Source organism: Nelumbo lutea, chromosome 1 (assembly GCF_056320005.1).
Source record: "Nelumbo lutea isolate HS-2025 chromosome 1, American lotus-T2T, whole genome shotgun sequence".
NCBI classification, from domain to species: Eukaryota; Viridiplantae; Streptophyta; class Magnoliopsida; order Proteales; family Nelumbonaceae; genus Nelumbo; species Nelumbo lutea.
Genome location: NC_142684.1, coordinates 65118213 through 65190301, shown reverse-complemented (window position 1 = coordinate 65190301; position 72089 = coordinate 65118213). Strand labels below are relative to the sequence as shown.

General features: G+C 38.1%; 3 protein-coding genes and 1 pseudogene across 3 annotated transcripts; 1 reads left to right on the top strand and 3 right to left on the bottom strand.

Annotated features, from left to right (window-relative positions):
* Positions 1–3379: 3379 nt before the first annotated feature.
* LOC148874974 (glucan endo-1,3-beta-glucosidase 6-like) lies at positions 3380–8384 on the bottom strand. Its single transcript, XM_088965934.1, has 2 exons — positions 7802–8384; positions 3380–4816 (listed from the first exon to the last, which is right to left on the bottom strand). Exons 1-2 carry the CDS (start codon positions 8143–8145, stop codon positions 3712–3714), a joined length of 1449 nt encoding a protein of 482 aa, XP_088822060.1. The 5' UTR covers positions 8146–8384; the 3' UTR covers positions 3380–3711.
* A 36670-nt stretch (positions 8385–45054) lies between these two features.
* Positions 45055–45432, top strand: LOC148874973 (heavy metal-associated isoprenylated plant protein 47 pseudogene; annotated as a pseudogene).
* A 4374-nt stretch (positions 45433–49806) lies between these two features.
* LOC148874972 (11S globulin seed storage protein Ana o 2.0101-like) lies at positions 49807–52113 on the bottom strand. The gene is made up of 4 exons (XM_088963938.1): positions 51398–52113; positions 51021–51283; positions 50466–50903; positions 49807–50377 (listed from the first exon to the last, which is right to left on the bottom strand). Exons 1-4 carry the CDS (start codon positions 51732–51734, stop codon positions 49985–49987), a joined length of 1431 nt encoding a protein of 476 aa, XP_088820064.1. The 5' UTR covers positions 51735–52113; the 3' UTR covers positions 49807–49984.
* Positions 52114–68937: 16824 nt separating this feature from the next.
* On the bottom strand, positions 68938–71244 carry LOC148874971 (11S globulin seed storage protein Ana o 2.0101-like). Its single transcript, XM_088963940.1, has 4 exons — positions 70529–71244; positions 70152–70414; positions 69597–70034; positions 68938–69508 (listed from the first exon to the last, which is right to left on the bottom strand). The coding sequence occupies exons 1-4, from the start codon at positions 70863–70865 to the stop codon at positions 69116–69118; spliced, it is 1431 nt and encodes a 476-aa protein (XP_088820066.1). The 5' UTR covers positions 70866–71244; the 3' UTR covers positions 68938–69115.
* Positions 71245–72089: the final 845 nt, after the last annotated feature.

Sequence of the window (72089 nt, the reverse complement as noted above, 5' to 3'; positions counted from 1 at the left end):
AGTGTTGGGATGACCTATCTCAGCTGCTAGGGTGAGACCCGAGGTACATGCAGTGTACGTTTACTTGAAACCCTGAACCGGACCAGATTTCCAGTATTACCCTGAACCGGACCAGATTTCCAGTATTACCCTGGACCTTGGTGATTAGTGGGCAAAACTGAAAAGTTACACCTAACCCCTAGACTCAATTATGATACTATACTATGTGTTGGATTTGGTTGTCTTTGATATGCCAATCAGTGAGATCCTTAGCGGGGATCAAAATCTGGGTATGTTGGGATAGTCCGAGAATTCATCTCAGTGGGTGATCATAATGACAGGATCAACCCCTTTTTCGGACAAAGGTAATGATCGGGGATGCACTCTCTATGATGGAAACCAAGACTACCGGCAGCCGATTTCAATCGTTGAAATTTGTTTTGCAAAATATATTTATATACGGATATATATATATATATATATATATTTCAAAATGTTTGCAAAATGTTTTAATTCCCGGGATCCATGTGAGTAGAGAGTGCAACATTGTTCCTTGCAGCCGAGTGAGATGTCATCTCTTGTCGGATAATGTTTGATCATTATGGGCTGAGAGGTTAAGTGTAAGACCATTGAGAGTAATACCTGATGGGCTAATATTGCATCTGCCCACAGTCCCTGGGTTTTTATAAGGTGGTTTGGCCCAGAGACCACTTAGTGTAAGTGTTTGGCCCATTAGAAGCCCATGTGATGGGTTTCAAGGGGTTCACAATCTTTTTAGTGAATTCAGTCAGGCCTTATAACAGAGGTTGGGCTGAACCCATGTGGCTGATGTGTAGCTCAATGTTTGAGTTCCACACCATACAAAGAAGCCCAGCTAGGCAGCAGTTTAGAGGGTTAGTGAGCACATAGACTTATTGGGCCTAAAGCCCATTTCGAATTGGTTTAATTAGACTAATTAAAGAAGGGCGGATCTGGGATTGGATCAGCAGATAGGATAGGGTAGTCCATATCTGAATTTGGATCTGGAAACCTCCTAATGATATTAGGAGAGAGCTGATCCAATATGTAGATAAGATAATGACTTATCCTTATCTCTTAAAGAAAATCTAGATTCAAATAAGGATTTGAATCAGAAAACTCCTAATGGGATTAAGAGCTAATCTCTTTTAGTCTATAAAAGGAGGGAGTGAACCATTTAACCCATCCCAAATTCCAGAGATCAGATCTCAGATCACATAGAGAGAAGACAGCAACAATGTGACTGTGCCATCTTCTCCCTGCGTTCTCCTCTAGTTGCCGCCATAGCTAGTTCGATCTCCATTGTTATAAGAGCAATCAAGAAGCGTTTTTTATATCAATTTTTTGGTGAAAACTGATTGGGAGTCGTGCTCACCTACCCTCCAGTGAATTCTTGGTGAAGGATTTGGTTATTTGGAAAAACACTGTTGATTCTGCTCTATCCTACACTGTATCATCTTTAGTGGAAGAGTCTTTGGATCCTTCATTGGGCGTGAACACCTCCATTGGAAGATACTATTTCTTCATATCTGGTATATCTCTCTCCTACTGTTGTGGTTCAGATTTGGTTCGGTTCTTGGTTCAAGATTGATAATTGAAAATTGCAGTTTTTCAAAAACAGGGAATGTGATTCCCAAATGGGAGAGAGAAAAATTTTTGAAATTTCGCCCTACTTTCCTGCAAGGTTCGGCCATCCATATGATGGATCTCTCATCCCTTCAACTTGACACCATCGTGGGTCTTTGGATGCTTGGTTGTAGATCTTGGGTTCATCTTGAAGGGAAGCGAGATGGGATTGGGCTAGTGAAAGAGGAAGTTGATAAATGTAGTCATTGAATTGAATAAGGATAGTGGTATTGCGGCGTGGGAAGGTGATGGGTGATGATGAAGAGTCCACTAGATGATTGGTAGTGGGTTCAAGTGTGTCAACGTGGTGATGGATCCACGCAAATTTGTGTGAGTCAGTGATCCATTTGGAAGACGGATGCTTGTGGGTGTGACATTAACAAAGGTATCAAACCAGGCATCATTTGATACCATGTGGTCTAAAGCACCACTGCTAATAATCCAATCAATGACAAGAACAGTATCCTTACCAGCTGAGACTGAGGCTGCAAAGTCAGTAGATTCTCTATTCAAGAGATAGATCAATTGAGTGTATTGGTTCATAGTTAGGCCAACCACCGGTGAGTTCTGATTCATTGATGTATTTGGTTGGTTTGTATTTTCTGTAGTTGTAAGAGCAGAAGATCAGGTGGTTTTACCAGAGTCATCAATTGGCGTTTTGTCATTTCGGTGCCGATTCCAGTTTGGAGGATATCCAAAGAGAGCATAACATCGATCCTTGGTGTGGCCGTTCTTTTTGCAATGGTCACACCGGAGTTTTGGTTGTGACACCCCGGTACCTTTATCCCTTGTTGTGAGTGTTGTAGCTTCAAGTTGCAAAGAACAGGGAACCATCATTTGTTGGTGACGCTCCTCTTGTATTATGAGGGCATAGGCCTTGTTTAAAGTAGGCAAAGGCTCAAATCCAAGAATGTTTGATCAAACCATATTAAACGATCCGTTGAGACCCATAAAAAATTGATGGATTCTGTCTCTTTCACGCTCCATTGAGAAAATCTTGGCAGCTCCACAAGTACATTTAGGGTACACCATGAGAGAATTTAGTTCATCCCAAAGTGCCTTAAGTTTTGTAAAATATGCACTGACAGTGTGATCGTCTTGACACAACAGTGCCAAGTCTCGCTTCAATTCGTATATCCGAGGAATGTTTCCTTATGAAAAATGATCCTGGAGTTCTTTTCAGATTTCTACTGCTGTATCGACGAATGCTACACTGTTGTAGACTTCCTTTGCTAAGGAGTTGAAGATCCACGCAATGACCATTGCATTGCATTTGGTCCAAGCACTGAATTCTGCAGCACTAGCTGCTGGTTTTGGCAGAGATCCATCAACAAAGACTAATTTGTTCTTTGCTTTCAAGGCATTGATCATTACTCTTTGCCACATGGGATAACTGTCGCCGGTGAGAGGATAAAACACAAGCATCATTCCTAGACTGTCCGAAGAAGAAAGAAAACAAGGAGAGTTATGTTCAATCTCCATGTAAATAGCTAGAACAGTTGCAAAGAAATACTCAATCAAGAAACCGCCGATTGCAGTTGAGTCAAGAGTTGCAGGGAGATGACCAAATCAAGAATCGTTGAACAGAGCAAGCACGACTGAATCAAGAATCACTGAGTAGAGGAAGCACAGCTTGATCAAGATCCACCAAACTCAAACCAAATCAAGATTTGCAGAAAAGAAACGAGGAATGCAGAGGAAGCAAGGAGATGCGGATTGCCATTCTGATACCATGTAAGAATGGTATCGAGATAGGAAAACAAAGCAAGAATTTCTCATTCTTGTGTATAGTTTACATGTACAAAGATATATATAGAGAGGTGATGAGTCACCGACTTTGCAGAGAAATTTTGTCTTTGCTCATCTGTCCATTTGTCTTTGCTCAGAGAAATTTTCATAGAGGAAGAGCCTAATGGGAGAATAATTTTTACCATCTTTTCTTGTAAGATACAACCACTATAATCACTAAAATAAAACTCTCCTTTGAATACACTCTGAGTAACTGTAGTTTTCTTTCTTCAATGTATAACTTTTACAATAGGTTTCAGAAGGGACCGAGAAAAACCCACTCAAGAAACCACTTCCACATTACAAAGAACCCATAATTCTTAGAAACTCAAACATCCACAGAACCATAACCCAAGCTGCAAACCAACCACCACGTGGTCCACTGGAAGAACTAGTGTCACTAATTCCAACCAGAAACCTGCAGTCACCAATTGAAGGGTCAAGGAAAGTAACCAGTCCAAGCCCATCAAAATCACAGCTCTGTGAATCCTGTTTTTGCAGCTGATAATAACTGTTAAACGCGTAAGAAATATTTCCCTTGGCCCCAATTCCATTGCATGAACCCCCATAGACGAGTGTTGTGCAATCTGCAACACTGCAAGCAAGTTTAATGTGACTTACCACACCTGAAAGATCCCTGGTTGGGTCTGCAATGCACCATCTTGATGGAAGATATTGGACGTTTTTTGCATTCTTTAATACCCCATTGCCCATGTTCAGAGAGTACTTCGCCTGGCCATCAAAAGAGAAAATCCCCCAGTGCCTCTCGAAGTTCCCAGGAAGTGTGCTCTTAGCGCATTCATCAAGTAGACTGAAAAGATAAATATCCATGGGCGGGACTCCTGGTCTCAGAGGGGTTCCCTTGTTGCTCAGGATGTGATTTATGAGGCCCTGATTGAAGGCCCTTGCAGCAGTGAGATTTGCACTCAGGGCTCCATCTGTGGGCCAGCCTACCTCACCAATTACTATTGGCATCTGACCATATCCAATTCTGTTGAGAGCTGCAACTAAAGTATCAAAATTTCCATCAAATGCATTGTAATAAACATTTTGCCCATCTGCAACCGGGTGAGTTGTTCCCTCAAAGAATGCATAGTCCTGTGGGAAATCTGAGTTTCCATAAAGACTTAGAAAGGGATAGATATTGACTACAAACGGGGAGCCATTTGCACTGAGGAAGGAAACTAATTGAGTCATGATTTGTGTTAGTTCCGGCCGGAAGGCTCCCTGAGAAGGGAGGGTAGACTCATAAGCATCAGCATTGCAAGGAACTACTAGCTTCACAAATCCTGCCAGATTTGCTTTTGCCAAGGACTGCTGTAGGTTGAGCAAAGCAGGCATGACATAAGGCTGGAATTGTCCTGAGTAGCTCATTAAAAAGGGCTCATTCCCAACTGCGATGTACCTGTAATCAAATTGTGGACATTAAGAGCAAGTAGAAAATGCACTCATGGAGCTCTTCAAACTAGCATACAAAGATAAATGTGGAAAACGCAAAGATTTTTCAAACTAGTATGCAATATACACTTTTTTTTTCAGAATAAATAACTGATTATATTAAGAAATCAAAGTGGGTACATGAGATGATGTACAAAGTAAACAAGTCAAAAAAATAGAAGTTACATAAGCCAGTTCTATCATTAAACAGAGCTTCCTTGTGGACACCAGACCTGGCCAAGACATCTGCTAAAGAGTTTAATTCCCTAGGAAGCCAGTTAAGTATTACAGTCAAGGAACCTATAATATCTCTTGCCTCAGCCAGCTAGTGAGCTATCCTCCAAGGGATGTCATCCTTCTCTTTGAGCCACTTTATAGTATTAACAGAATCACCTTCAATAGCTAGGAAAGACAGTCCCAACTCTTTCGCAGTTAGGAGCCCTTTAAGTGCAGACAGAATGTCATCCTTTGTAGAATCAGCATTTCCAATCAGTCCACTGAAATCCACCATAAACTTCCAGCCCTCCTGAATACACCACCAATCCCCACTGCTCCAGATTACCCAGGGCACTTCCATCAAAATTTGACATCACCTCCTCTTCCCAAGTAGGAAAGATTCTGGGACAATTCTGGGGGAGTTAAGGATCTCCACCACATTACTTTGAAAGTCATTCAATGAGACTCCTTTGAACTCCAAAAAATTAACCACCCACATATTACACAAGTAGGTTATATGAGAGATCAAATCTTTAAAGGATTTAACTTTGTTTTCAAAGATACGATTGTTTCTTTCGTCCCACACATAGACTGTAAACAATGGAATCATTACCATTTACCAGAATTTAAATGGGGAAGAGAGTCCAAATTTCATCAAGCCATACAGCTAAGTTTGTCATTTATTGTATATATTTGACCTTTTTACATCAAATCATTCATCTATTGCTTTTTATTATTTTTAAATATAAGTAAAAAATTGGTTGGTTCCTATATGATTTGATGTAGTCAATTACCTATACCCTATGATGCACCCCCTATCTCTTAGAAAACCTCTCCTTTAATCTCAATTTTCTACCCCTGTCCTCTATCCCCACATCACATCCCTCCTACAAGCTTTCCTTTTCTATCTCATCTTCCTAATACTAATTAGGATTATTATACCTCCCTCCCTTGTCTTTTCTTCTTCAGTCCTCACCCTTCAATCATCCTCCCTCTTTCTATTTAAGAGTTGAAACAAACCAGCCTTGGGTTTTTCACATCATCTATTTCAAGAAAAATACAAATAAATAAAATAATTTAACTTTTATGTAATTGGATTCAGTGCTTGCAGTTATTCAGTTCAGTGTTTACAAATAATGGCAAAGGTGACTGTATTGCAATTGTACCACGCATAATGTGGACTGATCTGTACTCCAACAACAAATGTGACAACTGACAAATTGATTGAAAGAAGAACTACGATTCTTCAACTTTTTATTTCACATATGGATGTTGAGTATGGTAGATTCACAAAATGCTTGTGAGTTCATCTTAGGCTATTGAGTTCTAGAGCCACTATAAGATCCATAAATGTAGTTTTCTGGATCGTTTTGACCACTTTGTTATTACTGATGCATGGAAGAAAACTCACCTGTGAATTTTTCACTTCATTAAGAAAAATTAAAATTACAAAAAAATACAAATAAATTAAATAATTAATTTTTATATAAATTTTCTGCTATTGCAATTATAAATAGTGATTGTATGCATGCATAATAGCTTTGTTTAATCATTTAAGAATTAATGTATTAAAAATTCATATTTTATTACTAGTAACTAGTGTAATCGAAAACTTCATTTTTGAACAAATGCCCTTGCAGCATTAATCTGTGCATCACATGGGTAACTTCTAGTGTGAAAACTTTCAGCCATCGTGGTCCATTAATTGTTCTTCTATCGTAAAACTTAATGCCTACAATATATGCATGTATTGTGTATAAGTTAGGTGACAAACACACAATTGCACCAAGAACTATCTTAACACCTAGCCTATGCACAATACATGGAGTAACAAATAAAAAAAATAAACTTCTAGTATTCATATATGAAAATTTTAAGAACTGATGGTAGGAAGTATCGTACTCAAAAGAGATGAGGAGCAAGGTGCCGAGGAGTGGAGTGTGATAAAAAAAAATCATTTTCTAACTTGGAAGTTGTACCCAAGATCAGGGAATTGTGAAAGAAGCAAAAAAAATCACAAAGTTAACAACAATATTGTCTTAGAAATCAAGTAAATATAGCTCACTTGGAAAAAAAAAAATCGTTCTTGACAATGCTAAGGATGAATAGTATGTTAACATTGAGAGAACATGCTAGTCCTTGACATGTCAATGGTGCCTGGTTCTATTTCTTCAGGACATGGTGCTATATTTGTTGAACGTGGGTTCTGCTCCACCAAGACACTGAAGGGGGTAACAATGAAACACTTCAGGCCAAATTGGCATCTACAGTCTTGTAATACAAGAGTGAATGGAGAAGACGCTGAATTCGTTCAAGGGGCACCTCTAAATAACCTTGTGCAGGATGGGAAGCAGTCATTTCAATGAAAAAAAACAAAGAAAAAAAATTAACGGATATACATAATAGCAAATAAGAGATACTACTAAGTATGTATATATGAAACAACCAAAGAAAATATTGATAGAAACAATAGATATAAAGGAAACCGATTAAAAAATAGATATAAAGATAAAGAAAGGTCAAGAGGCATTGAAACAGAAAGACTTCAGTTCAGAGATTGTAAGACCAATGCTTGAAAAGAAAGAATATCTCAACCAGGCAATAAACAGAACAAAAGCATATCGAGAGAGAAGACTTACATCAATCTAAACCCAGAACATTTAAGCAACAAAATATGAAGAGCGAGCAAGCAGGAGAGGAATAAAATACAAAACGGACAGAATACATGCATATATACCTGATATCAACGCCACCTTTAACCATATATCTGGACACATTCTGGCGAACCCACAAATCTGCAGCTACAGGAGATGAACTAAATACGGCTAGCATCTCATTTGGAATCCCTACCATAACCTCAATCCCGCTCCCCATTAGAGATAAAAGAACATCTGGCTTTGCATCAAAGATCTTGACTTTGTGTATCTTATTTTCCTTCATGAGATCGACCACAATGGAGGGTGAGAGCCTGTGAGAAGATATTGTCCCCCAGTTTACGCCGATGGCAGATTCCACCATTGGAGCCGAGCTTAAAATGAGTAGAATAGAAAGAAATGTTGCAAGAATGTGGATTTCTGCCATTTCAAAAAATAAGTGTCGATATCAGAGGATTTCGGGTGGTCTCGAGGGATCATATAGACATGGAATGGGGTTTCAAGTTTTCAAAGTGCATAAGCATAACAAAGGGAGGAGATGCGGGAAGGGAGAGGACGGAGGACCGGAGGAGTAAGTTCAGCCTTGATGGGGGTATGAGACTATGAGTGTGAGCGAGCAGTGTAACTTCCTAAAAAGGTAAAGCGAAACTACTACACAGTGCCTACAGATGAAAATAAGTGATAACAAAAAAATATATATTACTTATCATCACTAAAATAACCCTTAATTATCATCACTAATACGACGATTAAGTAATTAATTTTGTTAAACTTTAATTATTTAATTAATGAATAAGCCCTTAAAAGGGCATATTATGCAAATTCTCATTGTTCAAGGAATTTATTAGGAGAATAATATGTTTTGTTGTACAGTTGCTAATTACTACAAGCCAAAATAATACATTAATCAAATAAATCAAATAATCAGTCGTGTATTAACTTAAACAATTGTTATTGGCAGGATATTTGCATTGTAAATTGTGGGCTTCGTAGTTCGTAGCAGTGGTCCGGACTCCGGACTCCCGGGTCGGAGGTTATCAGTTATCACCCCGAGACCGAGACTCTCCACAATGCAAGTTATTAATGTAATTCGATTTGGCCTCCATCCTTATTCAATTCATCAAATACGTCGAGTCCCTGAAATATTTTTTACTTGTTTATCGAAAAAATAATATTTTTCTACTTGCAATAAATGGTGGCCACGGACCAACATAGAAAGCATGTCGTTGTCACAGGTTTGTCCGTTGGGACTGCGTGGATGTCGATCAATTTTACTAATTCTGTATAAGGTTGCGTTGGGACTGCGTGGATGTCACAGATTAGTTTTTATATCAATAATCAATGTAAAATTTTATAAAACTCCACTCTACTCAAATGTCAATAAAATCATGTAACTTTTTACATTGCAAACTAACATCGACAAAATCAAACTGACAATGACGTTTTACACCATAAAACAAATGCAGCCTAAGCGAGTTCTATTAATATAGCAAGTTGAGTTGTTAGGGTGGGGAATGCAAATGAATTGGATCAGATTCAAATTAAGGTATATTCAAATTCGATCCAAAGATTCCATTGGATCTCATCATAAATACTTATTTAATTTCAATCAGGATGTGGATATTCGAATCTGATCCAATCTGATATTATTTTTAAAAATTAATAAATTATTAAAAGGGAAAGAAAATGTAACAATTTAAATAAAGAAAAATAAAAAATATGAATATTTTTTCAACTATTTTTTTCATGTATATACATGTTTTTCATTAAAAAATAAATAATATACCAAAATTTACAAAGTACAATATAAATAAGATATATATATATATATATGACCTGAATTTAGATCCGATTATCCAATCCGATCCAAAGATCGAAATAAGGATATCGGCCTTTGAGACAGTTCTGAATCTCCTTCGATGAAAATGCTAAACTCCCCAAATGATTTGGCAATGATGTGTGCTTCCAAGGCAGCCCAAGCCTCCATAGTGTTCGATGGAGCAATGACCCACCAACTTACTTTTATAGATCAACACTTCTCCTTTGTCATTTCTCACAATACAACCAATCGCGGGCGATCCATCACTCTTACTTGACGCATCAGAATTTATCTTGATCACAGCTTCATTTGGAATGGACCATGGTTTTTAAAATCGAACCGATTAGGGGTCCGATTATCAGATTGAATGGTCCGATCGTTCCAACTGAATACTCGGCCCGTTCTAACAAAAAAAATAAAAGAAATTCAAAAAATAAAAATAAGTCAAAACCGCTCGAACAATTAATTGTCCAGTTCAATGGTTCGCTGATCAAAATCAACGATTTTAAAGGGAAATTCGGTTTTTGGGGAAAACGGAATTGGTCATTTGACAGATTCCCGGTTTTTCCAGTCCAACTGTTCGATCTGGTCTGATTTTGAAAACCATGGAATGAACCATCTCACCCATATACTCTTAGGTTCCTTCTCTATTCTTCCAATGTTATGTAATCTGTTGAATTCTTCGCTATCATCCACAGACTTACTAAATAGTATGGCTGGAGGAATGGTGATATTTTTGAAGACCTTCCCATTTCTACTCTTCCATAATCTCCATAAAAAAAAAATAAAAGAAATCTTTTTTTGTGGGTTATAGCATTAGTGGTTCTAGACACTCTTTCCCACCATGTTCTAACACCATGCCCTAGTGATTGGGTCTTAGGGCCCGTTTGGTTTACAGTTGGAATCGAAATCAGAATCGAAATGGTCTAATCTGATAGTATGTTTGGTTCAGACAGAAATGGGAATGGGAATTGAAATCAACAGGAATGAAATGTCATTCCCAAAAGAGAGACAGAGAATGATTATTTCCTCAAATGAGGAAATGCCATTCCAAAAGAAATGGGAATGGAATTCCGATATTGCTCAACTAAACAGTTGGAATTGGAATAACCCATTCTGATTTCGATTCCAAATCCCTATTCCCACAAACCAAACGGCCGGGGCCTTAGATTTTCCAATTGAAGAATACTCCAAGTCTGTTTAGCATAATCACAGTTTAAAAATATGTGGTTAAAATCTTCCGCTTCCCCATAAATACCACTCTTTCAAAATATATGGTTTTGCATTTGTATTTGTAAGGATCAAAAACAGGAAATACTTCAACTTTGGGGGCAATTTAGGGGGCAAATTCTCATACTGTTGCCCCTACTGGGATTAAATTCATGTCAGATCCGGTCAACATGTTGTAGGTCGATTTTATTTAGGGTTTGGGTTTGGGTACCATACCAATTACTATCAAGTCAGACTATTCGGACGAACCCTATGGATGTGGGTCTTTAAAGTTGGTCTTACTCAATCTCAATCATCATCCCCTTTTGAATTCTTTAAGTAAATTAAAGTAAAAGACGGTTGTGTCGGTTTGGAAGTTGATGGGCATTTGGACTTGATTTGTTTGCAGCGCATTCTCAAACCACAAAGCAAACACTGCTTTAATTCTTTCTATTCAATTTAATTCAAAGAGTCGAGACATTGCTAGTTTGCTATTTGCTGGAGAGAGAAAGAGAGAAAGAGAGACAGAGAGAAAGAAATAATGATGCAAATGCACCTCAGCAGTTCCAATAGGAGGACAGTAATCAAAGAGAAAGTAAAAAGTAGAAAACAAATCAAAGCGGCTTTATTCTTTTAAGCAAAGTCTGTATTTGTCTCACTGTCAGTTTGCTTAGCTATTACATTTGATATAATGTGGGGATGTCAGATGTGAATAAAACGCCCATACTTCTTTATAATTTTTATTTTTAACACCACTAGTATAGTATAGGGCCTATAGGCATAGGTGATAGGTGTAGTAAACCCACCCAGCAGCTGTCTCGTTTGTTTATGTTTATGTTAGGCGGCGAGGCGCACATGGCCACCATGTGATGAGTTCGTGGTGTGCATCCATAACCCATAACCCATATCACAATTAAAAAGAAAAAACAAAGATAGCTGTGGTCATAGAGGTCAAATATGAGTTAACATCAGCGCCCCACACCACATCTCAACCGTGCATTGTAAATTTCTTCCCATGATACTGATGTGAAATTGTTTGTTGTCAATTAAAAGGGTGTTTTGTAACGTGTATGAGAAATTGAAGATATAGACTAATCTATACCATACTTTGTGATAGAGATCAATCTACACTCTCTGAATTGTGGATAAAATTATATGGATTTGTTCAAATCATACTTATTGATTTCATATATGGCTGTTCATAATAAGACCCAAATTGACTAAATCGACCAATTTGGTCCAATCCAATCCGAATTGGCCGATTTTTCTTTATCACTGGTCGGTTTCGGGTTACAAAAAAACATAAACCGATGGTTCGGTTTGGTTTCGATTTTCATGTGTGAAAATCGAAACTAAACCGACCCGAACCGACTTAGACATTTATATTATATATATCTGATATATTTCAGTTTTAATATATATTTTAGATATATATTTGTGGAAATATATATTATATTATATATATATATAAAATATCAGTTTTAATCCATCAAATCATTTTTAATTTCCAGGCATCCAGCCTTTGCTTTCTTAGACTTGAATCCTTAACCGTTCACACCGAAAGAATCATTCACAAAACCGACCCAAACCGACCAGGTTGGTTTTACTTAGTACTAGGTCAATTTCGGTTACATTTCTAGGTAAACCAACCAGGTCGGGTCGGTTGGAAAAATGCCAACAAACCGACCCAACCCGACCTATGAACAACCCTAATTTTGTATATATTATATACAACTTGTGAGATAATTTACACAATCGATCATGTAGGGATGCAAACAGATTGGATCGGATTCAAATCAAGGTATATTCGAATCCGATCTGTTAGCAGAATACAAGATCCAATTGGATCTCTATGATTTAAATCCGGATATGTTAAGGATGTTAGATGTATGAACTTAATCCGATCCGATTCAAATTATGAAAAATTTTAATAATTATTAAAAGAAAAAACAAAAAAGTTTATATAAAGAAAAACAAAAAATATAAGTATTTCTTTTCAACTATTTTCATCATGTATATTACATGTCTTTTTATAAGAAATTTACAAAAAATGCAATATAAACATATTTATAAATAAATATATTAATATATACATATATTTTTATAAGTAAATATGTTTATAAATATATACATATATAGATCATTATCGGATCCTATCGGACCGGATAGGGGTGATCCAAATTCCAATTGGATCAAATCCAAAAATTCGATAGAGGGTTATCCGAAGCTAACAAAAATAGGAATGGATTTCGATTGAATGATCTGATCCTTTTGCACCCATACGATCATAATGAAAAAAAAACCCAATTTAAGCTAAAAATAATTTGAAATAATAATAAAAAATAATAATAGATAAAATAAAATGCCAATACATAATTACTAATAAATTTAAAAATAAATATATTTATTATTATAATATTATCTTCAGCAATAAATATTTAAAAATAATTTCATTATAAATTAAAGGGTAAATCTCTTAAACTACTCCTACTGTTCACAAAATTGACAAGCTGTACCCTTATTGTTTACCTATTGTCTTAAGCTATCCTTAAGTTTTCTAACAATTGATACGCCGTTAAACACTAATGGAAAAAATGAAATATTGAATTTTCCCTTCACCATTCATCAAAATTTCAAAATAAAACCCAATGATGAATAAATAAACTCAAAGTCATATCATGGCGGCAGCGACATTTCCCAGCCAAAATCATATCGTGGCGGCAATCGACGTATCAAATTTGGAAGATGATGCCAGGGTTTGTGTTGCTAAGAAGACACGATGAAAATAGTAGGTCGACTAGAGCAATGATGAAAATAGTTACTGAAAAATAGGGTTTTCCTCTATAAATGGTCGGATCCAAAACTTCTCCGCAATGTGCCTCACCACCACTATCTATATTGACTCGATAGGAGGTTACGTGGCGCTTTGAGTTGCTGGTTTCGAACTAGTACTTCAGTCTTTTAGTTTCGAACTGACTTGGATACCGAGATGCCTCGATGCCGAGGTGGCCCTGCTTCGAGGTGAGCCTTAAGCCGAGGCAGCCTTTGTGCCGAGGTGACTGAATACGCGAGCTCAATTATCGCGAGTTGAGCTTGTCAGGCTGAATTGTCATCTCTTGGTCAGATCGTGTCCACATGTCCCCTTCCAAATCACCCTTCATCAAAGCTTTCCTTATTGATTCTCCAATTGATTAGAAGGGATTTAAAAGAAAATTAATAGCAACCAATACAAAAGGCAAAAATCAAATCAAGCAAATGATCATAAATCACCAAACAAAACTAGATTTTTCTTTGATAAAAACGACAACTAAGAATAAAAGTCAAACATGAAGAAATTATGTGCTCTTATGTTTCTCCATAAACAGAATGGGATCAATCCCATTAAACAATTTTGCCTCCATCAAAAATCAACTATACTACCTAGAAAAAAGAAAAAAACGAAACAAAGAAAGAGAGTGGGGGATGTCAAGCAAATACCCTTCACTAGGAACCAGAGAAGAGCTGCTAAGCGGATATGCTAGAAAGAGTTTCGGTGTTTCCATTAGGACTCTTTGTGTTAGACAGTTTTATATGCCCTTATCTTCAATCAAAATGATGTACTTTATGAATTTATTGTAAATGAATAAAAGTACATATTTGATTCATGTTCCCTTGGTATGTTTCTGTGAAAAACCCTTAAACTGAACACTTAATGAGACTCGTGTTAGTTTAGAATGTTCACAGCCAGTGGGTCGGTCTGGGGAGACCTATCCTGACAAGGCTGACACTGTGGTGCCACCAAGTCGGTTGGGGTGGCTTGTCTCAGCTACCAGGGTGAGACCCTATGCACACACAATGTGGGATTAATTGAATCTTTGAACTGGACCAGATTTCCAGTATTTCCATGGACCCTGGAGATTGATGGGCAAAATTGGAAAATTACACCCAACCCCTAGACTCGATTATGATATTGCACTAGGTGTCGGATTGGGCTGTCTTTGATGTACCAATCAGTGAGATCCTTAGCGGGGGTCAAAACCTGAGTATGTTGAGACAGTTTGAGAATTCATCTGAGTGGGTGATCATAGTGACATGATCAGCCCCTTCATCGGACAAAGGTAATGATCAGGGATGCACTCTCACTGATGGAAACCTACACTACCGGCAGCCGATTTCAATCGTTGAGATTTGTTTTGCAAAATATATTTTATATGAGATATAAAAGTATATAAATTATGGTTTCAAAATGATTTGCAAAAGGTTTTAATTCCCGGGATCCATACTTAAGAGAGTACAAAACTGTTCCTTGCAGCCGAGGGAGATGTCCTCTCTTGTCGGGCAGTGTATGATCATTATGGGCTGAGAGGTTAAGTGTAAAACCATTGAGGATAATACCTGATGGGCTAATCTTGCATCTGCCCACAATCTCTGGGTGTTAAAAGGTGGCTTGGCCCAGGGACCACTTAGGGTAAGTGTTGGGCCCATAGAGCCCATCTGATGGGTTTCAGGGGGTGCACTGTCCATAACAGTGTATTCGGCCAGGCCTTGTAACAAAGGCTGGCCTGAACCCATGTGGCTGATGTGTAGATCAATGTTTGGGTCCCACGCCATATGAGGAAGCCCAACTGGGCAGCAGTTTGGAAGGCTTAATGAATACATAACCCTAAATGGGCCTTAAGCCCATTTTGAACTAGGCTAATTTGATTAGTCTTTAAGGGGAAAATTCTGAGATAAGATCAGCTGATAGGATTGGGCCCACACCCTATCCACTTAGAGAGTCCAAGATCTAAATGAGATTTAGATTTGGAAACTTCCTAATTATATTAGGAACTGGCTGATCTAATTTGTAGATAAGATAAGGATTATCCCTTATCTTAAAGGGACTTCTAATCCAGATATGATTTTGGTTAGCAACTCCTAATGGGATTAGGAGCTGATCCCTTTAAGTCTATAAAAGGAAGAGGGGGCGGCAGCCTTTAGACATCCAACACAATCACCAGCAACAGTCTTGTCTTCAGAGCTGAGACCACAGAAGAGAGAATTCTGCACCCTGTAAATACTCTCTAGCCACCTCCTTCCTACAGCCGCCGCCTATAGCAGTTCGATCTCCATTGCTTGGGAGAAATCAAGATTGGATCTTGATTCCAATCTTTTGGAAAAGATTGGTAGGAGTTGTATTCACAAGCCGTCCAGGTGATTCTTTGGAAGGATCAAGTTCTTGGGAAGAACATTGTTGATTCTGCTCCACCCTGCACTGCGCCATCTTCAGTGGGAGCAGATTTTGGATCCTATCTTGGGCGTGAACACCTCCATTGAGAGATATTGTTTCTCTGTATCAGGTATTATCTCTCTCTCCACCTTTTGGTTCAGATCTGGTTTAGTTTATGGTTCAAAAATGATCCTTGAAAATAAGATTTTCTAAATAGGGAATTCGATTACAAGTTGAAGGGAAAGAAAAGTTTTTGAAATTCGCCCCCTTTATTCCACAATCTTGGGCGTCCGTATGATGGATTTCCTATTCCTTTAGTGGTATCAGAGCCAGTTTCAAATCTTGAACCATTCTGTTTAAGATCTGAACCTGCGCAAATAGGGAGAAGGCGTTCTACCCAATTTGCGCAGATATGGGTTTTGGGATATCTGTTCCCAAAACAAATGGGCAAATATTCTGAAATTAATTTTAAATAAATCTGATTATTATTTAGAATAATTCTTTATAATTTTCTTGACTTATGGGCTATTCTTACAAGAGATCGAAATCTTGGTTTGCGCAGGGAGAACTGCAAGATTTGCAGTTTATTGAATTTATTTATTACATTTGGTCTGTAAATATTTTTTTTTTATTTTTAGACTCAATGTATAGGCATTCGATCTGATGGAATAATTACTAGAAATAGGATTTCTATATATTTTTTATTTTGAATCGAAGATGGCGACGCAGAGAAGGAGATTTCGCAGATGGAAGATTCGATATCTGCGATTTGCAGTTTGAGAAACTGCAATTTGTGATCTAACCTCTGTTTTGCAGGATGGAGTGTGCGAACAGCCCTGATTGACTGATTTTTGTTTTTCTTTTATCAGTTATTTAATTTCAGATTATTTTCTTGAATTAAGGATTTAATTAAAAATCAAACCCTAGACCCATTCAAACCAAGATTGGTTCAAATTGTTTGGACCAAATCTATGGTTTAATCAAGGCTGAAAGTCAGCCCTAATTTTTCCCACTAATGGGCCTAAGGATTGATATTTAATTAAATGGTTAATTCGGCCCAACCTGTAAAGGCCCAGTTTTAAATGGTTAAAACTGCAAAAAGCCCATTTTAAAGGATAAAGCTATATGGGCCGAACTGGGTAACCCTAATTCAGCCCATATACCTAGATAATATTAATGGTTAATATTATGGAATTTTAACGGGCTTCCAATGGGCCTTACAGATAATTAATTGATTGGATCAATCTTTTCCTGCATAAGATGTATGAATGTGTGATGTGCTACGTACATGGGCCATAAGTACTTGGCCCATGCTCATTCGACAATGGTTCTTGCGCACACCATGGCTGAATGCACATCATTGCCATGGTGTCCCTTTTGGTCATTGGATGACCTCCCTCAGTGGTGGGCCCCACACCTCATCAAGAGGTTACGTGTAGAACCCTAGCTGATTTAAGGCCTACCGAAATCTGGCTTTATGAAAGTCAGTGGGAGCCACTTTGATTTGACCTAAATCAAACTAGGGCATAATTATTTGTTCCCTCCAGCTAATATGAGTGCAAGTGATAGGGAGATTCATATGATGAACTCTCTAAAGGCCTTCCATCATTAGCATGAGGATGGGTCCTTCAGTAATGAGGAAATGTACCAGAAAATGGGCTATCCATTTACTGTTGGGCTTGTCCGAGTGTTTCATAAAATGATAGGGGCGTCATAGACCGATGTGGGAGGGGCTTCACCAGAAAATGGGAACTCTCTCACGGTACCTTGGCGTTCACGAATATGATGGGTAAGCACTCACTGGATAGAAATGTTTACCTGAAAACGACTTTGAACCTTGTCTGATAGAGGCCAAAGGTAAAACTCATATGATGAGTGGATATGATCCTTCACAAAAAGGTGGTGGGGTTATGCAACTGAAACAGTTGGCTCCATGCACCCTATGTGATTTTTCACATTTCCTGAGACAACCCGTAGTCTCCGTCACTAAGAAAGGAGGGAAATCTCAGAGATGAATAAATGGAAATGGATCGTAGATTAAAAGCCATATCTATGAAATGAACATGAATCAAATTAGGTTGTGGACTGATGTTTGCTCTTTATCAGAAAATGGCAAACGGATCTTTTGCAAAGCTTCTTGATGACAACAAACTTAAGGGCCCAAACTACGCCGACTGGTACAGGAACCTTATGCTGGTCCTAGCTTCAGAAAAGCTGGACAAAGTGGCAAAGAGTCCTGCCCCGGAACGTCCGGGTGACAGGGCTTCTGAGGCCCGAAGGAGAGACTATCAGGAATGGGAGGAGAAAAACTCCCTAGCCCAGTGTTACATCATCGCCTCCTTGGACAACCCAATACAGAGGCAGTTCGATCAGATCAAACTTGCCAAGGACATATTGGACAGCCTAAGGACGATGTATGAAGAGCATAATCATTCTACTTGGCAAAAGGTCTTGAAACAGTTAATGACCACTCAAATATCCAAGGGCCAACAAGTTCACGACCATTGTCTTTGGATGATGGGTTACATCAACGAACTGGAGGCTCTTGGATCTGGGTTGGACCTCGCAACCCAAATAGATGCTATCATTAATTCTTTGCCTCCTTCCTTTAATCCGTTCATCATGAACTATAACATGAATAAGCTGAATGTCAGCTTGCAAGAGTTCAGCAATATGTTGCAAAGAGCTAAAGATCTGATTAAAAAGGATGAGCCTGTAGCTATGCTTGTTGAAGCTAGCAAAACAGACAAGAGAAAGAGGAAGGCAAAGAAGCCTCAGAAGAAAGCCACTAAGAGCAAAAGGCAGAAGAAAGACAAAGCATCAGATGCTTGTCACTTCTACAAGAAGACCGGCCACTGGAAAAGGAATTGTCCTGCCTACCTGAAATCCAAGAAAGGTAATTTCGAAACTTGTGTTATAGAAACCAATTTATTGGTAGCTTCTGCGTCCTGGTGTATTGACTCCAGGGCTTCAACTCATGCGTGTAATTCACTGCAGGGGTTCAAGGTAAGCGGAAGGCTGAGTGAAGGAGAAGTCACTCTCTACTTGGGGACTACTGCAACTGTTGCAGCCGCGGCAATAGGAACTGTGGAGTTAAATTTTAGAGAAGGAAAAATTGTACTCAAAGATTGTCTTTATGTACAAAACTTAAGAAGAAATTTGATATCTGTTTCAAAACTGTGTGCAGATGGTTATTCTATCTTCTTTAGTAATACGATTACTATTAAAAGAAATAACAGATTCATCACATACTGGGAACTGGAGAACGGTCTCTATGTTTTACATCCTTCTCTAGAAACTAACATAATTGAAACTATGTCGGCTGAAATCCCCAAGAAGAGAGCCTGTGATACAGTTAATCCCACGTGTCTGTGGCATTACCGACTTAGCCACATCGGTGTTGACTGAATCACAAGGTGAGATAGATCGAAGCAGATAATAGGATTATCCCAATCTACCTACATTGACAAAATAGTCAAGAGATACAGCATGGAAAACTCCAATAAAGGAAATATTCCTTTCAGGCACGGAGTCACACTCTCCAAATAGATGTCTCCTAAGACTTCTGAGGAGATTGATGACATGAAAGACGTTCCTTATGCCTCTGCCGTAAGGAGCATCATGTATGCCATGTTGGGCACTCGCCCTGACATTGCTCAGGCAGTGAGTGTAGTAAGTAGATTTCAGGCCAACCCAGGGCAGGAGCATTGGACTGCTGTAAAAAACATACTTAAGTACCTTCGAAGGACAAAAAAGTTTTGTCTAGTATTCGATGGTAGCTCACTACAGATCCAAGGGTATACAGATGCCGATTTCCAGTCGGATCCAGATGATAGAAAGTCTACATCTGGATATGTTATCACGATAGGATTGTGTGCTATTTGCTGGAAAAGCAGCAAACAGGGGTCCACTACAGACTCCACAACCGAGGCCGAGTACATTGCTGCAAGTGAGGCTGCCAAAGAAGCCATGTGGATGAAGAAGTTTGTTCACGAGTTGGGAGTAGTTCCATCTAGCACATCACCCATCCCATTGTTGTGTGACAACAATGGAGCTATTGCTCAGGCTAAGGAGCCACGAGGCCACTCGAAGTCGAAGCACATCGAGAGGAAGTACCATGTACTGAGGGAGATTGTTGGTAGAGGGGACATCCTGATACAGAAGGTAGCGTCAGCGGAAAATGTAACAGACCCATTGACAAAGCCACTATCACAGAAAGTGTTTGAGAAACACGTGGAAAGCATGGGACTCCGACTATACCTGATTGAACCTAAGTGCAAGTGGGAGCTGTTAGACAGTTTTGCATGCCCTTAGCTTCAATCAAAATGATGTACTTTATGAATTTATTGTAAATGAATAAAAGTACATATTTGATTCATGTTCCCTTGGTATGTTTCTATGTAAAACCCTTAAACTGAACACTTAATGAGACTCGTGTTAGTTTAGAATGTTCACAGCCAGTGGGTCGGTCTGGGGAGACCTATCCTGACAAGGCTGACACTGTGGTGCCACCAAGTCAGTTGGGGTGGCTTGTCTTAGCTACTAGGGTGAGACCCTAGCACACACAGTGTGGGATTAATTGAATCTTTGAACTGGACCAGATTTCTAGTATTGCCCTCAACCTTGGAGATTGATGGGCAAAACTGGAAAGTTACACCCGACCCCTAGACTCGATTATGATACTGCACTAGGTGTCGGATTGGGCTGTCTTTGATGTACCAATCAGTGAGATCCTTAGTGGGGGTCAAAACCTAGGTATGCTGGGACAATCTAAGAATTAATCTGAGTGGGTGATCAGAGTGATAGGATCAGCCCCTTTGTCGGACAAAGTTAATGATCTGGGATGCACTCTCACTGATGGAAACCTAGACTGCCGGCAGCCGATTTCAATCGTTGAGATTTGTTTTGCAAAATATATTTTATATGAGATATAAAAAGTATATAAATTATGGTTTCAAAATGATTTGCAAAAGGTTTTAATTCCCAGGATCCATACTTGAGAGAGTGCAACACTGTTCCTTGCAGCCGAGGGAGATGTCCTCTCTTGTCGGGCAGTGTATGATCATTATGGGCTGAGAGGTTAAGTGTAAGACCATTGAGGATAATACCTGATGGGCTAATCTTGCATCTGCCCACAGTCCCTGGGTGTTGAAAGGTGGCTTGGCCCAGGGACCACTTAGGGTAAGCGTTGGGCCCATAGAGCCCATCTGATGGGTTTCAGGGGGTGCACTGTCCATAACAGTGTATTCGGCCAGGCCTTGTAACAAAGGATGGACTGAACCCATGTGGCTGATGTGTAAATCAATTTTTGGGTCCCACGCCATACAACGAACCTCAACTAGGCAGCAGTTTGGAAGGCTTAATGAATACATAACCCTAAATGGGCCTTAAGCCCATTTCGAACTGGGCTAGTTTGATTAGTCTTTAAGGGGAAAATTCTGAGATAAGATCAGTTGATAGGATTGGGCCCACACCCTATCCACTCAGAGAGTCCAAGATCTAAATGAGATTTAGATTTGGAAACTTCCTAATTAGATTAGGAACTGGCTGATCTAATCTGCAGATAAGATAAGGATTATCCCTTATCTTAAAGGGACTTCTAATCCAGATATGATTTGGGTTAGCAACTCCTAATGGGATTAGGAGCTGATCCTTTTAAGTCTATAAAAGGAAGAGGGGGCGATAGCCTTTAGACATCCAACACAATCACCAACATCAGTCTTGTCTTCAGAGTTGAGATCACAGAAGAGAGAATTCTGAAGGGATAGGAAATCCATCACATGGACACCCAAGAATGCAGAATAAAGGGGGCGAATTTCAAAAATTTTTCTTTCCCTTCAACTGGAAATCGAATTCCCTATTTAGAAAATCATATTTTCAAGGATCATTCTTGAACCATAAACTGAACCAGATCTGAACCGAAAGGAAGAGAGAGAGATAATACTTGATATAGAGAAATAGTATCTCTCAACGGAGGTGTTCACGCCCAAGGTAGAAACCAAAATCTGCTCCCACTGAAGATGGCGCAATGCTAGGTGGAGCAGAATCAGCAATGTCCTTCCTGAGAACTTGATTCTTTCCAAGAATCACCTGGACGACTAGTGAATACAACTCCTACCAATCTTTTCTCCAAAAGATTGGAATCAAGATCCGATCTTGATTTCTCCCAAGCAATGGAGATCGAACTGCTATAGGCGGCGGCTACAGGAAGGAGACGGCTAGAGAGAATTTGCAGGGTGCAGAGATCTCTCCTCTGTGATCTCAGCTCTGAAGACAAGACTGTTGTTGGTGATTGTGTTGGATGTCTAAAGGCTGCCGCCCCCTCTTCCTTTTATAGACTCAAAGGGATCAGCTCCTAATCCCATTAGGAGTTGCTAACCCAAATCACATCTGGATTAGAAGTCTCTTTGAGATAAGGGATAAACCTTATCTTATCTGCAGATTAGATCAACTAGTTCCTAATCTAATTAGGAAGTTTCCAAATCTAAATCTCATTTAGATCTTGGACTCTCTAAGTGGATAGGGTGTGGGCCCAATCCTATCAGCTGATCTTATCTCAAAATTCACCCCTTAAAAACTAATCAAATTAGCCCACTTCGACATGGGCTTAAGGCCCATTTAGGGTTATGTATTCATTAAGCCTTCCAAACTGCTGCTCAGTTGGGCTTCCTTGTATGGCGTGGGACCTAAACATTGATCTACACATCAGCCACATGGGTTTAGTTCAGCCTTTGTTACAAGGCCTGGCTGAATACACTGTTATGGACAGTGCACCCCGTGAAACCCATCAGATGGGCTCTATGGGCCCAACACTTACCCTAAGTGGTCCCTGGGCCAAGCCACCTTGTTACACCCAGGGACTGTGGGCAGATGCAAGATTAGCCCATCAGGTATTATCCTCAATGGACTTACACTTAACCTCTCAGCCCATAATGATCATACACTGCCCGACAAGAGAGGACCTCTCCCTCGGCTGCAAGGAACAGTGTTGTACTCTCTCAAATATGGGTCCCGGGAATTAAAACCTTTTGCAAACATTTCAAAACCTTAATATATATTTTTATATCTCATATAAAATATATTTTGCAAATCAAATTTCAACGATTGAAATCAGCTGCCAGCAGTCTTGGTTTCCATCAGTGAGAGTGCATCCCCGATCATTACATTTGTCCAACAAAGGGGCTGATCCTGTCACTATGATCACCCACTCAAATGAATTCTCAGACTGTCCCAACATACCCAGGTTTTGACCCCCGCTAAGGATCTCACTGATTGGTATATCAAAGACAGTCTAATCCGACACCTAGTGCAGTATTATAATCGAGTCTAGGGGTCGGGTGTAACTTTCTAGTTTTTGCCCATTGATCTCCAAGGTCCAGGGCAATACTGGAAATCTGGTCCAGTTCAAAGATTCAATTAATCCCACACTGTATGTGCCTAGGGTCTCACCCCGGTAGCTGAGACAAGACACCCCAACTGACTTGGTGGCACCACAGTGTCAGCCTTGTCAGGATAGGTCTCTCCAGACCGACCCACTGGCTGTGAACATTCTAAACTAACACGAGTCTCATTAAGTGTCCAAATTAAGGGTATTACACAGAAACATACCAATGTAACATGAATCAAATATGTACTTTTATTCATTTACAATAAATTCATAAAGTACATCATTTTGATTGAAGCTAAGGGCATACAAAACTGTCTAACAAATTCTGCACCCTACAAATACTCTCTAGCCGCCTCCTTCCTGCAGCCGCCGCCTATAGCAGTTCGATCTCCATTGTTTGGGCGAAATCAAGATTGGATCTTGATTCCAATCTTTCTGAGAAAAGATTGGTAGGAGTTGTATTCACAAGCCGTCTAGGTGATTCTTTGGAAGGATCAAGTTTTGGGAAGAACATTGCTGATTCTGCTCCACCCTGCATTGCGCCATCTTCAGTGGGAGCAGATTTTGGATCCTACCTTGGGCATGAACACCTCCATTGAGAGATATTGTTTCTCTGTATCAGGTATTATCTCTCTCTCCTCATTTTGGTTTAGATCTGGCTCAGTTTATGGTTCAAGAATGATCATTGAAAATAAGATTTTTTAAATAGGGAATTCAATTACTAGTTGAAGGGAAAGAAAAATATTTGAAAATTGCCCCCTTTATTCCACAATCTTGGGCATCCATATGATGGATTTCCTATTCCTTCACTTTGTTCATCGGATTCTTTTCTAAACTAATCGTCTGGCGTGGATCGATTCGGTTCTCAAGTAATCTCAGCGGAACACAAGAAAAGAGAAAGAGAAAAGAGGAGATAGGCAGGAATGTCACCTAGTCACCACGACGAAACATCCAAAGTTTCGTCTGGCACATTAGTTGGGAAACATCCAAAGTTCTCTCTCTCTCTCTAATTAATCGCCACGACGAAAACTTTGGATGTTCCCCAACTAATGCCACCAATGGTGGCAACCTCTGTCTTCACCTCTACAATTCAAGTAGCAATTGCAACTCTTCACGAGATACCTATTGCAACTCTTTAGGTGAGATGGTTATTTATTTGAGTCTCGTTTACTGTGTTTTTTTTTTTTTTTGAAGAAAACAGCCCATGTAGGAAGAAAGAGGGGAGATTACGGAGGCATTTATAGCCCATGCATTTACAGATAGTTAGTTTGGTCCCAGATGATTCAAAAGAACAAAGAGGGGAGATTAGGGGAGATTGCAGAGAAACCATCGTCAAAATACAAAACATTAAACAGGAGTTTGCCATTATTACTAGGTTCGGAATTGAAAACCAGTTGTCGTGGCCGCTGTCACTTGCGATAACAATACTAAAATCACCGCCACCACTGCAATTTCTGACAGTGGCTGTGAACAATAAAGGCATTTTAGGAATTTTAAAATAATTATCATTCTTGTGATGTCACATGTGAATGGAGTGATGAAAAATTAACGGCAAGGGATGTTTTAAACAATTGTAGAAAATTTAAGGGTACTTTAAGACAATATGTAAACAGTAAAGGTATAGTTTGTCAAATTCGTAAACAATAGGGGTAGTTTAAGAGATTTACCCTAAATTAAAATATATTAAAAGATTAAATAAAATGAAGGTAGTTGAACTAGTACTAATGCACCTTCGTTACACGGTATCCTTTCTACAAACTGTCCATACCATAGTGTGGCCCATCTACGAAAAAATACTGTGGATGATAAATTGGGGTGTGGCTCATCCTATCCACATTATTTTATGAATGGGGACCGTCCACACAAAGAAGAACACCACACTAGTGGTGGCTCGGTTGATGCTTACTTTGGGTAGTCCCAGAAGCGATCCGGTTTCAAGCCCCACCATTGGCTCCCACCACCATACCTTCGAGAAGAGTTGTTAGATTGTTGTTGAAAAGAAGTGATGCACTATGTCAAGAATAAATGAAATACGACCCATATGAGGACAAAAGGCAATAATCCAATACCAAAAACAAAAAACAAAAAAAAAATGGTGCAAAAATCAACGTGGGATTATTGACTTGTTCTACATTAATGTTTTCTCTCCCTTGCCTTGATGTTCTTTTTTTGTGTCCAAAAATACTGCCACGACCAGGTTTAAAAGATAGAGAAACTATTTTGAGTGAAAAAAAACATGAATGAATCATAGAGATAAATATAGAGTCAGGATTTGAGTATGAGTAGAACTCCAAATCTCTCATGTTACTGAATGGATGGAACAGCTGTGTAACTTATTCAGCAATACCATCGTTTTCAGCCCCCTGCAAGTGGACAGGGGAGACCGCTATCAACTTGAACTTTAACATAGTAAATTGTGAGGAAGGTAGTGGCTTTGTAAGGATATCAGCAATTTGGTCATCAGAGGAGATAACGCGAACAACAAAGTGCTTCTTCACCACTTGCTTATGTACAAAGTGATAGTCAATCTCAATATGGTTTTTACATGCATGAAATACTAGATTGACAATGATAAAAGTAGCTCCAAGGTTATCACACCACAAAAAGGGGTGATCTTGAAGAGGGACACCAATTTCAGATAGAAGTGTACGGAGCTAGATAAGTGTAGAGGTGGTAATAGCATAGCTCTGATATTTAGACACAGTACTAGACCGAGACATAGTTTCTTGTTTCTTAGAAGACCACACTAGCAAGTTTGGTCCCTTGAACACACAAAAACCTCCTTGTGACCGGTAGTCATCTAGGCAACCAGCCCATTTAACATCTAAGTGGGTAGACAAACGAGTGTAGGTAGATGGGCGTAGGAAAAGTCCATGAGAGAGGGTCCCTTGAAGATACCAAAGTATTCACTTCACAACTGACCAGTGCACTACTAGGAGAGTGATGAAATTGGCACATCTTGTTTATAGCAAAAGCTATATCTGGTCATGTGAAAGTAAGGTATTGTAATGCACCCACAATATTGCGATATGAGGAATCATATGCGAAAAAGAGAAATACTATCTAACTTACTGAGCTTCAAGGAGAACGCCATAGGGGTAGAGAAAGGCTTGGCATCATCCATTTTTGCACGATGAAGTAAATCAATTGTGTATTTGCATTGAGATAGGAACAATCCATGAGAATCCTAGTAAGCTTCAATGCCAAGAAAATAATAAAGAGAGTCCATATCTTTGACAACAAAGGCATGCCCATGCATGTTATCAAAGAAGAAATGAGAGAGGCATTAGAACTGATCAGTATAATGTCATCGACATAAAATAAGAGCATACAACATTTTCGTGTCAGACATATAAATAAATAGAGAGGAATCCACCTTAAAAGTAGTAAAACCAGCATGCAACAAGAAGGAACTAAGTTTAGAGTTACAAGCCCGTGGAGCTTGTTTCAAGCCATAGCATGACTTCATCAAATGACAAACGTAGTTAGGAAACTGAGGATCTATAAACCTAAGAGGTTGATTCATAAAAGCATCATCTTCAAGAATACCATGCAAGAAAGCATTTTGAATATTCAATTGTTTAAAAACCCAGTTCGTGGATACAACAATTGAGAGGATCACTCTAATGGTAGCAAGTTTGACCACTGGACTAAACATCTCATGGTAATCAAGACCTTCACGTTGACTAAATCCTTTAGCAACCATCCTGGCTTTGTAATGTGAAATAGATCCATTTGGGTTGTTTTCGAGCGAAAGACCCACTTACAACCTACAAGATTCATGTGGGATTGGCATGGGACTAAGACCCAAGTATCATTTTTCTTATGACCATCAAATTCTGCTTGCATGGCATCATGCCACTTAGGGTGTTTGTAGGCTGAAGAAAAACGGGTAGGTTCAACATCTTGTGGCAATGGATGAGCAGAAGCAGTCTAGCTTTTTGGCTTGAAAAATACCTGCTTTGCTTCTAGTAACCATAGGATGTGTGTTGAGTGAAGAGGGTGGATTAGCATGCCTGATAGAAGAAGACAAAGAACCATCATCTGCATTAGAAGGCACTAAGGTGTCAAGAAGGGCATCAACCACAGGTGCAATATTAACAGTAGGTGCAAAAATGTCACCACTAGGAACTAGTGACAGTGAAGAGGATGATGTAGGTTGAGATGCATCATCACTTGCATTTGTGTGCAGCTGAGAAATAATTTGAATAGTAGGTGGAGGCCCAATTGGAGAGGAGGGCTTGCACATCATTAGAGGTGGTGATGATGTCAAAGTGGTAAAAGGAAACATTGGTTCATTAAATAAGACGTGGCGTGAGATATATATCCGTCCAGTAGCTTGATCGCATTTATAGCCACGATACTCATCAAGGTACCCCAAGAAAGTACAATTGACTGAGCGAAACTCTAGCTTGTTCTTAGCATATGATCGTGTCAAGGGAAAACATTGACACCCAAAGACTTTCAGCAACTTGTAATTGGGAGGAGTGTTAAACAAGACCTCCCAAGGTGATTGCATGTTAAGTCTTCGTGTTGGGAGTTTATTTGCAAGAAAAACAATAGCATGAAATGCATTCCACCAATATTCTTTCAGCATGGAAGAGTGAGCCATCAAAGTTAACCCAATTTCAACAATTTGGCGACATTTTGTTCCTATGTATGAGGGCAAGAAACTCTATGTATAATGGCATGTTGTGCCAAAAATGACTTGAACTTGTTGAATTCACTGCCACCATTTGATTGGAACTACTTTATTTTAGTATTAAATGATGTTTCAACCTTAGACTTGAACAAAATGAAAGCCTAGAGTATGCTTAATATGCAATCCTGAACCATTTCCAACTTTATTTTGATAAGGACCTATATAATCAAAATGAAGGTGAAGATTTTCCCATTCTAAAGTCATATGATGACTCGCTCCAAAGTCGGGATATCAACTACTGTCAATGAATGGAAAGGATGAAGCTGTATATACAACGGGAGATGTAGAAGTATCAGGACGAAAATCTCTATTATAGCGTGCTCTACACCTGAAAGCTATGTGATTAAGTTTGTGACATATTTGACATTGAACACCTTGATAGGGATTTGGATTTTGTCCCTTAGGATTCTCAAACGATTTATTATTATGCTTTTGGTTATCATTCCACAAGGATGAAGAGAACGTGGTTCCAGACTTGGCACGGGCTGCCACATGTGTAGTAGGTTGAATAGATTCAAACAAGAGTTTCGAATGCTCCATTTTGATTTCATGATTTATGAGGAAAGCAATTTCTTCAAGTGAATAGTCATCATGATGAAGGAGAGTGGTAACAAAAGCTTCATAATCAAGTCCTAGTCCAACTAGGATATATTGGATGATTTTAACATCAGATAGAGTCTCTCTAATTGATGTAAGGCAATCAACAACCAGCCTTGCTTTTTGTAAATAATCCGCCATTGTCAAGTTCCCTTTCTTGAGATGCATTAGTTCAAAATGCAGTTGTATTGTGTGTGCTCTAGATTTGGAAGCAAACAATCAAGAGAGGGCATCCTAGATTTCCTTTGAGGTGTTGTGACCAACAACTTGGGCAAGGATGCCTTCAATCAAGGAGGACAAGATCCAACTTAGCAATAACTGGTCTTGTTGTTCCCATAAAGAAAACTTAGGATTCAAAGTGCAGTTTTTTCCTTCACCAATGTACTTACTTCGTGGTCTGATGGAGCCGTCAATGTAGCCCATTGCCTTGAAACCTTTGAGAATAGGAATGAGTTGTGATCGCCAAAGAAAGTAATTGGTGGGAGATTCAGGTTAACAACCGTGGTAATGGGCACTACTGGTTTCTGGGTTACAAAAGAGGTTGCCATGACTCTCGTCACAGGCTCTAATACCATAAAAGACAAAGAAATTGTTTTGAGTGAGCACAAATGTGAATGAATCATAGTGAGCCTCACATATATATTTCTACATCTGTATGTACATGTGTCAATATACAATTGGAGCTTTAGACATTAGAGATAAATACATAGAGAATTCAAGGTAAATATACATAAGAGAGTTAGAATTTGAGTATGAGTAGAACTCAAAATCTCTCACGTTACTAAATGGGATGTAATAGCTGGTGTAACTAATTCAGCCATACCATCGTTGTCATGCATTACCTCCAAACTGAGTTCACGTGTTCACATTTCATTGAAGAGAAAACATTACTTGTGACCAAGGTTTTCGAACTACTCAACACGCCATTGCTTTAAACAGACATCAATTTGACATGATATTTTGTCTTTATGACCAAACACTAGTGTGTTCAAAACTCAATGGGGTTGTTGAATTGTTCTATGACCCTCGTCACATGTAATGTATTCTCGGCAAGGGAAAGTTGTAGGTCTTTTAACTACTTATTATCATCTCTCTTTTACTATACAAGGAGTCCAGATCTAATCCCAACAAAAGTCCCAATCGCTATTACAATTGTACATCAGAAACACCTTGCCATGGAGATCAAATTTGTGCCCCACAAAGGGCACCCCATAAATGCCCCACATGCACATCTTCCACTAAAAACTTCGGGAGATGTTCCCAATACACAATTGAGATATTCTGTGGGTTGTTCATGGGGCACCCTCTATGGGGCGTAGATGTGAATTCCTTGCCATGAAGAACAAAGAGATGTTGGCTACAATAGTTGTTGGAACTGGTTGTTAGGACCCATAAGAAGCAACACTGACCAACTTAATTACCTCATACGGTTGCGTCTATTTACAATGAAATTGCAAAAAAGGAAAAAAAAAAGATTATAATATATCAGGAATGCAATAGTTCACATGAACGCAAATTGGGACCAAATTACTAAATCCATTTTCATTTATATTGTTTGGTAAGAAAAGGATGGTATTCCAGAGAAATCCAATAGAGAATCAACAAGTTTGGTGCTCTAGTTTGTTGCTCTTAGAATGGAAAATAAAACAAGAAAGAAAGGGAGAGAGAGGGAGAAAGAAGAAGACATTTGAACCAAGGTTCAAAGTATTGATACACCCCTCTGTATCGGTACGTAGAGGCATATCATTACTAGTAAGAACACATTTTTATATTTTCTTTATAATTTTTTTTTCAAATTTTGGTTTTTTGGGAGGTTTTCATACATATTTTTTTTATTAAAAAAATGAGAAATCCTGAAACACCTGTAAATAAGTGTATCAAGACGCCAAAGATACGATACAAAACATATCATATCAAAATTTTGAACCTTGATTTTGTAAGCAGAACTGAGAGCAAAGAAGAGCAGATTCAAGGGTATCTTGAATAGTTGACCCCCACCCCAAAGAGACCCTTTTATATTAAAAGACATGTACAGTTACAAGAATGCCCTTATAGGGCTGAAAGATAAAAAAAATGAACAAATAAAACAATAAGTGTAGTATACAACAAGAACTATACTAATAATATATATCAAGATATATCTCCACACTCCCCCTCAAACTGATGTGTAGACAGTAACATCAGTTTGCCCATAAGAAAGAAGTGTCAACCCTTGGTCATAGCCTTGGTAAAGATGTTAACAATCTGCATGTCAAAGGCTACATGAGGAAGGGATATAGAGCTAGCAACGAAAATATCTCTAATAAAGTGACAGTCCACCTCGATATGTTTAGTCCTCTCATGGAATACAGGATTAGATGCAATCTTGATAACACTTGTGTTGTCTGCATAGAGAGGAGGAGTAGGGAGTACCAAGATCCATGAAGAGAGACTTCAACTAAACCATTTCATTATAGGCAGAAGACATGGCTTTATATTCAGCTTCAATAGAAAACTTAGAGATGGTATGTTGTTTATTGCACTTCTAGGAGATGAGAGAATCAACCATGAAGATGCACCACCCAATAGTGGATCGGCAAGTGTTAGGACAACTAGTCAAGTCTGCATTAGCATAAATTCTTAATTGTATGGTTGATGAGGAGGAGAAAATAGTCCCTGAGAAGTTGTGTCTTTAACATAATGGATGATGCAATGAACAACAATCATATGAGGTTGATGATGGGCAGAAATAAACTGATTGACAACCTGAATAGCATGTGAAATATCAGGTCGAGTCATAGTGAAATAGATCAGAAGATCCAATAAGACGATGATACAAAGTAGCATCACGAAGAACTAGGCCTTCAGATTTAGACAATTTGATGTTCAACTTCAAAGGGATATCAACTGTTTCTCATCAGTAATTCTAACTAATTTGATGAGATCAGAAGCATATTTCTATTGACAAATGAAATACCCTTGACTACTATGATGGACTTTCAAACCCAAGAAATAAGTAAGAGGGCTCAAGTCCTTCATGTGAAAGAATTATGAAGTAAAGACTTCAACTCACAAATGTCATCATGATCATCCCCAGTTAGAAGCATGTCATTAACATACAACAGTAGAATAGTAATACCTTGGGGCCTTATCCTAACAAAGAGAGTAATTAGAGGAACTTTGGCTATACCCAACCGCAACAACATCTTGAAAATACTCAAACCAAGCCCAATATGCCTGCTTCAAACCATATAGGGATTTCTTTAGGCGATAGACACATGAAGAATCACTGCAATATCTAAGAGGAGGCTTCATGTAGACTGTCTCCTTCAGTTGGCCATGAAGAAAAACATTCTTCACGTCTAATTAGTAAATAGTCTAGGAATGGACAAAAAACAAGGCTAGAAGAATGTGAACTATGGAGATCTTAGTAACTGGGGAAAATGTTACTTCATAATCAATTCCATATTCCTAATTGTATCATTGGGCAACAAGTTGAGCCTTATATCGATCAAGGGAACCATCTGATTTTAGTTTGACCGTGTAGACCCAATGACTCCCAATAATGGAAGCATCTAGAGGAATAGGCACAATGTCCTAAGTATCATTCTCATGGAGAGCTTGAATCTTAGCATCCATGGCTTCTTTCTAATGAGGACTCCTAATGGCTTGCTGATAAGAACGAGGAATATCTGTGGAAGAAAGTACAACAATAAAACAACTATGGCTTGAAGAAAAACCATAGCGGTCAAGAGGCCAAGAAGTATAAATAAAATGATGAAGCGGAATAGGAGAACTATCATATAAAATAGGAAGATCTTGGGGCAAAATGTCATTTATAGGAGGTGTAGGACAAGAATGTTCTGGACCAGGTGGAAGGGGGGGTAGTAGGCGTAGGATCTAGGACACGTGGCTGTTTGCAAGTGAAGACGAGAAGATCTTTCTCAACAGAGGAAGTAGGAGTGTTATCTGAATCAAAGTCCTACAAAATAGAGATAGAAGGAGCAAACAATCTAGCAATTCCAACAAAAAAGGAAATATGTTCAAGAAACACAACATTCCATGAAATCCGAATACGACAAATAGTAGGTTCATAACACAAGAATCATTTGTGGTTAGGATTATATCGCACAAAGGCACACATAGTAGACTGAGCAATTAATTTAGAATGTTCATGAATAAGAAGATGTACAATACAAAGACAACAAAAAACATGAAGATTAGAGAAGTCTGGGGAGCGATCAAAATGTTTTTGAAAGGGAAAAGTGTTGCCAAGAATAGAAGAAGGAAGATAGTTGATCAAATACATAGCTGTACTGGCTGCTTCTACCCAAAACGAAGTCGGAGTGTGAGATTCCTGTAGTAACGTCCACACACACTAAGGATATGTCCATTCTTACATTCAACTACACCATTTTGTTGAGGAGTGTCTAGACAATTGTGCTAAGATTGGATTCCATAATTCCTCAAGTAGACCTGAAAGGATCTATCTCTATATTCTCCCCCTGAATCTGAATGAAGGATACTCACATCACACTAAAAGCGAGCTTGCACTATAGTATGGAATAATTTAAATGTTGCAAAGACCTATGATTTGTGCCATAGAAAATAAATCCAAGTGTATATGTTACAGTCATCTATAAATAATACAAAGTATTTATATCCCAATCGTGAAGTAATAGAAGCAAACCAAACATCATTGTGTATAATCTCAAAAGGTGTAGTGGCATGCTCAGAAGTGTGAAGAAAAGGTAAACCACAATTTTTACTCAAGCAACAAGTAGTATAAGAAACATCAAAAGTATGAATTGGAGGAATTTTATTCTTAATTAAACCATAATCAAATAAAAATTTCAATGTTTGAGAATATGGATGGCCTAAACGTTTGTCCCATAAATCCCAAACATTATTTCTATGACTCAACAAGGAACCAGACATAGAGGAACTAAGATAAGCAGAGGATGCTAGTGATTGAGATTTCTCAAACTCCTAGGTAAATAGAGGGCCCAGCTTACACCCCTTCCCTTTCACCTTCCCAGTGTACCGGCCCTGTATCAATCAACCATCATGAGAAAAGGTGAGAACATTTCCTTCATCAATAAGTTGGACAACAAAAATCAAATTATTAGTAAGGTTGGGCACTAAGAGGGCTTTTGAAAGATGGAAGGACATAGTGGATGACAGTTTAAGGGATAAGTCATTGCTACCAATAATGTCAACTTTTCACCATTGGTAGTAACAATGTGTTTATAGTGGGTTTCAGTAAATTGATTTGGTTGATTGAGATAGGCTCATGCCATATGATTTGTGGCACTTGAATCTGTAATCCAAGCATGTGAAGGAAAAGAACAACATCTAGAGAACTTACTAGACAAGCCAATAGTAGAAAAAGAAGAGGAAAAGGTAAAATCACTTTTCATTGAAGAATCACCCTTAGTTGACATAGTGTCAGTTGCCTATTCATCAGTTACCTGATAAGCCTGAGGTTGAGTCTTTTTTTGAGAACCCTTAGTTGGTCAGATTAGACAATCTGGAATCATGTGATCATGTTACTTGCAATAGGTGCACACATTCTTATTCTTACAATGAGAGGCAATATGTCCAAAACCCTTACACTCATAACACTGGGTTTTGGAGAAGTCCTTGGAGGTTGACTTCTTACCTCCATGAGCTACAAAGGTTGTTTCAGCCCCAATTTCAGTCATCTTTTCATCAAATCCAACTGCAATGAGAAGTCTAGTCTCTTCCCTCAGTAACTCCCCCAAAATAGAATCCAAATCTTGAAGTATTCCTCTACTCAAAATATTGGATTTGATTATCTCATATTCATGTCTAAGCCTCATAAAAAACCGATTTACTTTCCTCTTCTCAAAATGTTTCTGGAGATATCTCAGATATTTTGCTAAGTCTGCGATATCAATATGGACAAGTTCATATTCAGCCCACAAATCAAGAAAGCCTGCATAGTATCTCCTTGACAGTAAGCAAATATCTCTGATTTTATTTGATACTATCTAGACATATTAGACTGCCGATAAACTTTCTTCAAATATAAATACATTTCATAAGTTGTTTTCATTCTCCTCATAGGTACAAATATGAGAATCAATTGAGCTGAGAATCCAAGAAACAATCTTGTCGTTGTCTAGTTTCCATTATTGTAAGGATTTGGCCTCGGTCTCAGCTAGTCTAGTGACAATCCCATTCAAGTCTTCTAAATCTTTTCCTTCAACATAAAATCAAAGTAGAACTTCCACAACCCATAATTTTGTCCATTTAGTTTCATAGGAATAATATCCACTCTATCTAAAGCCATTATAGCAGAAAACAATAAATCACACACACAAAAAGCCAAAAACAGGTCCGACAATAGTCCAAATACCAATCTGAACATCAATCCAAATAGCAGTTCACTTCTTCCCAAGAGAGGGAAAAAGGAACTAGTACTACAACAATCCAGAGAAGTCCAGAGAAGGGTTTGAACAGCTTCAACAAGCAAAGAAGGGGTTGATAATCCATAAAAGGTAAGTTTCAAGACTGTTGAACCAAAGAAGGGACCAAAAACCCTTAAAAAATAGGATGAAAAGGAGATCCAAGAGAATGGAAGGAAAGAAGGGGTCTAGGGAGACAACAGATCTAGGGTTAAAGGCTTATTGGACAAGCCGAAAGAGAGAAAAGTGGGAAAAACCAACCCGTCAGGCATCTTTTTCAAAAAAAAAAAAAAAAAAAACAGAGGGTTTTTGTGCTGATAGAAACAACCCCCAAGAAGATCCAGATCATAATCCAAACAATATTGATGGAAGCCTTGAAAAGCACTCTTCAATCTTGTACAGAAACCAGAACTCCAAGGCTGATATAGATGACCCACTCTGATACCATGTAAGTAGAACTGAGGGTAAAGAAGAGCAGATTTAGGGGAGTCTTGAATAGTTGACCCCCACCCTAAAGAGCCCCTTTTATATTAAAAGATATGTATAGTTACAAGAATCCTCTTATAGGGCTGAATAAAAAAAAGAACAAATAAAACAATAAGTATATTGTACAATAGGGACTACACTAATAATATACATCAAGACATATTTCCATAGATTTAAACTAAAACATATGGGAAATGAAATTTTCATTTTATAAATATCATTGTGGTTTTTGTAGATCTCAATTAGTCATTGCCTTCCATTTGTGGTCGAATTCTACTTAGGGGAAGATACGAAGATGAGGGTAAAGGTAAATTTCTTAAAGTACCCTTATGGTTTAGCTAATTAACTAAGTGCACCCCTACTATTTGAAAATTGACTGATGCTACCCTTATTGTTGTTGAAAATGGACTAATTCTTCTTAGTCATTAACATGCGTTAACAGAGATGTCAAAAAGACTATTTTATCCTCTACTATAGGTTACTCCCTTTCCTTCTCATTTTCTTCATCATAACTACTAGAACTATTGAAACTACCGAAATGATGGATGATGACTAGATCTCAAATTTGAGTATTTCTCAAATCTTGGATCTGGTTCCTTGAGAGATCTAGGTTCCTGTAGATATGAGAATCTGAGAGAGTGAGATCTGGGTTCTTCTGATTTTTCAAGGATAGCACCGGCGACATCAGCAAAAGTCACCCATCTCTGGGGCCTCCTAAAATAACCTACTGAACTTCATCGGGCCATCGAGCCCACAGGACCTCCCTGTGCTCGTTGGAAGAGGAAGGAAAAGGTGAGGAACGGGAAAAGAAGATTTCCATTGGACCACCGAGGTCTTCATTTCCTCCTCTATTCTTCTTTGGATTGAAGAGCATCGGACCACTAAAGTCTTCGTTTCCTCCTTTGTTCTTCTCTGGATGGAAGAGGTAGGCATTAGAGCCCACATGTCGGCCAATGCCTCGTGTTCATTGCAGGACCTCCCTGTTCTCGTCAAAAGAGGAAGACAGGTAAGAAACAGGAAAAGAAGATTTTCGATGAGGAGCGGTGATGTGTCTGCCATCGAGAATCTATCCATTCATCTCTTCAATAGCATCCTCATGAACTGCTCATCACAGAAAATGACTTGTGCCTGATTTCTCGTGCTCATGTAAGATTTTGAGATGATGGGAATGATAAAGAGAAAATGGGATTTTGATAGGAGTGACAATGGGATTTTGTTAGACATTGGGTCAATATCATCCTCATGGACTGAATCCATGGAGCCGTGCTGGTTTGGAGAACGAGTTAGATGACGAGACGTCAAATTTTGTTAGTTGGAACCTTTGCTACCGGTAGACCCATGGAAGTTTCCCCCTTTTCAGACATTGGGGCATTTTTGGCCCTGATTTGGAGAGTGTGTGTGAGAGAGGAGTCAGAGGTAGAGGGGGTTAGTACAGTGGCAGGGACCGAACCAATTTTTTTGCTGTTGAAAGGTAGAAGACAATAAGGGTAAAATTGGGTTTTAAAAAATATATGTCACATTAAATGGAATATTAATGGATACAAACGGTATGGGTAGAGCTAGTCAACTGTCAGAAATAGTAGGAGTAGCGTCAGTCAATTTTCAAATAGTAGGGGTACACTTAGTCAATTAACTAAACCATAAGGGTAGTTTAAAAAATTTACCCTTAATTTTATCAAAGTAAATTTTATTTCTAAAATCGAGGTAAAGCCTAATATATTTAAACTTGTTAGTTATTACCTCGATTTTCAATATATTTATACACTCTTATCAAACAATTGCAAAATTAAATTGGACTGCATTAATGCACTAGTTCAGCATTTGCACCGTAAACAACAAATGGAACCTAAAAATGAAATCCATATAGGAACCCATCATATATAACAACATCAATTAAGAATCGCAGTTGGGTTCTAACTTATACAACCCCCAGACCCTCTATTCTTCCTAAAATCCAGCTGACGAATTTGTCAACTTATGGCCCTTTGGATGCTTTCTTGGACCACCTCTAGATATGGAATATATGAATAGTTGCCATTAATGGGTCAAAGATAATTCCATTGTAGCTTAAAATTATCATAACTTGAGTGTATCATCCTATTTGCATTTATGGGAACAATTCCCTCCACAGTCCACACCATGGCTTCAAGACCCCGTTCGCTTTTCGGTAATTTACTTACCCGGGTAAATGCAATTACTTGGGTAAGTTTTTCTTGGGAAACAGTTACCTGGGTAAGTGCATTTACCCGTGTTCTTTTATTTTTCAGGTAAATAATGTACCATTTTAGTCATAAAAATCCATTATTGAAAATGGCATTTTTGTCCCATTCAAGTGTTAACAACTTTCCTCATAGGTGGGAAAGTTATTTATACACCTAGGAGATGGGTATCACTTACCAAGAAAATAAACTTTTCCTGATCCCCACATTAATCTGAAAAATGAACATGGGATTCTTGGTCAATGGGAACCGAAATCCCATTGACCAACTTTCCCCTCTCAAAATCCAAAAAAGGAATGCCCCCCAAGTTCAACCTTCAGCTCCCACTTTAACGTACCCACTCTCAACATCCATAAAGTCGGGGTTGCCTCTCCTTCCCCCTTTCTCTTCATTCAAAGTAGGGACTGTTCAAGACATTAGGCTATATTTGGTTTTAAGGAAAAGGTAGGGAAAGGAAGGGAAATGTAAGAAAATCTATACAAGGTTTGTAAAGGTTTCCCTAACTTTTCCTTCCTTTCTCTACTTTTTCCTTCAAACCAAATATAACATTAAAGTTGCAAACGCCAAAGAGGGCAACGTGGCCCATTCTCTAGCCTAATCATCTAATGTGTTTGGAATCCGATGCTTTTCACCAAATAATGACACGTCAAATGTGATTTAAATGCAGTTCATTTTTTTCTTTCCTCTTTTTTTTTTCTTTTCTAAATGAAAGCCCATAGGCAAATTTCATTGCAACATATCATCCTTACTACATGATATAGAAAATCCAGAATGTCTTAAATATAGTAAAAGCCCTGCATTATTGCATATTTAGCATTTAGCATAGGGATGGTGATGAGGGTCAATCTGCACTAGTGATGACAGAATCTGTAAGAAGAAACACGTCAGAGAGCCCAGGGGATGACCTGAGTAGCGGACTCCAGTGGCTCAAGTTAGCATTGAGGTGACCAAGTAGGTGAAAATTAATGGGCAAGAAATCAAAGCAGAGAGCTGAGCTAATGTGGGTGAGAGATCACCCTTATGTATGTTTTGAGGCTCGGTTGTGGTGTGCCTAGCATGTCCGGAGACAATAGGGCTTATTCCATTGCTTATGGAGCACGCCTGTATAGTGTCGTGCTGCCCTTGTTCGGTTCCCTGCAAAGCAAAGGTAGGTCGGCATTTGGAGCCGTCATAGTGGACATGCTCCTCGGACCCATAGGCCGATCTTCGAAGGAACTCTTAAGCAAGGACAGAGTTCATTAAGGCCTCATGAACTAATCTGTTGAGGGGCATTCAAGCGAGGTCGTGCCACATGTGATATGTCCAGTGTTGCACCGAGATTGACATGGGAATCAGAACCTTGTATTAGGATTCTGAATCAGCAAGATGAAAGAACAGATTCATGGACATTCTTTAGAAAAGTATAAACTATTAATCAGTAGTTTTGTTGACTCCAGGAGGGTGGGCCTTGGCGCAATGGTTGGGTCTTCCCATTAAGACATGGGTGACCAGGTTTCAAATCTTGGAAACAATTTCTCTGTATGTGCGGGGGTAAGGCTTTGTACATCTGTATGCACAGGGGAACTACATGCACTGGACTGCCTAGCTTACCTACCTTGGCACCTAGCTTACCTACCTTGAACAGCCTTTGACAAACTTACAAACTTGAGTATTTGACACTGATATGAAGGTTTTTGGGTTGATTTCAAATCCAGTAAGCCAGTAAAGGCCTCATTCTCTGTAACCCCATTTTCAGACATGCAGGATATAATGGAATTTATGTCCCGATGCTTGGTGATGATCTCGAGGAATTCTTTACAGTTTACTCGTCCTGACCAGTTACTCCAGGATAGGAAACTCTATGTTCTTTTAGCAAAGTGTTTTTTTTTTTTTTTCAATACTTAGAAAAGCAATTTCTCTTTTATTGATTTTACCATATTTTAGTTCATTTATTAGGATTTGGTTACCATAGATTGTTTCTCTTCTTGATACCAAATTAAGACTAGCAGGGGAGCCCTGCTTTGCAGGGGCGAAATAGAATAAAAAACAGACAAAACTATTTGGTTTCTTAGAAAACTTGTTAAAATCAATTTTAAGTTCTTGATTTGTTCCATAAAATCAAGTTTGAAGTGTAAGAGGGGCAACATAGAAAAAATGTTAAAATGGATTTTGATAATTTCAAGCTAGGACTCTTCATATTATTTGATAATTTGATTATACTAATTTATGAGAATTCTTGGCCAACATATACTTATTATATGATAGTTTATTGGTAAATTAGTGGAAATTAGTTCTATTATATAATTTCTACTAATTTTTGGTAATTTCTATTATATACTAATTTCTTGGTAAATATATACTAATGTATTATATTTATTATATGATAGTTTATTGGTAAATTCTAGTAACTTATCGATTTTATGGAATTTAGTGGCTATTTTTGGACATTTCTACTAATTTATGATAATTTTTGGCAAATTATTTTAATGTATTTAGGATTATATTATTTGATAATTTCAAGTAATTATCATCCTAAAGTCTACTAATTTGTGATAATTTATTTTGATTTTTTTTAGTATTTTTTATAAATATTGGTAATTTATGTCTAATAATGGTAATTTCTTTTAATTTATATTTGATAATTTTTATAATTATTTAAAAATTTTTGTTGTTACATTATTTGGAAATTTTAGATATAATAGTTATAAATTAAAAAAAAAAATCAAATAGCAATATTTTTAACTTACAACATGTTACAACCTTCAAAGCACAAAATCTATAAATGTAAACCAAAGCAATTCAAGGTTCAAAGTATCAACGCGTATCAGCCCGTATCGGATAATGCGTATCGTGATGGTGGCTTCCCGATATAACCCTACAAGGGTTGAATTGGGTTAGCCACTGGTTCAAAGGTTAAGTAAAATATAAAAAAAGCATCAACACAGGACGTATCGGCCCATGTCGATATTTAGAACCTTGAAGCAATTCATTAAGCCAAATGCAAATAGCATTTTTAACTAACATTATGTAACAATCTTCAAAGCACAAAACCCAAAAATTTAAACCAAAGAAATTCAATAAGCAAAAAAACAAACATTATTTTTACTGATTTTTGTTAACATTATTTATTAAATATTTAATTATTAACAACATTTATCAATAATATCAAGTAATTATAATATTTTATAGATAATCAGTAATAATAGTTCTAATAATATTATTTATTTATTTTTAATATAATGGTAACTACTAAATTTATGAATAGGATTTATTAACAATATTCATTAAATTAATAATTACCAAAATTAAGTTAAATTAACAATATTTATCAGTAATTATAATATTTTTGTAAATAATCAATAACAATACTTTTAATTATTTTTGATATAGCAATAATTACTAAATTTATTAACAGTATTTATAATTTTAATTTAAAGTAAATATCTATTTATTAACAATAATTATAATAACAATAATTATTAATTATAATCACTAATCTTATTAATTATTTATAATAACAATACTGATGGGGCGGTTGCTATTACCAACCACCCCATGAGTAATTAAATTACTGCCATTTGGAGAAAGGGGAGACCACCCTTTTCGTATATATATGGAAAAGACTATATATACAATATATCATCTTAATTTTAGGACCACTATTTGGTGTAATGGTAAAATGTCACGCTGTTAAGCATGCATGAGAACCTGAGTTCAAGTTTGAGACTAGCCACTTTGTGTAAAGAAATGCCAAAAGTCAGGCCCATATATTGTGGTCCTACAGTCAGTTTGATTGAAGGGGATCGATAGAAAATAGATTGATGTAAGATAATTGGATTTTGTAATTTAAAGGGGTAAGGAATTTAATGGATAAAGGTCTTGGTGTATCTTTAGTGTCTAGGGGTAGATTAATAATTATGAGATCCAAGTAGCTTTTTTGTGGTTTAAATATCAACTGGACTCTATATTGTGGTCAAATGGATAAATTACTCACATTTGCCCAAATACTATAAGATATGAGGGGCTTATTGCAAGCTGCAGATGAGAACACTTCAATTGCTGAGCTTTTTGCTAAACACCAGAAAGTAAAATATGGTTCTTTAAATGCATCTCATATGTTACCAATAAAGTTTTGGGATTCGGTCATTCTCTTTTCTCTCATTTTATTTTAGGCAAGTTATGACTGCATTATTTAAATTGCGAATCCTAAGCTGGTTTGGATCTTTTTCAGGAAAAATCTTGTAATTATGTTGTGAATCTTATGATTCACTGTCCTTTTAACCATTGCTCTATGCTCTTTTTACCAGCGTTAACTATTAACTTTAAATGGGTGATGTTTAGAGATAAGAAAAGTTGATTTTTTATCAGGAATTTATTGAATTATTGGAGTATGGGATGCTTTGATTATTCTGAACCCACAAGAGAGCCACCGATCTCATCTATTGGGATGGTGATTTAATTAAGTTAATCACAACCCAGTTGATTATATCAAGTGATTAGTTTATTTGATTTAGAAAGGGAGGGAGGGTCCGAAGGGATGTTTTTGTATTAAAATAAGTTTATATACATGTTATATTATTTAATATATAGAAATATAATGTTTTACATATGATGACATTGGCCCAGAATCAGGCCCGGGCTGGACCCGTATAAATCTGGGCTAGGACTTATGATTCAGGCCTGAAACCCTGGGCTGGGCCGGGCCCGAGCCTAAACTATTACCCTTATCATAAGTACAAAGCCTGGCCCAGCCCGGCCCATGATCAACCCTACTTGCAATTAGTTTTGTTCACAATGAGCAGTTAAACAAACGCCACTGCAAACACTTACTGGTGTCTCCATAAAATCATTTCCAAGTCCTTCCCATGTTCTAAACTATTAGTAATTTAAGGAATTTATTGGATGGGTCTAATTTTCTAAAACAATTGAATCCACCGATCCTTTTAATCGCTTTGCTTCTTTGGAAACTAGAGTCCTTACATTAATCATTCAGTTATTCATTGTAACAGGTAACTTAATTTCTCCCAACCAATAGTCTACCTAACAACATTATCTTCTTTCAGGCATCCAACTGTTCAAATGGCTAAGAGTGATTCAATTGACATCAGACCACCAAATAGTGGTTACATTCAGACTCCAGGAATGCCACCAAATAACCAATGGAAGGACTTCGAAAGAACAGATGAATGCTTGAATTCTTCTTTTGGAAACAATCTGCAAAACCAAGCTAGTTTTGGAAGATGGATGAACTGCATAATGGCTAACTCCCCAGGATCAATTGGAAGATGTGTTATGTTATTTGGCAAATTGAATGTTTCTAAATTCCTTGTACTTTTTATATCTCAATTGAATATTCTATGGATATTATAAAAATTATTTTTTTAAATTAATAGATTTTTCTTTAAATTATAATTTTTATTTAAGTTGTTTTTTATGCATCAATTGTTATGAGATTTGTATTCAACAGGTATTAAAATGAAAAATCTTGGAATTAAGGTTTAGGTACAAAAAAAATTGATGGAATTAACCTGATATAAAAATAAAAAAAAAGAAATATCAAAATCGGCAGTCATGTAGCCGCTGACTTAGCCATTAATAAGACCTAAGGCAGCAGTCAAATAGGATCTAAACCGGCGGTTCAGACAGCCACTTAAAAGCAGAAGCGACATTTGGCAAACTTAAGGCAGCGGTCATATAGGATTTAAGCCAGTAGTTCAGATCACCATCAAAAAGATGCAAGTGATGTTTAACAAAACTTAAGGCGGCCGTCATATAGGATCTAAGCCAACGATTCAGACCGCCATCAAAAGATGCAAGTGATGTTTGGCAAAACTTAAGGCAGCGGTCATATAACATCTAAGCCGGCGGTTTGGCCCACCACCTAAGGTGGCAATCGGAACCACCACCTTTATTGATGCTAAGCTGACGGTTTTGCTTGACCGCCGCTTTAACGTATTTTAGACCATCGCAGACCACCATCAAAGGTGGGCTGGTCTTTTCCATCTGAGCTGATAGTCGTGATCTAAGCCAGCAGTCCTAGATATATATGGTGGTCTTAAGACCGCCGGCTTTAACCATTTTTCTTGTAGTGGACTCAAAATATATATGGCGTTCCAGAAAATTTTGGGTAAGTGTTTAAGACAAGTGAATTGGTACATCCACTTAACATATCAAATTTAATGCATACGCATGCAGAATTATTTATTGGCATATATATCAATTACTGCACTCTTGCTTCCTCAGTCATGGCCTTAGGATTGGTTCTCTACATAGTACATATTGTGGTGGTCATTAAGAGTGTCAACAGTATTCAAAAATCTGATTTCAAATTTGAGACTCAACATAATCAAATATCTTATTTGAATATCTTATATATAATAATTGATAGAATTCAAATATCTTATTATACCGATTAACCGGATTCAAATTCAGATATGACTTGATTCAATTTGATAAATATATAAATTCAACAAATTATTTAATCTTATATATAATAATTAAATTATATAAATAAAATATTTATTTAATATATATATTAATTAGATTCAAATATTTAATCAAATTTAGATTCAAATATAACACCCCTAGTAGTCATGGTCCTGGGATACATTTTCAATCCGTTCCAACTTCCAATGCGAATCGAATTCGCTTTAGGGTGGTTATACTTGATACTACTTATTGTTCTACTTAATGCGAATCGAATCGACAAGAAGGGTCTCTTCTCTCTTGTCGAGGTCGAGGCGTCGAGCACAACGAACAGACGACCAGAATACCAGACCAGTCGTACTTATATAGAAATGTTATGCTACTACTACACGCACACCCTCCATAATTTAGGCTTGACACGAGGGGGAGGGATCAGAAATCAGAAGGGAATTCGTTGACTTGTTGATGATCTATTGAAATTAACTTGGATTGGACGAACATGCACGGACCCAGTCCCGGTCTTTCTGTCTTCTCCATCACTACTTCTCATATCTATCCATCCATCATCAGATTTGGTTCTATAGATCCAACCTTCCTTCACTGCTTATGTCTCCCCTACAAACCATATATAAAAATACATGCAGAACCGATAGGACATACATACTATAGGAAAGTTTACGTGCGCCTTACAATCCATTCACAGGCAGAAGATAGTCGATCGAGTTGACCTTCTCTCAAGGAATTTAACGCCGGCCGGCCGGGTTCACTGTAAGAAGCAAAACATGAAGGTATATATGTATGTAGGCATATCAGTTTCATCCATCTAATCGATGTTGTTTGTTTCTGAAAGCTTCAAGTCTAAAGCTAGGTTTCTGTCTTATACATCTGCGTTTTTATTACTTGTCTTTGTGATTCAGCAAAAGATCGTAGTCAAAGTGCAGATGAACTGCGACAAATGCCGATCCAAGGCTATGAGTATCGCTTCTGTGGCAGAAGGTGTGATTTCGGTGGCCATAGAAGGGGACGACAAGGATCGCCTGGTGGTTATCGGAGATGGAGTCGATTCTGCCAAATTGACCACCTCACTGAGGAAGAAGGTTGGGGATGCCACCATCATCAGTGTAGAAGAGGTGAAGCCTAAAGAAGACAACAAGGAAAAATCCACTTCTAAGTCCACTCCGTCTCACCAGTGCACACATCCATGCCATTTTTTTCAACATTCTAATACGATTGAAGAAGTGTATACAGTGGTTTATGACGATCCAAATCCAAACAATTGCTCAGTTATGTAATTCCTTCATTTCTTGGTTGTTTTTAATTTATACATTTTCGTCCTTGGACGACTATGTTTAATTAATCTTTATTAATGTACTCCATGACCCTGGTTGTCATGGCAGTTTTTTGTTAAAATCAAAGAGACCTTTACTTTTCCCGTCATGGTTTGATTGGATCTCCACTTACAGTCGTCCCATATAGTTTGTGCTAGCTTCACGGTGGAAGTGGTCACTGTGTCGTTTACTTTGTTCTGTTTTTTTGTTTTCTTCTTTATTTATTAGGATTTGGGAGATTGCTTATATATGGGCGAGAGTCATTTCCTCTAATGTAAAGCGGAGGCGGAAAATAGAATGAAAAAAATACTTACTTGCGGTGCAGTGTCACCTTTAGGGCATATTCGTTTTTCCTTAAATGTTTTACTTAAATTATATTGCGAAAATATTAATAATGATATTGGAAAAAAAAGAGGAAATTAATAATTTATTATTTAAAGTGTATAGTTTATATGAATGTCAATCATGAAGGTATAGGAAAACATTGAATTTAATAAATAAAAGGTCAAAATCTATTACCACTTAATCATCAAGTTCTTGAACTTAATTTTAATTCAGAAGTTAATTTTTCTAACTTAAATGACTCCTTGGACACAAAGGAATTAAACGATTTTGATATTGTATCATGGTGGAGTGAACATGGAAAAATTATCTACTTCTTGCCGCCATGGCACGTGATCTACTATCCCCTCCAATGTCTGCAGTTCCATAAAAGTTTTGTTTTAGTGTTGGTATTTGATGAAGGAAGATTTGGCCCGACCTCACAGTTATTTAACACATGGCAAAGGCAACAGCTCGGCACAAAAGCAAGCCTAAGGCACGAGCACCAAGGGGAGAAACCAGCAGTCAGAACTCCTTACTAGGGGCCCGAACTCACCCTTGGTCCCAAATCAGAAAGTAATCCAAAATGGCCTGCATGCAACAGTTCGGGTGGTAGAAGGCCTTGCATCCCTCTTCGGTTCTGGTGTTTGCAACAATAAAAGGGTGGTGGTAGATAAGGCCTTGGTATCAAATGAAGCCCTAGGCAATGGCCCAGGAGGATGTCTTAAGAGCAACCGTTTACCTTTCTCTATTTCATAGGTGGCTCTAGAGGAAAGGGAAGGGGGGAATCCGAGAAGAAGATGTAATTATTGGAATCATCCTCGGCACCGACATTGGGGAAGGGGGTCGTTTGATGGTGGAACAAATCAATTAGTTGGTGCCCTTAGACATTGTGAATGATGATCGGCAAGTGGGGCTCATGCTAGAGTCTTTTGAATTTTTTGAATTCCTCTATTGCAACATATGAGGAAATTGCGTATCCGGTTGCCGAGATTGTAGGGGTTCTAGGTTTTCCATCAGGGGAGTTAATTGAGACGCGAAACCCAGTTCATTGTGGCTTGGTCATTTCTAATGCATTCTCGAATTATGAGAGTAGGGGAAGAACTAGTATGTTGATACCAAAATTCAACAACTAATTTGGGGCCGTTTAAAGTCGCTATGGCCCCAAGAAGAGCAAAGATGCACACTAACTTGATAAGAAACCTAAGAAACTTGTTACTACCTAAAGGGGTGGAAAAGAAGGCTGGTTTGAAAGTTTTGTGCAAAAAGAAATCTAATAGGAGGGTTTGGCATGAAGTGGAGCTAGCCAAGGGGGGAGAAAATAGCTCAAGCTCTATTCCCATGCTAGAGAGTGGAGAGCTAGATGTTATAGTAGCGATGTCATAGGGTAGGAGAAAAGTAGAAGAAGAGGCGGCCACTCTGGTTCCAGACGGAGAGACAAGGGGGCAGAGGTGGGTGAATTTTGTTGATAGAGAACCAAAGGCCATAAGTTTTGTGGATAATCTACTTGAGTGAGAAATCCAAGTGGCAATGACTTGTGGGCTATTCTTTTCAGGTGGTGAAGCCCAGGTAAGAGAAGCGTTGTGAAGTTTTGAATTGACGTCGAGGAAAGATAGGGAAAGGGAAAAGGAAGGGAGTGTTAAAAAGGATGATTGGGAGAGCAATGCTTCGCTCGAAGAGGATGACATAGTGTTCATGTTCAGTGGCCTAAAGAAGAAAGCTGAGAAGTTTGATACATTATTACGTCGATGCATCAATTAAAGAAGATTTAGGGAAGGGTAAGTCGATTAGAGGCAAAGGCATGGGTGGTAGACATCGGGTTTCGAGCTAGAATGTCAGTCGCTATAGGGTGTGTAGGTTGGAGTGTTAACCCTAGGGAGAGCACAGGAAATTTTTCCTGATGTTGGTTTTTTTCTTCATGAGCAATTTGTTTTGTTGTGTGGAGTTGGGCGAGATTTTGAGCCTCCTTTTACCTGGTTTTGTTTTGGGGTTTTTGAGTCTCCTTTTCTCTCAGGTAGAATTTTGATCCTCATTGTATTTCTCCTTTCTCTCTTTGTTTTGTTTTATTTAATTTATTTATAAAAAATTAGACTACAAGATAAAGGAGGGCATGGTACTTCACATGATGCTTCACCAGAAGTAGATGATGACCAAGGTCAAGGAGATAAAGGTGTTACTTAAATAAAATAGTGATGTCAATAATTGCATAGCATTTTCAAAGTTATTGTAAATTTTTCTTTTCAATTTTACTTAAATTGTTAGTTTTTTCAATACCAATGTGGTTTTTTATTTTTAATTTTATTATATTATTTTTATATTTTATTCCATTTCCAATATTCCATTTGTATTGTTTAAATTCAAGTGATATAAATTTTCTAATTTTTTCTTTTCAGTTTGTTGTCTACTCGGTATTTTGTTAAGTATGTATTGTTAAATTTTTATTTTTCTCAAAATTTGTATCACTTAGAAAAAAATGAAAAAGAAAAAGTAATAGAAATTCCCAAAAATAGACTGGCCTAGATTAACCCAGGCCCACAACTTAGCTCAGCCCATGCCCATGAGCCAGCCTATAGCCTTCCCGACACAAGCTCATTTAGGCTCGTGTCATTGGTCGTGCCAGGCCTGACCTATGAAGGATCCTAGAAGAGGCAAGCACAACCCACGAAGGCCTGTGGACCAATACAGCACGACCCACTAAAGGATGGGCGGCCCATAAAATCATGTTGTGTTGGACCGACATGGCCCGATTTGCACCTCCATAGGGGAGTCTCATATTTGATTTGGGCTCAAGAGATTTAAGGCCCATCAAATATTTACTGCACAATCTTAAAGTTATGGGCTTGTGTGAAGGAATTTTCAAGCAAGACGAATTAATAATCACTTGCAAGTGGTCTTTTGTGAAGATGTAGTGGTTAAGATTCAGAAGTTTAGTTACGATGCAGCCATAGTTAATTTGATGGTTGGAAGTGCTGTGAGCTTACAAACAGATGATAATTTAGTGTTTGTGCGGAGTCGTCAATGATGAAAATTTTTGATGAGATTCTAGTCTGGGAAAAAGGAACTCTAATCCTGAATCTAGAATTTGGGATGAATTTGGGAAATTCCTTGGAGTTACATTTAGGATGGGAAGGACAACACTTAAGAATGGCTTACTGTCACAAGTGAAATTTTCACCACGCCATCAAGTGCCATCCATTGTGCCTACAGCTTGTCAATAGAGTGTCATTGTCTATGTCTTGGGTGGGGCTATACATGTAATTCGTATGGTGGAATGTCCATGGTATTTTTGTAATTATCAATATAATTTTTCAACATCCATGTTGTATCCTTTTGTCTCTCCCCCAGAAGCTTAAGTTAATATTTGATGGGAGGCCTTTAGAGAATTCATCATATAACATTTCCTATCTCTTTGCATTTATATTAAATTGAAGGGGACAAGTAAAACAATCCCATAGTTCATACAAAAATGGCTCCCGCTGACTTTCATAAAGTCAAATTTGAATAGGCCCAAATGGCTAGGGTTCCCTTGGGGTTACTCTTGGGGCCCAAATGGCTCCCGCTGACTTTCACAACCGAATTCACTATCAAATGCAATTCACTACCAAATGCAATGAACCGCTGAATCCATCAATCAAATAGAAGTTTCTATCTATTGTTGCGAAACCTAAGTCGCTCCTATATATTCCGCTATTGAAGCTTCAACACCATTGTTTTTTTCCATGTTGAACACAATCTTGACCACAGAATGGAGATCGCAAAATGAAGTTGAGGAGCGGCAAATCTTCTGTTATCTTGGCTTCGTCTGCCATCGCATTGGGTTTCAAGATTGTATTCTACTTTGTGTTCTATTTCATTTATATTTTGTGTTCTACTTTGCTTCATGCCTTGTTTTACTTGATGACCATCAGCATTAATTTGTACATACTTTTGAACCGGTGCAGCTGAAATTGTACTGCAAACAAACCCAGTAATTAAGTGCCTGACTCGGATTAACTCGGATTGGAGAACAAAACAAAATGACATAAAAAAAGGTTGTTTATTTGAGTGTAAATTAAAGCATCTACATTCACACAACTCGTACAAGCATTATTGTCAACCTTCCAACTCTATCAAGAGGTTGTTTATTGATTTTTCACTTTATTTAATTTCTCGACTGAACCGATTCTTTCCTCTAACAAAAAAACAGACAACCGGATTAAGCTGAAGGCTGCCCCCATGACCGTGACCTTGGACTTAACACCTCCATCTGATCTTGGTTGTACTTCAAATTTCTTGCTTCTTCTCTTGAGATCTGATATGAGTTCATCAACACCTCCTCTGGCATTGCCCGCATAATTGAGTTCCTTCCAGCAAGCGCGCTTCTCCATGCATTGTCACTGGTCTTGAAGGAGATCCACCTGAACTCTTCATTTACAGCTTGTGTCAACACTGCGAAGTTTTGTGGCACTACCAGAAGTTGACCTTCACATAGCTCGCCATCGAACACCAGGCTACCGTTCTCTCCAACGATTTGAGAACGAGCACTTCCTCTTGTAACATAGACCACAGCGTGTGCATTCAAATTCCAGTGTGGTGTAAGGATAGAATTCTGTCCAAAATCCAGTTACATTTCAGGAAGACAATTCCCAGAGATTTCAAAACAATTAAGATTAATGCAGATAATGTCTCACTCTTACCTTATTGAGTACTCCCATCTCAGCACTCAGTTGAAGATGGTGGAGGATGGGGAGATTCTGGCTGTTGAGACTGCTTAGCCGGCCTCCTTTGAACGAGTAAACATCTGCGCGGTAGGGGTCTTCTATGTTTTCCCTAAGCCTCATGTTGCAAAGGGCCTCCTCCAAGCCATTGTCCCTATCCCTCGATTGTTGTTGTTGTTCTTCTTCTTCTCTCATCTCTTGTGATCTTGGTGGTCTTATTACTTGAAGGCCATCACTGACTAGCACAATCTCACCTCTGTCATCGTCGTGGCCCTGTAACTTTCTCGCCGTTTTTGTGCTTACACCGAAAGCCTCAGCCAGTGTCTCAGTGTCAAAGCCGCTGAAAATGTTGTTTGTGGATTTCTGCTGGCTGGTGTTTTCTTGTTGATTCTCCTGGTTTCCGGCGAGTTGAAATTTCTACAATGTCAAGGACATACAAGAAAGAACAGTAATTGCTCAGTGTTAATGGATATGGAATAGACAACAATCGGTTTGAGTTGAATTCATGTATGTAAGATCTAATTGGTCTCTTACTCTGAGATTCTGATCGAGCTGGTTGGCATTGTTGCTAGTGTCGATGACAGTTACAGCAATGACTTGTGTATCACCATCGTTGTAACACCAATGGGCTACTCCAGCCGGATAGGCTATGACATCACCCTGGTGGAAGTTTCGGATCTTCTGATGAAAATCTTCATACCTCCGACTTCCTCCATTTCCTTCTGATTGTTGGGATTGCTGGAATGATTGGTATGTTTCAGGGCAACCGGGGAAGACAACTCCGGTAAAACCTCTACCTGTAAATCCATCAAAATGAATGAATGAATGATCAATCAAAATGGACTGATAATTAAGATAGAACTTTTAATTAGTAGCAAGGTAGAGAAGGTAATTTAATTTGAAGGGCGAACCTTGGACGATGTAGGTGAGCTTAGGAGCATTGGTGTATGAAGGCAAGAGGAGGCCTTTGGGTTCGATGACATGACGAATCACGGCAACGCCAGCGCATTTCAACTGTTGGTTTTTCTCTTCCCAGTACTCGGTGACCCCGCCTTCCGACTCAATCCGTGTATTGGGTTCGAGAGCCGAGAGGTCCTGAAGTTGACACTCTCTTTGCCCTCGGAACCGGCGTTGCTGTTGATGTTGCTGCCTTTGCCACGATTGCTGCGGAGAGTGCCTATAGGCTACACAGCCATGACACAAGACAAGAAAGCAGAGGGAGAGGAAAAGCAAAGCAGACTTGACCATGGTGAAGAGACCTTGTAGTGCTAGCTACTACTATTATCTAGTTTGGTGCATGCAGCGACTTAGATGGTTTGTATTTATAAGAGAGATGGACGAACAAGTGTTTGACACATCTTTTTTATTCTTGGTGAGAGAAGAGATAGCTTGTAGACATTCTTCGTGGTGCATGGCTGCCAGCCCCTAGTACTTGCCGCGTAACTATTTTAGCAAGGGCGGGTGGTCACAAACTTAGACTGCTCTTGACTCTTGACAGAAGAGGACAAACTCAGACTCTCGCTGTACAATGAGCGAAAGACAGTTTACCGGTGGAAAACAATACCATGACAGCATTCCATTTGGTCTCATATGATCAACGTATATAATTAGCTTGTGCTTTCGATCTGGGGTTTTCCTTCAATTGCTCAATAGGCTTTTAAAGGTGGCAAAATCCTCAAGGAAGCTGCTTTGTCTTATAAGATCTAGAGTTGAAGCTTAGTGTAGTATTTTCGTAATGAGAGAGCTTTCTTTGAAGGTTTGAAGAAGCTTTCAAAAGTGGCAAAATCATCTTTGAAGGTTTGAAGATGCGAAAAGCATAGGCTGTGTAAGAGATTCCTCTTTCTCTTTTTGGTGGAAGTGATAGATTTGAACGAGAGAGAGAGTAAAGCTTTCACAAACTTTAGCTAAATCTAATAAATATTGACCCATGGACCATTACTCAACCCCACCCTAACCCTAACCGTTTTCCATTAACCCTAATGGATCCCTTGACCCATATTGACCTACTACATTGATAGGTGGGTTAGGTGGGTCACATGGGTTAGAGTCAAAATTGTTGGCGTGACCATTACAGAATTCCATTTATTCTCATATTAAACATGAAACTAGTAGGGACCTGAGATTTATTAAGCGAAAGCTAAATAATAGAAATGGTCATTTACTAAAACACCCCATATAGTTTCATGGATCCACTAAAATCTATCATAGAGTATGTATTTTACTAAAACGCCACTTATAATTTGCAATGGATTTAATCTTTCTTCCATTAGATGATAGTGGAAAATGATAGTGTCGACTATAATGCTCATTTAAATAAATTTAATCAAACAAAAATAAAAATACCATTTTTACCCCTAATAAGACATGGGGAACCATTCTATTGGCTATATTTGGCCAATTTTGTTTTCTGTACAAAAAAGTGTTAAGGGTATTTATAGAATAAAAAATAACGGGCCTAATGGCAAAACAATCACTCCTTAATGAAAGGTTGATTAAGTAAATAAGTTGTAAAATATATGGGATATTTTAGTAAAATGAAAACTATAAAGTAGGTTTACGTAAATATGTAAAACTATAAGGTGTGTTCTAGAAAATTACTCTAATAGAAACACATAAGAGTATATAATTGTTCTATATTTTCAACTTTTTAAATAATTAATAAGTACTCATATTTTGTATAATGCTTTTAATAATTTTTTATAATACAAAAATAACAATAATTAATTTAGTTAGGTTTACTCATACAAAAATAACAATAATTATGTTATAATTATTTTTCTACTCTTCAGATTTTTTTTTAATTTCTTACATAACTTCTTTATTTTAACTAATTTAAAATATAGCTTTGTTAAATATTTTGTTACTTAAAATATTTAGTTATTTAAACACTTAAATAACATGTAAAATATTTAAATTCTAAAATATTAATTATTTATTGAATTTAAAAATTCATAAAATTATAATTTATACTATTATTACATAATTTCATTATTAATTATATAATATATTGAAATATTATTAATTTGAATATTATGTTATAATTATTTTTCTACTTTTAATAAATAATTTTTCTATGTCCTGCCAACACTAGGGCAAAGGCTAGTTTTTCTATGTCTGGGTACCTCATCTTGGTAGCGTGCAGGACTTTACTTACATAATAAACATGGTGTTGTACTTTTCCTACTTCTCTAACTAGGACCAAGTTGACTACTTCATCGCTTGCGGAGAGGTAGAGCTTAAGCTCGTCCCCGGTCTTAGGTCTAGTTAGCATGGGTGGTAAACTTAGGTATATCTTCAACTCATCAAAAGCGAGCTGACACTATTTGGTACACTAAAAATCCTAGTTCTTTTTTATTGCTTTGAAAAACAGTAAACACTTCCTAGCCAATTTAGACAAAAATCGGTTCAGGGTGGCTATTCGGCCAATCAACTTTTGGACTTCTTTAACCAAGCTAGGAGGTCGCATGTCTAGTACACTGCTTGGATTTTTTCTGGGTTTGCTTCGATGCCAAATTGGCTAACAATGTATCCAAGAAACTTACCCGATGTCACAACAAAGACACACTTGTATAGAACCTTTGTTTTGTTATGTCAGCTTGGTTTTGACTCTCCTTCACCTCCCACTCTCTATTGTGACAATGTGGATGCAACCCATTTTGCAACGAACCCTCTGTCCCATTCATGGACAAAGCACTCAATTCATGGATGAAGCACATGGAAATTGGCATTGACATTCAGTTCTTAATCTTCATGTCACTCAGAAGTGACTTTTGGTTCACCAAATCTCCTCCCAAGATCAAGTTGGTGATGCTCTCACAAAGGCTATATTAGGACCTAGATTGCCTTCACTTAAGGTTAAGCTCAATGTCACTCCATTACCATGCATTGAGCATGAGGAGGCATTTTAAGGAAAACCCACCTCTAAAAAGACACAAGAAAGATATCTCGATCAAGAAAACCAGATAAACGAATTCTATCATGATTATAGTGTTAAGTGATTTGTGATTAGTGATAAGTTGGGGGTGATCCCACTACAACTAGTACCCTCACTAAAGTCAACTAGGGGTATGTCAGCTGGCTGTAGGTCATTTCTGCCGAGCTCCATGTGCTCGAAGGCTTCTAGGAAGATGATGTTGGCCAAGCTCCTAGAGTCAACCAGGATCCTTTTTACTTCAAAATCATTGATTAACAGCTTTACTACCAAGGCATCATCGTGCGGATATTGTATTTCGTGAATGTCATCTTCTGTGAAGTAAATGACTTCTACTCTGTAGGGACGCTTTGGCAGGTTGTCGCTGTCACGGTGGAAGAAATTCTACTCTTCAAGGGAGAAATTATTATTGCAAAGGAATCATCAGTAAATTTCATTTTGGCACAAAAATCTATGGTGTAGAAATCGGTTCATGAAGAGGAAAAAATAAAAAGGGATAAGTAGACTATACTCCCCCTAAGAAAGTACTCTTAATCTAAATCTATTAGTGCAAGTATTGCACTGCAGTAGTAGTTGAACTCTTTCATTTATAATTAATCATTATGCATGCATTTATCTAGATATTTCTTTGAACGGCTTTGATAATAAGACATGCACTATTAAGTGGCTAAGTCAATGGGTACGCCACATTCTCCGCTGTGTTAGACAGTTGTATGCCCTTAGCTCCAATCAGAATTATGTACATTATGAATTTATTGTAAATAAATAAAGTACATATTTGATTCATGTTCCTGTGGTGTGTTTCTGTGTAATACCCTTAAACTGGACACTTATGAGACTCGTGTTAGTTTAGAATGTTCATAGCCGTTGGGTAAGTCTGGGGAGATTTATCCTGCCAAGGCTAACATTGGTGTGCTGTAAAATGTTGGGGTGGCCTGTCTCAGCCACCAGGGTGAGACCCAAGGCACATGTAGTAGAGGATTAATTGAATCTTTGAACTGAACCAGATTTCCAGTATTGCCCTAAACCTTGGAGATTGATGGGCAAAACTGAAAAAGTTACACATGACCCCTAGACTCGATTATGATACTACACTAGGTGTCGGATTGGGCTTTCTTTGATATGCCAATCAGTGATATCCTTAGCGGGGGTCAAAACCTGGGTATGTTGGGACAGTCTAAGAATTCATCTGAGTAGGTGATCATAGTGACAGGAGCAGCCCCTTTGTCGGACAAAGGTAATGATCGGGGATGTACTCTCTCTGATGGAAACCAAGACTGTCGGCAGTCGATTTCAATTGTTGAAATTTTGTTTTGAAAAATATATTTATATACTGATATACATATATATATATATATATATATATATATATATATATATATATATATATATATATATATATATATATATATATATATATATATATATATATATATATATATATTACGGTTTCTAAACGTTTGCAAAAGGTTTTAATTCCCAGGATCCATGTGAGCAGAGAGTGCAACACTGTTCCTTGCAACCGAGGGAGAGGTCCTCTCTTGTCAGACAGTGTTTGATCATTATGGGCTGAAAGGTTAAGTATAAGACCATTGAGGGTAAAACTTGATAGGCTAATCTTGCATCTGCCCACAGTCCCTGGGCGTTACAAGGCAGCTTGCAGCCTTTGGAGATATTCATATTCACATTCTCTTCAAAGCTGAAATCACAGAAGAAAGAATTCAGCAACTCTGCAAAAATTCTTTCTTGTTGCTTCCTTCCTACTGCTACCATATCTGCCAGTTCGATTTCCTATTCTCAATGGGGGTGATCAAGATTGGATCTTGATATCAGTCCTTTGTCAAAGGGCTGATTGAAAGTTGTGCTCACGTGCCGTCCAACTGATTCTTGTGAAGGATCCGGTTCTTTTGAAGAGCGTTGTTTATTCTGCTCCATCCTACATTGCGCCATCTTTTGTGGGAGCAGTCTTTGGTTCTTCCTTGGGTGTAAACACCTCCATTGGGAGATATTGTTTCTCCGTATCAGGTATATCCCTCTCCTACTATTTTTGTTCAGATTTGGTTCAATTCTTGGTTCAAGATTGATCCTTGAAAAATATGATATTTCTAAATTATGGAATACAATTCCCAGTAGGATGGAGAGAATTTTTTTTTTTAATTCACCCATTCTATTCCGCAAGATTCGAGCATCCATACGATGGATCTCTCATCCCTTCAGTGGTATCAAAGCCATGGTTCAAGTCTTGAACCGAATTGGATCAAATCTGAATCTACGCGAATGGGCAGAAGGCATTCTACCCGATTTGTGCAGATATAGGGTTTTTTTGGAAAATTTGTTTCCAGTTGATGGGCGATTGATCTGAAATTAAATTTTAAAAATCTGATTATTATTTAGAATTGTTCTTTATAATTTTCTTGATTTATGGATTGTTTGTACACATGGAGATCAAAATCTTGATTGGCGTAGTAAACCTGCGATTTTGTAGTTTCTTGATTTTTTTATTACATTTATCCTGTAAAATAATTTTTTTATTTTTTAGACTGAATGTATAGGCATTCGATCTGATGTAATATTAATAGAAATTTGGTTTCCTATTTATTTTAATTTGGATCGAAGATGGCGGCGCAAGGAAGGAGATTTCGCAGATGGGAGAATCGTTATCTGCGATTTGAAGTTTATGAAACTGCAAACTGTGATCTAACCTCTGTTTTGTAGGATGGATTGTGCGAACAGCCCTATCTGACTGATTCTTGTCATTCTCTTATCAGTATTTAATTTCAAATTAATTTCTTGAATTAAATCTTTAATTAAAGATCAAACCCTAGACCCATTCGAACCAGATTGGTCCAAACTGGTTGGACAAAATCTAGGGTTCAACCAAGGCTAAATGTCAACCCTAATTCTCCCACTAATGGGCCTAAGGATTGATAATTAATTGAATGTTTAATTTGGCCCAACCTATAAAGGCCCAATTTTAAATTGTTAAAACTACTAAAAGCCCACTTCGTAGATAAAACTGTATGGGCAGAACTGTTCAACCCTAATTTGGCCCATATACCTAGATAATATTAATGGTTAATATTATGAATTAAAAGTGGGCTTTAAAATGGGCTTTACAGATATTAATTGATTGGATCAATTCTTCCCTGCATGTGATGTATGGATGTGTGATGTGCTACGTTCATGGGCCATAAGTGCTTGGCCCGTGCTGATTCGATAGTGGCTCTTGCGCCCACCATGGCTGAATGCACATCATTGCCATGGTGTCCCTATTGTTCATTGGATGACCTCCCTTAGTGGTGGGCCCCACACCTTCTGAAGAGGAAACGTGCGAAATCCTAACTGATTTGGACCATCGAAATCTGGCTTTATGAAGGTCAGTGGGAGCCACTTTGGTTCGACATAAATTAAATTAGGGCATAATTTTTCGTTCCCTCCAGCAAATATGAGTGCATGTGATAGGGAGATTCATGCGATGAACTCTCTAAAGGCCTTCCATCATTAGCATGAGGATGGGTCCTTCAGTAATGGGGAAATGCACCAGAAAATGGGCTATCCATTTGTTGTTGGGATTGTTTGAGTGTTTCATAAGATGATAGGGGCGTCATAGACCGATGTGGGAGGGGCTTCACCAAAAAATGGGAACTCTCTCACGGTACCTTGAAGTTCACGAATATGATGGGTAAGCACTCATTGGACAGAAAGGTTTACCCCAAAATAGTTATGAACCTTGTCTGGCAAAGGCCAAAGGGAAATCTCTTATGATGAGTGAATATGAACCTTCACAAAAAGGTGGTGGGGTTTTGCAGCTGAAACAGTTGGCTTCATGCACCCTATGTGGTCTCCACATTTCCAGAGACAAGTCACTGTCTCCGTCACTGAGATAGGAGGAAAATCTCAGAGATGAACAAATGGGAATGGAACATAGATTAAAATCCATATCTATGTAATGAACATGAATCAAAATAGGTTGTGGACTAATGTTTGTTGTTTTATCAGAAAATGGCAAATAGACAATTTGCAAAGCTTCTTGACGACAACAAATTTAAGGGTCTGAACTATGTCGACTGGTACCGTAACCTCATGCTGGTCCTAACTTCCGAGAAGTTGGATAAGGTAGCCAAAAATCCTGCCCCGGACCATCCGGGTGATAGGGCTTCTGAGGGTCTACAGCTAAGGCATAGGGAATCTCTTTCATGACCTCAATCTCTTCAGGAGTCTTGGGAGACATACCCTTGGAGAGAGTGACTTCGTGCCTGAAAGGAACATTTCCTTTCTTAGAGTTCTCTATATTGTATCTTTTGACAATCTTATCAATGTAAGTAGACTGGGATAATCCTATTATCCTCTTCGATCTATCTCTATAGAGTCGAAGTTCCAATATGTAGGAGGCTTCTCCAAGAACTTTCATGGAGAAATGCTGCAAACGCTACACTTTCATCATATTTAATATTCCTACATCATTCCCAATGAGTACAATGCCATCTACATAAAGAACCAGAAACATATTCGTGAACCTACATCATTCCCAAGATCAATGTTCCAGCTCCTAGAAACTTGCTTAAGTCCATATATGGATCAATTAACTTTACATATCATATATTTCTGACTTGTGGCTATGAAACCTTGCAGTTGCTGGCTTTTAATCTAAATTGATTTGTGTTTACTACATAGATATGGCTTTTAATCCATGTTCCATTTCCATTTGTTCGTCTCTGAGACTTCCCTCCTTTCTTAGTGATGGAGACTGTGAGGTATGTCTCTAGAAATGTGGGAAATCACATACAATGCATGGAGCCAACTGTTTCAACTGCATAACCCCACCACCTTCTGTAAATGATCATATTCACTCATCTTATGAGCTTTCCCTTTGGCCTCTGTCAAACAAGATTCACTACCATTTTAGGTTAAACCTTTCTATCCAATAAGTGCTTACCCATCATATTCGTGAACGCCAAGGTACCATGAGAGAGTCTTCCATTTTAGGACAAGCCCCTCCCTCGGCTACAAGGTACAGTGTTGCACTCTCTACTTATATGGATCTTGAGAATTAAACCCTTTTGCAAGCAATTTGAAACCATATATATATATATATATATATTGCAAAAACAAATTTCAAACACATTCAAAATCCACGGCCGGTATTTAGGTTTCCATCAGAGAGAGTGCATTCCCTGATCATTCACGTTGTCCGACAAATGGGTTGATCCTATCACTATGATCACCCACTCAGTTGAATTCTTGGATTGTCCCAACATACCCAGGTTCGGAACCAATGCTTTTCCCTCTATTGATTTAAACTTACCCACCAAGGCAGTTTCAGTCAAATTGGTTTAAGCGAAGCCGCCCTCCCCTGCCACCTTAGCTAAAGACCCCATTTTTACCTAATTAAATTCTAAAATTAATTTCTACTTTATCAACACTTAATAAAATTGCACATCTAATATTTGAACTTCTAAAAATAATATAAGTTATATTTGTATTATTAAACATTTTATTGATGAAAAATGACTTTTACAAAAAAAAAGTTTTATTAGACTTGAATGGACATATACTGGCCCTACAATTGCTACAAGTATTTTAAATACTTTACATATGTTGCACTCTCTACTTACATGGATCCTGAGAATTAAACCCTTTTGCAAACAATTTGCAACCATATATATATATATATATATATATTGCAAAAACAAATTTCAAACACATTCAAAATCCACTGCTAGTAGTTTAGGTTTCCATCAGAGAGAGTGCATTCCCTGATCATTCACATTGTCCGACAAATGGGCTGATCCTATCACTATGATCACCCACTCAGTTGAATTCTTGGATTGTCCCAACATACCCATGTTCGGAACCAATGCTTTTCCCTCTATTGATTTAAACTTACCCACCAAGGCAGTTTCAGTCAAATTGGTTTAAGCGAAGCCACCCTCCCCTGCCACCTTAGCTAAAGACCCTGTTTTTACCAAATTAAATTCTAAATTTAATTTCTACTTTATCAACACTTAATAAAATTGCACATCTAATATTTGGACTTCTAAAAATAATATAAGTTACATTTGTATTATTAAACATTTTATTGATGAAAATTGACTTTTACAAAAAAAAAAATAAGTTTTATTAGACTTGAATGGACACATACTGGCCCTACAATTGCTACAAGTATTTTAAATACTTTACATACTTGTGGAGTTAAATATATAAAGTTTTTTTCTACTAGTTTTGATAATGCTACTAATAATAATTCAACAATAAGTATTTTAGATCTCAATTAAAACCATGTTTAAATGGTAAATTGTTTCATATTAGATGCGCATGTCATATCTTAAACTTATGTGTTCAGTATGCTTTAAATATTGTTTCTCATCATATTTCTAAAATTAGAAATTTTATTATATATATGTTTAAATGGTAAATCATTCCACCTAGACTATGTTAGAAAGTTGTATTTCATACAAAGATACTCTTACTAATTTTTAAAATGAAAAAATGCCACATGATTTTATAACTAATGGTGACTAGGAAATGAAAGTTTGTATAAAAGACATTTTACAATTTTTTTATGATAGAGCTAATGAATTTCTCATTGTTTATTACCCAATTTCTTGTATTTTAGTTAATCTTTTATTTATGATTAGTGAATATTTTGCAAAATATAGAATTAATTTAAATTTTAAAAGTATTATTGAAATAATGGAAATTAATTTTAATAAATATTGAGAAAATATTTCTCCTCTATATTGTTGAGCTACAACATTAGATCCTAGGATTAGGAAACATGTTTTAGATGTTTTACTTAAATCATATTGTGAAAATATTAATAATGATATTGGAAATAAAAAAGAGGAAATTAATAATTTATTATTTAAAATGTATAGTTTATATGAATCTCAATCGTGAAGGCATAGGAAAACTTGGACTTTAATGAATAAAATGTCAAAATCTATTACCACTTTATCATCAAGTTCATTTGTTTAACGTAATTTTAATTTAGAAGTTAATGTTTCTTGCCGCCATGGCACATGACCTACTATCCCCTCCAATGTCTACAATTCCATAAAAGTCTTGTTTTAGTGTTGGTATTATGGTGTTGAATAAGAGAAGCTGCATGAATGATAAAAATTTGGAGATGTGCATATACTTGAAAGATTGGAATAGATGATGAAAATTATCTAACTCTTGCTAATAACTTTACCAGACTTTTGGTGGTAGGATCCAACACCTTTCTGACCATGTTATTGTATGGTTTCTTAAAGGATGGGGAGGCAATCACCAAGTTCTCAAAATTAGATCTCCAAGTGAGAGTGGGAGGGAAATGTGTGAGGGAGAGAGAAAGTTTGCTTCATACCTATCTAGTAGGTGAATTTGAAGGCTCTCAACCCAATGTCTCAGAGGTTAACAGTTGTGTTTCCAAGGTGTGGAAGGATGAAAGTGATGTTGTGGTAAGGGCATTGGCTAGCAGCCGGTTCCTTTTTATGTTTGCATATGAAATGGAGTTCGAGAATGGAGAGAGGTTTCTTGTTGAAAGAATCAAGGAAATGGTTGATCAGGTGTTTTGGGTTGCCTTTGCATGTGAAATGCACTCAGAGGCTTTGTAGAGGTAGATCTGGGGAGTCTGAGATGGCAGAAGCTCGACTTTGTTAGTCTTGTGCTTTGGGTGCATACTTGCTATGATTTCCCGAAATTGCTTATGGTAGAAGTTGTAGGGGATGTCTTCATCGTTAGAGTTGAAGCAATGAGAAATCCATCCCATGGACGCCAAAGATTGCGGAATAAGGGGCGAATTTCAAAAATTTTTCTCTCCCTTCAACTGGGAATCACATTCCCTATTTAGAAAATCATATTTTCAATGATCATTCTTGAAACTTAAACTAAACCAGATCTGAACCAAAAGGAATAGGAGAGAATAATACCTGATACGGAGAAGTAATATCTCCCAACGAAGGTGTTCACGCCCAAGGAAGGGCCCAAAGACTGCTCCCACTGAAGATGACGCAGTGCAGGATGGAGCAGAATCAGTAGTGTTCTTCCCCAAGAACTCTGTCCTTCGCAAGAATCAGTAGAATGGTACGTGAGCACAGCTTCCTTCTCAATCCTTTCTCAAAGAACTGATGTCAATATCCAATCTTGACTTCTCCCACAACTGGAGATCGAACTGGCAAACAGGGCGTCAAGAACAGGGAGGCGGCAAGAGAGTATTCGCAGGGTGCAGAATTCTCTCTTCTTGATTTCAGCACTAAAGAGGATCTGATGTATCTTTTGGTCTCTCTCAAGGCTGCCGCCCCCTCCTTCTTTTGTTAACTTAAAAGATCAGCTCCTAATCTCATTAGGAGGTGCTTATCCAATCATATTTGGATCAGCCTTTTCTTCTAGTGATAAGGATAAACCCTTATCTTATCTGCAGATTAGATTAGCTTTCTCCCAATCCCATTAGGAGGTTTCTAGATCTGAATCACATTCAATCTGTACTCTCTGAGTGGATAGGATTAAGACCCTATCCTATCTGCTAATCCATCTCAGAATTCGCCCCTTTAATTAACTAAATAAATAGCCCAGTTCGAAATGGGCTTTAGGCCCATTAAGCTTACGTGCTCACTTAACCTTCCTAACTGCTGCCCAGTTGGGCTTCCTTGTATGGCGTGGGACCCAAGCATTGATCTACACATCAGCCACATGGGTTCGGCCCAGCCTTTGTTACAAGGCCTGGTCGAATACATTGTTAAAGACAGTGCACCCCCTGAAACCCATCGAATGGGCTCTATGGGCCCAACACTTACCCTAAGAGGTCCCTGGGCCAAGCCACCTTGTAACACCCAGGGACTGTGGGCAGATGCAAGATTAGCCCATCAGGTATTATCCTCAATGGTCTTACACTTAACCTCTCAGCCCTTAATGATCATACACTGCTCGACAAGAGAGGACCTCTCCCTCGGCTGCAAGGAACAGTGTTGCACTCTCCACTTATATGGATCCCGAGAATTAAAACCTTTTTGCAAATATTTTAGAAACCATAATATATATACTTTCATATCTCATATAAAATATACTTTGCAAAACAAATCTCAACGGTTGAAATCGGCTGCCGGCAGTCTTGGTTTCCAACAGTGAGAGTGCATCCCCGATCATTACCTTTGTCCGACAAAGGGCTGATCCTGTCACTATGATCACCCACTCAGATGAATTCTTGGATTGTCCCAACATACCCAGGTTTTGAACCCGCTAAGGATCTCACTGATTGGTACATCAAAGACAACCCGATCCGACACCTAGTGCAGTATCATAATCGAGTCTAGGGGTCGGGTGTAACTTTCCAATTTTGCCCATCAATCTCCAAGGTCCAGGGCAATATTGGAAATCTGGTCCAGTTCAAAAATTCAATTAATCTCACACTGTATATGCCTAGGCTCTCACCCCGGTAGCTGAGACAAGCCACCCCAACCGACTTGGTGGCACCACAGTGTCAGCCTTGTCAGGATAGTTCTCCCCAGACCGACCCACTGGCTATGAACATTCTAAACTAACACGAGTCTCAATAAGTGTTCAGTTTAAGGGTATTACACAGAAACATACCAAGGGAACATGAATCAAATATGCACTTTTATTCATTTACAATAAACTCATAAAGTACATCAATTTTGACTGAAGCTAAAGGCATACAAAACTGTCTAACAAGAGTAGTGCTAATAGGCCTTACATCCCTCTTCGGTTCTGGTGTTTGCAACAATAAAAGGGTGGTGGTAGATAAGGCCTTGGTATCAAATGAAGCCCTAGGCAATGGCCCAGGAGGATGTCTTAAGAGCAACCGTTTGCCTTTCTCTATTTCATAGGTGGCTCTAGAGGAAAGGGAAGGGGGGAATTCGAGAAGAAGATGTAATTATTGGAATCATCCTCGGCACCGACATTGGGGAAGGGGGTCGTTTGATGGTGGAACAAATCAATTAGTTGGTGCCCTTAGACATTGTGAATGATGATCGGCAAGTGGGGCTCATGCTAGAGTCTTTTGAATTTTTTGAATTCCTCTATTGCGACATCTGAGGAAATTGCGTATCCGGTTGCCGAGATTGTAGGGGTTCTAGGTTTGCCATCAGGGGAGTTAATTGAGACGCGAAACCCAGTTCATGGTGGCTTGGTCATTTCTAATGGATTCTCGAATTATGAGAGTAGGGGCAGAACTAGTATGTTGATACCAAAATTCAACAACTAATTTGGGGTCGTTTAAAGTCACTATGGCCCCAAGAAGAGCAAAGATGCACACTAACTTGATAAGAAACCTAAGAAAATTGTTACTACCTAAAGGGGTGGAAAAGAAGGCTGGTTTGAAAGTTTTGTGCAAAAAGAAATCAAATAGGAGGGTTTGGTATGCAGTGGAGCTAGCCAATGGGGGGAGAAAATAGCTCAAGCTCTATTCCCATGCTAGAGAGTGGGGAGCTAGATGTTATAGTAGCGATGTCATAGGGTAGGAGAAAAGTAGAAGAAGAGGCGGCCACTCTGGTTCCAGACGGAGAGACAAGGGGGCAGAGGTGGGTGAATTTTGTTGATAGAGAACCAAAGGCCATAAGTTTTGTGGATAATCTAGTTGAGTGAGAAATCCAAGTGGAAATGACTTGTGGGCTATTCTTTTCAGGTGGTGAAGCCCAGGTAAGAGAAGCGTTGTGAAGTTTTGAATTGGCATCGAGGAAAGATAGGGAAAGGGAAAAGGAAGGGAGTGTTAAAAAGGATGATTGGGAGAGCAATGCTTCGCTTGAAGAGGATGACATAGTGTTCATGTTCAGTGGCCTAAAGAAGAAAGCTGAGAAGTTTGATACATTATTACGTCGATGCATCAATTAAAGAAGATTTAGGGAAGGGTAAGTCGATTAGAGGCAAAGGCATGGGTGGTAGACATCGGGTTTCGAGCTAGAATGTCAGTCGCTATAGGGTGTGTAGGTTGGAGTGTTAACCCTAGGGAGAGCATAGGAAATTTTTACTGATGTTGGTTTTTTTCTTCATGAGCAATTTGTTTTGTTGTGTGGAGTTGGGCGAGATTTTGAGTCTCCTTTTACCTGGTTTTGTTTTGGGATTTTTGAGTCTCCTTTTCTCTCAAGTAGAATTTTGATCCTCATTGTATTTCTCCTTTCTCTCTTTGTTTTGTTTTATTTAATTTATTTATAAAAAATTAGACTACAAGATAAAGGAGGACATGGCACTTCACATGATGCTTCACCAGAAGTAGATGATGACCAAGGTCAAGGAGATAAAGGTGTTACTTAAATAAAATAGTGATGTCAATAATTGTATAGCATTTTTAAAGTTATTGTAAATTTTTCTTTTCAATTTTACTTAAATTGTTAGTTTTTTCAATACCAATGTGATTTTTTATTTTTAATTTTATTATATTACTTTTATATTTTATTCCATTTCCAATATTCCATTTGTATTGTTTAAATTCAAGTGAGATAAATTTTCTAATTTTTTCTTTTCAGTTTGTTGTCTACTCGGTATTTTGTTAAGTATGTATTGTTAAATTTTTATTTTTCTCAAAATTTGTATCACTTAGAAAAAAAATGAAAAAGAAAAAGTAATAGAAATTCCCAAAAAAAGACTGGCCTAGATTAACCCAGGCCCACAACTTAGCTCATCCCATGCCCATGAGCCAGCCTATAGCCTTCCCGACATAAGCTCATTTAGGCTCGTGTCATTGGTCGTGCCAGGCCTGACCTATGAAGGATCCTAGAAGAGGCAAGCACAACCCACGAAGGCCTGTGGACCAATACAGCACGACCCACTAAAGGATGGGCGGCCCATAAAATCATGTTGTGTTGGCCCGACATGGCCCGATTTGCCCCTCAATAGGGGAGTCCCATATTTGATTTGGGCTCAAGAGATTTAAGGCCCATCAAATATTTACTGCACAATCTTAAAGTTATGGGCTTGTGTGAAGGAATTTTCAAGCAATACGAATTAATAATCACTTGCAAGTGGTCTTTTGTGAAGATGTAGTGGTTAAGATTCAGAAGTTAAGTAGTTACGATGCAGCCAGGGTTAATTTGATGGTTGGAAGTGTTGTGAGCTTACAAACAGATGATAATAATTTAGTGTTTGTGCGGAGTCGTCAATGATGAAAAGTTTTGATGAAATATTAGTCTGGGCAAAAGGAACTCTAATCCTGAATCTAGAAGGCCTACAACCTCAGGCCTATTGTGGATATCAGGGAAGAACTTAATGATCATAACCCTAGTTGCATTGATAAAAAAGGTGGAATTTGGGATGAATTTGGGAAATTCATTTAGGAAGGGAAGGAAAACACTTGAGAATGGCTTAGTGTCACAAGTGGACTATTCACCACGCCATCAAGTGCCATCCACTGTGCCTACAGCTTGTCAATAGAGTGTCATTGTCTATGTCTTGGGTGGGGCTATACATGTAATTAGTATGGAGGAATGTCAATGGCATTTTTGTAATTATCAATATAATTTTTCAACATCCATGATGTATCCTTTCGTCTCTCCTCTAGAAGCTTAAGTTAGTATTTGATGGGAGGCCTTTAGAGAATTCATCATATGACATTTCCTATCTCTTTGCACTTATATTAAATTGGAGGGGACAAATAAAACAATCCCTTACTTCATACCCTTGGGCCAAATTCGATTTTGAGCCACCAAAATTGTGACCCATGGGGCAAAGATTAGACCCCATCAAACCTTTGGTTCGGCCCAACTAGTTTGGACCAAACTAGGTCAAATCGGCCTTGGGTTTGGTGTCCAAGACATGCAACAATCATTTGAATATAATCTGAAATTTAATCAGCTGAAAATTGAAAATCAATTATAGCAAATAAATGATAAACTAGGGCTACCAGTGTGATGGTCCGAATCTGATCCGGATGAACTGCAAACCTGCAAAAAAACTGTTAATTGCATTGTAGTTTTTCCACAAAACTTTCTTCTTCTCCTCCGCGTGCTCTAACAGGTCTTCTGATGTAAAAAAATAGAAAAATCCTAATTTTCTATTACTTACATCAGAAAAAACCTAATACAATTTTTCTAAAAAGAAAAAAATTATTACAGACCAATAATCAAATAATAATTTTCTCGGGTTCGTGGATCTTGGCGCCATAAAAGAATTCTTTCTCCATCACACAAACAGCCCAATAACCAAAGAAATCATAGTAGAACAATTCTAAATTATATCAGAAAATAATCCTAAAAATTTCAAGTCAATTCGTCCAAAACAAAGAACCGATTTCTCAAAAAACTGCAAGCTGCTCAAATTTGGCCAGACTAGTTCTGCCGATTTGAACTTGGTTCAAATCTGATCTTTCTCGATTCAAGACTGAACCTGGCTCTGATACAACCGAAGGAAGGAGTAATCCATTATATGGATGGCCGAACCATACTGGATGGTAGCACAAATTTTCAAAAAAATTCCTTTCGCCTTCCGACAGTCGAATTCTTAGTTTTAGAAAAACTGCATTTTTTAATGATCGTTGTTGCATCGAAATCAGAAAAAATCTGAAACTAAAAGGAAGGGAGGAGCATAACTGATGCGGAATCCATAGATGTAGCTCCCAATGTGGTAGTTGATGCCCAAACCGAATCCCAAAACCAGCTTCCACTGAAGATGGTGCAACTTTGAATGAAGTCGAATCAACAACAGTTTTCAGCAAAACTACAATCCAATAGTATATGTTAAACAAGGGAGGTGAGCATGAATTTTCTCTACAATTTTCTTACAAAATTCAGAGAATGAACTGATAAAAAATTAGTCCAAGGGGAGATTGAATTAAGGTTTCTGGCAGTAAGAGCAGAGAGTGAGTCAAAAATAAAGAATGTAATCTGGAGCAGTTCCATTCTCTCTTTTCATAAGCCTTAAGGAGCACTACTCCTAATCGAATTAAGAGATTCGTAGTAAAACTCCTAATTGAATTATGAGATTTGTAATGGATTTAGATTCTATCAGAGGATAAGACTTATCCTCTAATGAGAATGGGTGTTCTAAACCCATATCCAAACTCATATTCACCCAAGTCAAGCAGTCATGTGACAACTTGGTTAATCTCATTAATCATGATCTTTAGGCCCATATCCAAGGCCCGACCAAATTCACTATCAAATGCAATTCACTACCAAATGCAATGAACCGCTGAATCCATCAATCAAATAGAAGTTTCTATCTATTGTTGCGAAACCTAAGTCGCTCCTATATATTCCGCTATTGAAGCTTCAACACCATTGTTTTTTTCCATGTTGAACACAATCTTGACCACAGAATGGAGATCGCAAAATGAAGTTGAGGAGCGGCAAATCTTCTGTTATCTTGGCTTCGTCTGCCATCGCATTGGGTTTCAAGATTGTATTCTACTTTGTGTTCTATTTCATTTATATTTTGTGTTCTACTTTGCTTCATGCCTTGTTTTACTTGATGACCATCAGCATTAATTTGTACATACTTTTGAACCGGTGCAGCTGAAATTGTACTGCAAACAAACCCAGTAATTAAGTGCCTGACTCGGATTAACTCGGATTGGAGAACAAAACAAAATGACATAAAAAAAGGTTGTTTATTTGAGTGTAAATTAAAGCATCTACATTCACACAACTCGTACAAGCATTATTGTCAACCTTCCAACTCTATCAAGAGGTTGTTTATTGATTTTTCACTTTATTTAATTTCTCGACTGAACCGATTCTTTCCTCTAACAAAAAAACAGACAACCGGATTAAGCTGAAGGCTGCCCCCATGACCGTGACCTTGGACTTAACACCTCCATCTGATCTTGGTTGTACTTCAAATTTCTTGCTTCTTCTCTTGAGATCTGATATGAGTTCATCAACACCTCCTCTGGCATTGCCCGCATAATTGAGTTCCTTCCAGCAAGCGCGCTTCTCCATGCATTGTCACTGGTCTTGAAGGAGATCCACCTGAACTCTTCATTTACAGCTTGTGTCAACACTGCGAAGTTTTGTGGCACTACCAGAAGTTGACCTTCACATAGCTCGCCATCGAACACCAGGCTACCGTTCTCTCCAACGATTTGAGAACGAGCACTTCCTCTTGTAACATAGACCACAGCGTGTGCATTCAAATTCCAGTGTGGTGTAAGGATAGAATTCTGTCCAAAATCCAGTTACATTTCAGGAAGACAATTCCCAGAGATTTCAAAACAATTAAGATTAATGCAGATAATGTCTCACTCTTACCTTATTGAGTACTCCCATCTCAGCACTCAGTTGAAGATGGTGGAGGATGGGGAGATTCTGGCTGTTGAGACTGCTTAGCCGGCCTCCTTTGAACGAGTAAACATCTGCGCGGTAGGGGTCTTCTATGTTTTCCCTAAGCCTCATGTTGCAAAGGGCCTCCTCCAAGCCATTGTCCCTATCCCTCGATTGTTGTTGTTGTTCTTCTTCTTCTCTCATCTCTTGTGATCTTGGTGGTCTTATTACTTGAAGGCCATCACTGACTAGCACAATCTCACCTCTGTCATCGTCGTGGCCCTGTAACTTTCTCGCCGTTTTTGTGCTTACACCGAAAGCCTCAGCCAGTGTCTCAGTGTCAAAGCCGCTGAAAATGTTGTTTGTGGATTTCTGCTGGCTGGTGTTTTCTTGTTGATTCTCCTGGTTTCCGGCGAGTTGAAATTTCTACAATGTCAAGGACATACAAGAAAGAACAGTAATTGCTCAGTGTTAATGGATATGGAATAGACAACAATCGGTTTGAGTTGAATTCATGTATGTAAGATCTAATTGGTCTCTTACTCTGAGATTCTGATCGAGCTGGTTGGCATTGTTGCTAGTGTCGATGACAGTTACAGCAATGACTTGTGTATCACCATCGTTGTAACACCAATGGGCTACTCCAGCCGGATAGGCTATGACATCACCCTGGTGGAAGTTTCGGATCTTCTGATGAAAATCTTCATACCTCCGACTTCCTCCATTTCCTTCTGATTGTTGGGATTGCTGGAATGATTGGTATGTTTCAGGGCAACCGGGGAAGACAACTCCGGTAAAACCTCTACCTGTAAATCCATCAAAATGAATGAATGAATGATCAATCAAAATGGACTGATAATTAAGATAGAACTTTTAATTAGTAGCAAGGTAGAGAAGGTAATTTAATTTGAAGGGCGAACCTTGGACGATGTAGGTGAGCTTAGGAGCATTGGTGTATGAAGGCAAGAGGAGGCCTTTGGGTTCGATGACATGACGAATCACGGCAACGCCAGCGCATTTCAACTGTTGGTTTTTCTCTTCCCAGTACTCGGTGACCCCGCCTTCCGACTCAATCCGTGTATTGGGTTCGAGAGCCGAGAGGTCCTGAAGTTGACACTCTCTTTGCCCTCGGAACCGGCGTTGCTGTTGATGTTGCTGCCTTTGCCACGATTGCTGCGGAGAGTGCCTATAGGCTACACAGCCATGACACAAGACAAGAAAGCAGAGGGAGAGGAAAAGCAAAGCAGACTTGACCATGGTGAAGAGACCTTGTAGTGCTAGCTACTACTATTATCTAGTTTGGTGCATGCAGCGACTTAGATGGTTTGTATTTATAAGAGAGATGGACGAACAAGTGTTTGACACATCTTTTTTATTCTTGGTGAGAGAAGAGATAGCTTGTAGACATTCTTCGTGGTGCATGGCTGCCAGCCCCTAGTACTTGCCGCGTAACTATTTTAGCAAGGGCGGGTGGTCACAAACTTAGACTGCTCTTGACTCTTGACAGAAGAGGACAAACTCAGACTCTCGCTGTACAATGAGCGAAAGACAGTTTACCGGTGGAAAACAATACCATGACAGCATTCCATTTGGTCTCATATGATCAACGTATATAATTAGCTTGTGCTTTCGATCTGGGGTTTTCCTTCAATTGCTCAATAGGCTTTTAAAGGTGGCAAAATCCTCAAGGAAGCTGCTTTGTCTTATAAGATCTAGAGTTGAAGCTTAGTGTAGTATTTTCGTAATGAGAGAGCTTTCTTTGAAGGTTTGAAGAAGCTTTCAAAAGTGGCAAAATCATCTTTGAAGGTTTGAAGATGCGAAAAGCATAGGCTGTGTAAGAGATTCCTCTTTCTCTTTTTGGTGGAAGTGATAGATTTGAACGAGAGAGAGAGTAAAGCTTTCACAAACTTTAGCTAAATCTAATAAATATTGACCCATGGACCATTACTCAACCCCACCCTAACCCTAACCGTTTTCCATTAACCCTAATGGATCCCTTGACCCATATTGACCTACTACATTGATAGGTGGGTTAGGTGGGTCACATGGGTTAGAGTCAAAATTGTTGGCGTGACAATTACAGAATTCCATTTATTCTCATATTAAACATGAAACTAGTAGGGACCCGAGATTTATTAAGCGAAAGCTAAATAATAGAAATGGTCATTTACTAAAACACCCCATATAGTTTCATGGATCCACTAAAATCTATCATAGAGTATGTATTTTACTAAAACGCCACTTATAATTTGCAATGGATTTAATCTTTCTTCCATTAGATGATAGTGGAAAATGATAGTGTCGACTATAATGCTCATTTAAATAAATTTAATCAAACAAAAATAAAAATACCATTTTTACCCCTAATAAGACATGGGGAACCATTCTATTGGTTATATTTGGCCAATTTTGTTTTCTATACAAAAAAGTGTTAAGGGTATTTATAGAATAAAAAATAACGGGCCTAATGGCAAAACAATC

Excerpts from the sequence above, each read along its gene's own strand:
- LOC148874972 (XM_088963938.1), bottom strand. The coding sequence starts at position 51,734 with ATGGTCAAGTCTGCTTTGCTTTTCCTCTCCCTCTGCTTTCTTGTCTTG. Across the intron at positions 50,904-51,020 it reads AGCTCGATCAGAATCTCAGA|AAATTTCAACTCGCCGGAAA; the intron begins GTAAGAGACCAA and ends TTGACATTGTAG. Across the intron at positions 50,378-50,465 it reads AGATGGGAGTACTCAATAAG|AATTCTATCCTTACACCACA; the intron begins GTAAGAGTGAGA and ends GATTTTGGACAG.
- LOC148874974 (XM_088965934.1), bottom strand. The coding sequence starts at position 8,145 with ATGGCAGAAATCCACATTCTTGCAACATTTCTTTCTATTCTACTCATT. Across the intron at positions 4,817-7,801 it reads AAAGGTGGCGTTGATATCAG|GTACATCGCAGTTGGGAATG; the intron begins GTATATATGCAT and ends ATTTGATTACAG.
- LOC148874971 (XM_088963940.1), bottom strand. The coding sequence starts at position 70,865 with ATGGTCAAGTCTGCTTTGCTTTTCCTCTCCCTCTGCTTTCTTGTCTTG. Across the intron at positions 70,035-70,151 it reads AGCTCGATCAGAATCTCAGA|AAATTTCAACTCGCCGGAAA; the intron begins GTAAGAGACCAA and ends TTGACATTGTAG. Across the intron at positions 69,509-69,596 it reads AGATGGGAGTACTCAATAAG|AATTCTATCCTTACACCACA; the intron begins GTAAGAGTGAGA and ends GATTTTGGACAG.